The sequence below is a fragment of the Chelmon rostratus genome, chromosome 4, assembly GCF_017976325.1.
Source record: "Chelmon rostratus isolate fCheRos1 chromosome 4, fCheRos1.pri, whole genome shotgun sequence".
NCBI classification, from domain to species: domain Eukaryota; kingdom Metazoa; phylum Chordata; class Actinopteri; order Chaetodontiformes; family Chaetodontidae; genus Chelmon; species Chelmon rostratus.
In genome coordinates this window covers 8077049-8149137 of record NC_055661.1, presented here as the reverse complement: position 1 = coordinate 8149137, position 72089 = coordinate 8077049, and the positions used below count along the sequence as shown (strand labels likewise).

Here is a 72089-nt window from a genome sequence, read left to right as displayed (position 1 = left end):
TCCCCGTCTCCCAGTTTTTTATACGGGTTATTTTCACATGGCTCTGTACAATAGGTGACTTGGAAAATAAAGCACCCATTCTGAGCGCTGGCATTTATGGGGTGAGAAAGCTTCTAAAGCCCTATCTGATTGTCCCTGGCTATTTGCCAGTCCATGAAATTGCCATCAGCCCCAGATTCTATCAATGCCTCCAGTTCCACCAACTTATTATTTAAGCATATTGTTACCTTAGATAAGGTACAAGGAGGATTCTGCTCGACCGGCATTCAGCTCACCAACGCCCTCCTCTTGGTTGGTGAGCCCCCACTTTTACCTGACAGTCCGCTAGTTGGTGTCAATGCTCCCTGTAGTAGAAGCAAGCCCTCTCCCTTAAGCAACGGCGCCTTTCTTCAGGGTTTAGCTTGGCTCTTCCTCTCTGCATGGGTTCCTCCGCACTGGAAGGTGGCAATGTAGGAGTGTGGAGATGGTGGGGTTGTGGCAAATGATTCTGGTGCTCCGTGTCCCTCGAAGTCCGTCTTCAATTCCCTTCCTGATGAGCGCCCTCTCTCCGGCAGTCCCTCTCTCTCTCTCTCTCGCATTGCCGAGAGTCAATGCGGATGGCCATTGTGATAATGGTTTCCAGATCAGACGGCAGGTCCAGGGGAGCCAGCTGATCCTTCAGCGCATCTGAAAGACCGTGGACGAAAGCATTGGTAAATGCAGGGCCATTCCAACCACTGTCTGCGGCTAACCCGCAAAAATCAATAGCATAATCTACCACTCTGCGGCTGCCCTGTCTCAGTTGCAGCAGTGCCCGGGAGGCTTCTCGAGCTGGAGACTCATGGTTAAAAATGTTAGTGTCTTTGAGAAAACCTGTGTTGCGTCTTGACCACACGGCTGTGGCCCATGCCGCTGCCCTTCCAGAGAGGTGAGAAATCATGAAAGCCACTTTTGCTTGCCAGGATGGCGATGGCTGGCTCGACCGGAGAATCTGTGGCGTTTAGCTGAATGGGATTAATCATGCGGCTGTTCATGCACTGGAACTGTTAGGTGAGTAGATGAATTTGAGTCATTATCGTTCTCTGGAGTTAAATTTGTCAGTCTGAGAGGTCTTTTACACTGTGCTGAATGCTCCGGATCCTCATGTTGGTGGAGGAGGCTTCCCTGAGCGGTCAGGGTGTTCTTCAGGTCACTGGAGTCGGCTGAGTACAATCTGGCCACAGTTTTGGCCTTGTTTGGCCAGATTGTACTATCACAAGTTCTCAGGCACAAGGTTCTGGACTCAAATGCACGACTCTTTACACCAAGGTTGGGAAAAAGGCTCAAAGCTGGTTTTATTAACAAAAATGCTCTCAGGAAATATAATGAAGAATAAAAGGTGCTTGGTGATCAAAAAGACAAACAAAAGACACGAAGGTTATTCACGATTCTCAAAAACTCGGAAACTCAAAAGACTGGCAAGGTACGCTAGGTTTTAGCAAGGTAACAAAGCAGGACTGACAAGGATCACAGGGTTCATAAGACAATCTGGCACAGGACAGGGGAAATGCAGACAATATAGACACAAGGTAACAAGTAACAGGTGGAGACAATCAGGGCGGGGCAGACAATCAGACAGGCGAGAAGAACACCAGGAAGTCAAGGGTCTGAAGTGAGAGGAGGTTAGGGTTTCACAATAAAACAGGAAGTACTTGACAAAACTTAACGCCAGTGAAACACTTCAACAGACACGACGAGACATTAAAAACATTGATTCATTTTCCCGTTTTAAATCCATACTCAAAACACACCTGTTCAGACTCGCTTATCCTACATGAGGTCAACTGGTCACTCTGATTTTACACTAATTTGTTTTATCACTTGTTTATTTTATTTTATTGTATGTTATCGTATTGTTGTTTGATATTTCTTGTGAGGTACAGTGTCCTTGAGTGTCCTGAAAGGTGCTTTTAACAAATAAAATAAAAAATAAATAAATAAATAAATAAATAAAATGAGACATAACAAGTTCACTGTGAAAGTGAACAGTTCAAGTTCAAGAACAAGTTTAATTTGTCTGGATTGCAGAGAAGCAAACCTTTCATTGATGGCTTTCTGTCTATAAATGGCATTGGGCCTTTTTTGTGTATATTTTCCTTTTGTGTATGGTATTAAATGATGCTTGACACATAATTTTGGATGCCCTGAATGTTAGTAGACTCTGGTCTTTAATTCCCTCAACCAGTACTGCTAAAAATTCTGTTTGTGTGAAATTTAAGGTAAGAGCAAAACATTTAGGTACAACATTGTCTCACACAGGAAGACTATGAGGCATGTTCTATAAAAGCTCTGTTGTTACCCAAACAGGGGTGGCTGCTGCAGGCCGTGCAGCTTTGGAGATCATGTGTCTGAGAAACATGACATCTGTTTTGGGGTTGCAGGGAGCTGCTTTGGTCCATTACTGTTCTCACCAAACATGCTTCCACTTGGTGGCATCATTAGAGAGCACAATGTATGTCTCTATAGTTATGCAGATGACACACAACCGTACATCTCTGCTGAACCAAATGACGCTGCAGCTAGAGACTCCATTCCTAATTGTCTTTTGGAAATAAATAAATGTATGAGCAATAATTTCTTGTAGCTAAATGAGGACCAAAATGAAATCCAACTAGTCTGCCCTAAAACAAGAACAGATATGCAGTTGAATAATCTGTAAAAAACTGATTCATGCCTTTATATTAGACTTCAGCTCATTTAAAACTCTGCAGCTCCACTATTAACCAGAACCAAGAGGAGAGAGCACATTCGTCCAGATTTAGCTGCTCTGCACTGGCTTCCTGCAACATTCAGAATTGATTTTAAGGTCCTCCTCCTTGTGTACAAAGCCCTTATGGAGTAGGACCAAGCTACATTACTCACTCTCTTGTTTATTATTTGCCCCCAAGAACACTTACCTTTATCCTTATTAAGGGACTGGGACCAAGATACATTGCTAACTTCCTCGTTTATTATTTTTTCAAGAACACTATGATCATTTGCTGCTGGTCAAATGGAGGTTTCAGGCAACAGCTAAAAACGTGTCTCTTCACTTTAGCCTTAAGCAAACTATCGTTGCTTCCTGATAAAGGTCTGGAACTTGTTTGCTTTGCCTCGCACTTATGCACTGCTTCTCTTAAAATGTTTTGTATTTTACTTGATTTTATGCATCCTATGTAAACTATTTTGACCTACATTTTCTTTTTTTTTATTCTTTGATTTGATGCTTGATCCTTAATTCTATTTTCATCCTTGTTCTATACAAATCTAGTTTATTATTATTCTTACATCTGACCAGCCTCTTTAGTGGCCTGGCTAAAAATTAAACCAAATGGAATAAAAAAGTTGACATATTAAGCGCTTTAATTGAAACTCACACAGCTTTGAATATCAGAGCTCAGTGGCATGATGTTGTTCCAATAGTGTTGTTGGACTGATGTTTAATGCAGTTCTAGCCTAAAGGTGTTCTTTAATTTAACTGCAGCATCATATGTCACCAGATAATGTTTTTTTCAGAGTACATTTTAGCTGACCTACTTTTTACTGTTAGCTGAATGCATCTTTACACAATTATTTTTCAGTGAGTAGAATCTCGCACTCTTTCCATTTCTGCATATCAATATATTTTATGCTGAACAATATCTCAGTCTCAAGACAGATCTGAAATGATCATCACATGATGTGCTCTTGAATATCGGCATACAACACCAATTCCAAAAAGTTGTGAAGCCGTGTGAAACGTCAATAAAAACAGAATTCAACCATTTGCAATTGAACTGTGTTTACCGACAACGCATTCACAAAGTGTTCCTGAGCCCCTGTAGAAATCACTTTTATACAATCATGTGTTCACAAAGTGGTGAACCTCGCCGAATCTGCGCTTGTGAACGACTGAGCCTTTCCAGGATGCCCCTTCATTACCCAATCATGTTACTATCACCTGTTACCAATCAACCAGGTGTTTTTGGAGCGTTCCACAACTTTCCCAGTCTGTTCTTGCTCCTGTCCAAACTTGTTTTAAATTTGCTGCTGGCATCAAATTCAGAAAAATATTTACAAAGATCAATGAAGTTGATGAAAATATTCAATATATTGTCTTTGTACTGTTTTCAGTTGAGTATACAGTGTGTTAAAAAGATCAGCAAAGTATCACATTCTGTTTTATTAATGTTTGACACAGCGTCCCAACATTTCTGGAATTAGGGTTTTGATGTATCATTGGCAATGTAAAATACAATGTCTGACAGATATGGACGAATCAATAACAAGAAAGAATTACAGAGAAGGAAAAAATGGTACGACAATGTCCATCATTGTAGTGATTGTTTGAGATAGATGTAGGGAGGACAACAAAGGAGTGGGGGACTGAGTGATTTATTTGTATTTGATGATTCAGAACTGTGGAAGAAGAAGAAAAGTCCAGGACCATGGATTTGGCAATGAATTTTATAAAAAAAATTCAGCGACCTACTGGTTCCCTATTTAAATAAAATGTTTGGACAGGCATTTTGATAACGGAGATGTTCCCCACACCCTAAATGAGGCCATTATTACTTTGATCCCAAGTAAAAAGGGTAAGGATCTGGAGGAGGTGGGCTCCTACAGACCTGTAGCTTTGTTAAACACGGATAAAAAAATTCTTACGAGAATTTTAGCCAAAAGACTGAGCCTTTTGATAGGTACACCCAGACCAAACTGGGTTTATTTCCCAAAGATACTCATACTTTAATCTGCGACATATATTTAATGTTATATATTCCTCACAGCATCCCAATGAGGACCTTTTGGTATTGTCTTTAGATGCAGAAAAGGCATTTGACCAGGTCGAATGGCCCTACTTATTTGCAGTCCTTAATAAAATTGAAACTGGTAATAGGGTTATATCATGGATTAAACTGTTATATAATAACCCCTGTGCCAAAATATTGACCAATCATACACTTTATCCTAATTTCAAGTTGCGCAGGGGAACTAGGCAGGGCTATTCATTAAGTCCCCTGCTATTTGCGTTGGCGATAGAGCCCCTTGCAGAGAAAATCCGATCACACCCAGAAATTTATGGATATAATACAAAGTACACTGCTAGTAAAATAGCTCTTTTTGCCGATGATATTCTCCTCTTCATATCACAGCCTCAAACTTCAATACCACCACTTCTGTCCTTGATTGATCTGTTTGGATCCTTTGCGGGTTACAGGGTCAACTGGGACAAAAGCGAGCTCATGCCAGTTCGTATTATAGATCATGAATGGCTCTATCAACCTCCCTTTAGGATAACCAGAGAAAAAATTAAGTACCTGGGAATAATTATTACTAAAAATTGTAATTTATAGTTTAAGGCCAATTTTTATCCCTGGATGGATAAACTCAGGAATAACATTCAATTTTGGAGGACGCTTCCAATTTCTTTGCTGGGAAGGACAAACGCTGTTTAAATGATATTTCTCCCGCAGCTTTTATATCTCCCCCAGAACATACCTGTTTGTATCTCTAAAACATTCTTTAAATGCTTAGATTCCATTATTTTTTCATTTGTGTGGGATTACATAGAATAGGAAAAGCTCATCTTGTAAACCCAAGACAAATGGAGGGCTGAACTTCATTCATTATTATTGGGCCTCCAACATTCGCTCCATTGTCTATTTGTTGGATGACTCCGCTGTACTGCCTGTTGGTTTAGAGATGGAATGAGAAGATCGTCTACCTTTCTCTGTAGGTGCAGTCATTTTGTCACCTGTGCCACTAAGTAAAGCCAACTATAGTAACAATCCAATTATTCATAACATCATACTCATTTGGAAACAACTTAAGAAACATTTTGAGCTTAGAAATGTGTCTTTCCTATTACCCATAAAAGCAAATCCTTCATTTGCTCCTTCTTATTTAGATGGCTCCTTTCTTGCATGGGAGGATTTGGGAATTGGTTTTGTTGGTGACCTATACCTAAAAGGAGTGTTTGCATCCTTCCAGCAACTTAAGGAAAAATATGCTCTCCCACAGTGTGACTTCTTTAAATACCTGCAGGTTAGGAGTTATGTGAGAACACATCACCCTGGGTTTGAGGGTGCGGGGCTGGACAAACTGGATAGCTGTTTAAAATACTCCACGTGGCCTAAAGGTATATCTTGTCTGTACAATACGCTCCATAGCATAGCCCCAACTGCAACTAATGCAATTAAAGCAGAATGGGAAGCAGAACTTGGTGAGCAGATGTCAAAGGATATTTGGAATAAAAGCCTTGGAATATATACATACTTGCTCAGTTAACGCACAACATTGTTAAATACCATTTAAAATTGTGCATAGATTGCTTTATTCAAAGGCAAAATTACACAAAATATTTCCAGAAATTTCATCTCTATGCAATAAATGTGACTCACCAAATGCAAACTTATTGCACAGCTATGTCCTGTGTCCCAACCTGCATAACATTTGGTCAGGGATATTTAGAATATTCTCAAAGATGTTGAAGGTGGGGTTAGAACCAGACCCAGTGCTAATCATTTTAAGAATTTCAGTAGGCGCAAGGAGACTACAGGTAGCTCAACAATGTCTACTATTTCATGGACTTCTCACTGCTAAAAAGCTCATTCTTCTTTTTTGGAAGAAGAAAGAAGAGCCCACTGTCAAACACTGGCTCACTGAGTTAACAGAAACTCTGCATGTAGAAAGAACTAGATTCTTTCTGAGAGACAAACTCAGAGAATTTGATCAGATTTGGCACCGCTTAATCTCCTATTTGAAAGGCTGAACTAATTTAAATCCTGTATATTAACTGCATTTTGTGTACTATTAGGTAAACGCTGACTGAGGGCCTGAGTGGGAGGACGGGCTGGTCAGGGTTTTTGATTGTTTTTTTCCTCTCTTTTCTTCTCTTCAACTTCTTTCTGTTTATGTACTATGTTCATATGATAATGTGAGGACCATTTCCTTTTTAAAAAAAACAACAACAAATGATGAATAGCCCTGCTCACTGTTGTTCACACTGTATGTGATAAAAAAAAAAGTAGAGAAAATTTTTTTTGCTGGCTGCCATGCATCATGCTGCCACTCTTCACAATAAAAAAATATTTGAAACAGAACTGTGGAAGAAAAAAGCTGTTTGGAGGAAGTGTGAAGGCAGATGAAGAGAGGGAGAGAGGTGATGGGCAATAGGAATGATGATGGTAATCCAGAAGTGATAAATATCCCATCTCATGAATAAGTGAATCAGAGAGCTGCTTGATCTCATCACAGTCACTATCTCTGATGATGGTGTCACTGGAAGCAGCTGAACTCTGTATTCCTCCCCTCAACACCTCCTGCAGGTCAACGCCTGTTACTCCCAAGGACATGTTCATCAAAACGCTGCTGTGCTGTATCACTCTGCTCACTGTGACACTCAACTTGTTGGTCATCATCTCCATCTCCCATTTCAGGCACAGTCACTGTTCTTGAAATATAACAGCTGATAGTGTGTTTGAGTTCAAAGCATGGATGTGAGCTTTGTTTATTTTACTGTTCTACCCTAACAAGTTGACTTTATCTCTTTGTCATTGTCTATACAACTATATTGTTAACAAGCTGAGACAAACCAGAGATGTCAGTACTTTCACTTGTGAATGAAAATGTCAGTCTCATTGGGCTTTTGCATGTATAAACATGCCATAATGTCAGCAGTCATGAAGAAAATCTACATGATAAAACCACCAAACTAAAGTTGATAATTCTTGATATGCTGTGGAGCTGAGTGATATTATAGAGCTTTATATGGCATTCAGGGTATGTAGAGTTTAATATTCATATTTCTGTGTCCATGAAAGTACAATTTCACTTTCCATATTCTGTCAATATTCTCACAATGATTGCTGTGCTCTGAACTGATTTGCACTGAACACGAGACACTAATCATAATCTCCCCCTCCAGGCAGCTCCAGACCCCCACCAATCTCATCCTTCTCTCCCTGGCTGTGTCTGACTTGCTGGTGGGCCTTGAAGCGATGCCATCTGCAATCATTCTGCAGTCCTGCTGGTTTCAGGGTAAAATCTCATGTGCTCTGTTGTATCTGTCTAGCTTCATCCTCACCTCTGCCTCCGTTGGGAACATGGTGCTCATATCTGTGGACCGCTATGTGGCTATTTGTTACCCTCTGCGCTATTCATCCATGTTAACACCAAGCAGAGTTAAAATCTGTGTATCTCTGTGTTGGATCTCTTCTGTTATCTACAACGTTATAATACTGAAAGATTACTTGTTACAAATACATTTGTCTAATTCCTGCTTTCAAGAATGTACAGTGATCATAAACTACATTTCAGGGGCAGTAGACTTATTGCTCACCTTTTTGGGCCCTGTTAGTGTGATCATAGTTCTCTATGTGAGAGTGTTTGTGGTGGCTGTGTCACAGGCACGTGTCATGAGATCTCAGATTTCAGCTGTCAAATCAAACACTGTGACTGTGAAGAAATCAGAGATGAGAGCTGCTAGAACTCTTGGTATTATCCTTCTTGTGTTTATACTTTGTCTCTGTCCATACTACATTCCTTCCATAACAGGACAGGCCACCGCAAGTGGTGTAGAGTCATCAGCTCAAGTTTGGCTGTTCTATTGTAACTCCACTTTTAATCCTCTGATCTATGCCTTTTTCTACCCCTGGTTTAGAAAATCAGTTAAACTCATTGTCAGCCTTCAGATGCTGCAGCCAGGTTCCCGAGAGGCCAACATCCTGTTGAGATAAGCAATATACTGTACAGAAAGTGACTAAACACAGGACAGAAAAAAAGAAACATTTCAGGATAGAAACCAGTCTACCTTTGAAACAACCTCTGCCAGAGAAGATGGCATTATAACACCCTTGGTTTGGAAAAGCTGCTGAATATTCACTTTCCCACAGTGTACTTCAAAACAGTCCTCCACAATGAATGAGGTGCAGGAGTAGTCTTAATATTGGATAAAAACAAAGAAAAGCTGACCTCATGTGGCATAAATTGATTAAATAGCGAAAAAGAGTGGATGCCAAAATGAAATGAGTTGAGGCCTATGTTAGCAAAAATTATTCTCTGTGATGCTGTGCTCCATCCAGAGTGTACAAAACACAGACAGAAGGCATGATTTGGAACAGAAGTAGTTGCCCTCATCCAAAGGCTTGTTGTCAGAACAAACAAAGATTGTAGTTTTTTTTTCTCATGGTCAAGTTATCAAATCAAATCTGATGCTGTAACACATTGCTGTGAAATTGTTGCTCTAATATAAAAGACCAAATGAATATTTTCACAATGTGACTGTAGGGTGCCAAAGACAAAAAATAAAAAGTCATCTTGATGTATTAATTTGTGTTTTGCTTTTCTTCCCCGACACGTACAGGGCTCTGTGTCAATGTGTCCTGATGGCTTTCTGTCTATAAATGGCATTGGGCCTTTTTTGTGTATATTTTCCTTTTGTGCATGGTAATAAATGATGCCTGACACATATTTTTGGATGCTCTGAACATTGGTAGACTCTGATCTCTCATCACCTGAACCAGTACTGATACAGATTCTGTCTGTGTGAAATTTAAGGCAAGAGCAAAACATTTAGGTACAACATTGTCTCACATAGGAAGACTATGAGTGTGTGCAAGTATCGCAGAGCTCACAACAGGCTGGCAAAGATTGGAGGTTGGTATTATGGCAGGATGTACAGTTTCCCTGCCAGCTTTCACAATGGCTATGGAGGTAATTATTAGGGCTTCCAAGTGGGTCGTAGGTGGGGGGAGACGGCAGAATGGAATGCGTCTTCCACCAATTAGGGCTTATATGGATGACATGACACTGCTAACTTCAACAGTGCCATGTACAAGGAGGTTGTTAGATAAAGTCAATCAGAATCTCAAGTGGGCTTGTATGAAGATTAAGCCTAGTAAGTCAAGGAGTATTTCAACATACAGAGGGAAAGTAAATGATAGGACGTTTGCTATAGATGGTGAGGAAATCCCAACAATTAGGGAGAAGTCAGTCAAGAGTCTCGGACGGTGGACCTGAATGATGTTGAACAGGTTTTGCAATTCAGAAAGGACGTTGCAGAAGGGCTGGAGAGAATAGATAAATCAGGCCTCCCAGGAAAACTGAGGTTGTGGAGCTTGCAGTTTGGCTTGTATCCTAGGTTAATGTGGCCAATGTCAGTATATGAAGTCCCATTATCTGTAGCAGAGAGAATGGAAAGGCTAGTTAGCTCTTATATTAGAAAATGGTTGGGTGCTCCCAGGTTCTTATATAATGTAGCTTTGTGTGGGAAAGGAATGCTTCAGCTGCCAGTATCCAGTCTAACAGAGGAGTTTAAATGCACTAAGGTTAGGACAGAACTTTTATTATCTGGGAGTAAGGACATGTTAGTTAGCAATGTGGTTCCGAATCCTTCTGGGGGGAGGAAATGGAACCCAGGGGCAGCAGTGCAGGAGGCAGAGGCAGCTCTTAGGCATGCAGAAATAGTAGGAAATGTTCAGTTTGGCCGGGGAGGCTTGGGGCTGGCCCAGGCAAACCAGTGTGGAACAAAGCAGGTCTAAAGGAGAAAAGAAAGCTTGTAGTGGAACAGGTGCGTAGGCAGGAGGAGTTGTTAAGGGGGGCAAAAGCAGTTGGTCAGGCCAACCAGGGACAATGGTTGAATTGGGAAGGTGTTGAGAAGAGGAAACTTAGTTGGAGGGACCCGTGGAATATGGACATCAATAAGCAATATTGACATACGATGTGTTGCTAACCCCGCAGAACCTAAGTCTCTGGGTACAGGGCGATCAATCGTGTCCACTCTGCTCAGGTACAGCAAGTTTAAAGCATATTTTGTCAGGTTGTAGAATTAGCTTATCACAAGGCCGGTATACATGGCGGCATAATCAGGTGCTGAGAAGCTTAGCCGGAGGCATTAAAGAGAGAAGGAAGCAGGTGAATTCCGGAAGTTCTAGAAAGGAGAGGTTAGTTGTGCAGTTTGTTCGAGAGGGGGAGAAAAATAGAGCTGCTAAGTCAGGGAGAAGGCAGGTAGGTGGCTGCCTGGTAGGGCTGATGATTGGCAAATGCAGGTCGACTGGAAAGCTAGTTGTGCCCCAGGAAATAGTTTATAGTAATCTGAGGCCGGACATTGTCTTATGGTCCATGAGTAAAAAGACTTAGCATTTTATTGAGTTAACAGTCCCTTGGGAAAATTCAGTGGAGGCAGCTTATGAAAGGAAGAAGACTCAGTATGCAGATTTAAAGACAGAATCTGAGCAAAGGGGATGGAAGACCAGGGTTTGTCCGGTTGAAGTGGGGTGTAGAGGTTTTGTTGCAGGGTCAGCTGTTTCACTGTTGAGGGAGCTGGGAGTGCAGGGGCAAAATTTAAGGAAGACAGTGAGGGAGATGTCAGATGAGGTTGCTAGGTCTAGTCAGTGGATATGGATTCGGAGAAATAATAGTAGTTTGGTGGGTGAAATAGGGGCAGTGAGGGGGTAGGGGGAGGCAGAGGACATGCATGCCCAATCCGACAGTAGAAGAGGTTAAAGTCTGAACAAGACACCTCTCCTCTGCTCTGCTTTCCCCACCCCATCTTCTCGCTCTCCCAATAGGAAGAGATCCAGGAAGAGGAAGTGTGGATAAGGTGGGGGGTGTGGCCAGCTAGAGTCTCTCTTTGGGACCATGCAGCCTGTTCAGGTGAGTTTGTGTTGTAAGATACAGAGTTGGCTTGTTTTGTTCTTTTTTGGTTGTTTTCCTGTTTTGTTTGCTTCTTGAAGGAAATGTTAGGGTTTGTTTTCCTGCTTTGTTTGCTTTTTGAAGGAAATGGTAGGGTTTGTTGCTTCTTAAAGGAAATGTTAGAAGAGGCTGTTAAATCTGGCTTGTGGTTTAGGCCTCCACCTTCAGCACCCTCTAAACTTTCTACCCCCTTTCCCGAACAAGGGTCTGTATCCAATCCCTACTTTCATCTTTGACTCTACCTCTTTTCTTTCTACCCCCTACCCGAACCAGGGTTTGTATTCCCACCCTGCTTTTATTGGTGCAGTTGGTGAGAGGCAGGGGTAGATGATGGTAGATGGTAGTGCGGCAATTGGCAGTTACATGTGGCATCTAGGCCTGTGCTAGCATTGTAGCAGCTAACAATAGCTAAAGCGGTGGTAGTATGATAGTATCTTAGCAGTTAGTATTGACATCTAGCAGTTAACATTAACAGTATAGGTGAATCTAGCTGTCTTCTTCTGTTCCTCTTAGCAGGTAGCGGTTAGCATTTAGCATTAGCATTAGCATTAGCATTGGCATTAGCTAAATGGTTGCATCGGAACTGTATTGTCTTCTTCTGTTCTTCTTAGTGGTTAGCATTAGCATTAGCTAAATGGTAGCATCAGTACTGTGCCTGTGAATATTCTCATTCATCCAGGTCATTGTACGCTTTAGGGCATTCAATCGTTCGCAACTGGACCTCGTCAGTTTGTCTTAGAAGACGTTTCGCCTCTCATCCGAGCAGGCTTCATCAGTTCGTACGCAACCAGACTTGATAGGACAGCTCTAGTCCAATGCAATGGTGTTAGGTTCAAGTATTTATCCCCTGAGTGAGACCAACCCACAAAAAACAAGAATGGTATCACTCTATTGTGAGGCAAACGATCCCCCCATTAAGGCGGGGTGGGGTGCAACCCTTTGGTGTCAACGACAGTCGTTAGCCTCGTTAGTGTCCCATTGTTGTCATTGGGAGGCTCCTGGAGCCATGTGTGAATGGCTTTGTTGTTTGTTTTCAGAGGCTAAATCTTTGAATCTCTTAGGGAGAGATGAAAGGACAGCATTGTATGTGGGAGAAAGGTGCTGTCTTAGACCTCCCCCTCTGTTCAGAGATGGTTTTTCAACCTTGACATAGATGGCTTCTCTTACTCCTCTTTCAAACCATCTGTCTTCTCTGTCCAGAATATGCACATTTTTATCCTCAAAGGAGTGTGCTTCCTCCTTGAGATGCAGGTAAACAGCTGAGTCCAGCCCTGAAGAGTTAGCCCTTCTGTGTTGTGCCATGCGTCTGCTCAGTGGCTGTTTGGTTTCCCCAATATACAAGTCTGTGCATTCCTCACTGCACTGGACTGCATACACCAGATTGTTTTTCTGTGTTCTGTTCAGTGTTTTTGCAGGAGTTGAGCTGCTTTGGTCCATTACTGTTCGCACTGTACATGCTGTCACTTGGTGGCATCATTAGAGAGCACAATATATGCCTCTGTAGTTATGCAGATGACACACGACTGTACACCTGTGCTGAACCAAATGATGCTGCAGCTATAGACTCCATTCCTAAATGTCTTTTGTAAATAAGTAAATGGATAAGCAATAATTTTGTGAAGTTAAACGAGGACAAAATTAAAATCCTACTCTAAAACAAGAACAGATATGATGTTGAATAATCTGAGGAAATTAACTCCCTGGATTCAATTTGAGGTTGTAGCTCTTGGTGTTATCCTTGATTCAGATCTAAGCTTCCACATCAACAAGGTCTCAAAAACTGATGATCACCACGAGGACGTCATTTATTGGAGCATACAAGTCCAATTCCAAAAAATTTGGACGCTGTGTAAAATGTCAATAAAAACAGAATTCAACCATTTTCAAAGGAACTGTGTTTACCAACAACACGTTTACAAAGTGTTCCTGAGCCCATGTAGTAATATCCTTACTACAATCATGTGTTGACAAAGTGGTGAACCTCACTCCATCCTTCAAATCAAATCAAATCAAACTTTATTTATACAGCACTTTTCATCCATTTAAAATGCAACACAAAGTGCTTCACAAGATAAAAGAATACAACAACAAAGAGAATAAAAGCAAAATATCCCGCTTCCAGATATACACACATGCGCTCACACACACACTCACAAAACACACACATACATACACACACACACAGTGCTGAGACATGGCAGGGCACTGAGGAACCATGTGAGGAAACACCTATGGGAGCCATCCACACTGGGAAGCGCCACAGCCTGCGGCCACCAGGAGCGCCGCCACAGAGACCACCCAGACGCCGATGGACAGGGGCAGACCCCGCACTTAATGCAGAGCGGAGCAGAGTCCTGATGCTCTCCGGCAGGCTATTCCATAGTCGAGGGCCGTAATGGCTGAATGCAGCCTCCCTGTGGGTTTTTGTATTAACTCTAGGAATAATTAAAAGTCCAGTGCTGGAGGACCTCAGGACCCGCGAGGGTTGATGTGATAAAAGCATGTCAGATAAATAAGTGAGCCCAAGACCATTCAGACATTTAAAAACTAATCAAAGAACCTTAAAATCGATCCTGAATCACACAGGGAGCCAATGCAGAGATTTTAAAATCGGTGTAATGTGAGCCCGCCCTCTGGTCTAGTCAGCACGCGTGCGGCTGGGTTCTGTAATAGTTGCAGGTTAGAAATGGTCTTTTTGGGGAGGCCAGAGAGCAGGGCATTACAGTAGTCTAAACCACAGGAGATAACAGCATGCATCAGCACCTCTGTGTTATCTTGAGAGAGAAATGGGCAGACTCTGGCTATATTCTTAAGATGATAAAACCTATATAAAATTCAGCTCAGAGTCAAAAATGATGCCCAGGTTCTTTACACATTGTGTTGGTTTAAAATCTTGTAGTTTTGGTAAAACTTTCTCTCTCTTGCCTTCAGGACCAATGACTAAGACATCTGTTTTGTCTTGGTTGAGCTGTATGGAAGAATTTGACCTAAAATTGACCCTTGGGGCATCCCACAACTTATTTTATTTGTTCTGGAGGAACATGTATCCAAACTTACCCGGAAAATATCGATCTGTGAGATAGGAGCTGAACCAGTTAAAAACCGACTAGGTTTCTCAGTCTGTTTAATAAAATGTGGTGATCTACTGTATCAAAGGCAGCATTTAGATCCAGTAGTATCAATACTGTGAGTTTATGTGAATCTGCGTTATACCTAATGTCTTTAAAATCTTTAAAAAGGCTGTCTCTGTAATGTGGTTCATCCTAAAACCAGATTGGTATTTCTCAAAAATATTGATACTATTTAAAAAATCATTTACTTGATTAAAAACCAGCTTTTCTAATATTTTACTTTAAAATGGTAAGTTGGACACAGGTCTGTAGTTATTAATAATGTTGGGGTCTAGGTTACTCTTCTTCAGAAGGGGCTTCACCACTGATGTTTTAAAGGCGGTGGGGAAGACACCCGTCTGAAGAGAGTAATTTACAATATTTAAAATCTGTTCCTCAAAGAAGCCATAAAATGTTTTTAAAAGTGATGTGAGAATTGGGTCTAAAAGGCAGGTTGTTGGGTTTACTTGGGAGAAAGCTCGACCAAGTGTCCTTGCGTCCACCAGGGCAAAACAGTGTTTCCTCAGGTTAAAGTAATGGTACAGGTGTGTTAAAAAATAAATTCTGTTGGGGTAAAAGACTGGATCTGATATTATCGATTTTATTTCTGAAGTGGTCTGCAAAGCCCTCACAGAGGGCATCTGATGGGGGTTTGGAAGGTTTTTTTTAAATTGCTATTAGCTAAACGATCGATGGTGGAGAACAGGAATTTGGTGTTGTTTTTATGGTCTTTGATGAGTCTTGAAAAATGAGAGATTCATGCCAGTTTGACTGTGTTATTGTAGATTTTCAGCTGTTCATGTAATATTTCATAGTGAATTGTCATTTTGTTTTTTGTCCACCTCCTCTCTGCACTCCTGCAATTTCTTTTGAGTTTTTTGATTTTGTCGTTACTTCTCCACGGTGATGTAGGTTTTGTTTTTATGGTTTTGGTTAAAAGTGGAGCGACAGAGTCCAGTGTTGTTTTCAGTTTGCTGTTAAAATTGTCAACAATAAAATCACAAGAAGCAGGTAAAATTTCTGCAGGAGTGCTCTTTAAAATCTCCATAAAATTTGCAGCCACTTCAGAAGTAATGTAGCGTTTCCTCACCGATCTCACCGGGGCCTCCTGGTGGTTAAAGCTGGTGAAATAAAATAAAATATACACAGTAGTGGTCAGACACAGCCAGGTCAACGACAGAGGACACACCAGTGGACAGGCCATAGGCTATGACCAGGTCCAGGGTGTGTCCTCTGTTGTGAGTCGGCTGTGTGACGTGCTGTTTAAAATCCATATAACTTAAAAGATTTAAAAAGTCATTGGACATTACGTCAGACCTATTATCGACATGTAGGTTAAAATCACCAGTTAGAAGCCACTGATATCAAGGCAAGGAAGCTCCTCACGATGCAGGGAAGTTTTCATCCCAAGTCCAGCACCCTGAGATTGTACGCTAAGCGGGCCAAGGGAAGCCAAGGAGTGGAGAGTCATTGTCCAGGATGAGACAAATGAGGTCCAGGAATACATCATGAAGATGGCCCCCAAAGATGAGCTACGAAGTGATTACCTTAGGCAACAGAAACCCAATAATGCAGAAGTGGAGGACTGACCATCATGGCGGGACAAGCCCCTTGGCATGTACCACCGCCAGAAGTAGAGGAAGTTACTGAAATCAAGAAATCCTGCCAGTGGCTGGAAAAGTCTGGACTGAAAGACAGCCCAGAAGCACTAATCATGGCTGCACAAGAACAGGCCCACAGCACAAGATCAATAGAAGCAGCAATCAACCACACCAGACAGGAGCCGAGGTTCGGGCTGTGCAAAGGTTGGCACATGTGGCAGACACACTCAGTGAGGAAAACCGCACACTTATGAGGAGGGAGGGGGAGTGAGAGCTCCACACAGCCACCGGTGTTTACCACAGCTAACATAGAAGCACGTGCGGGACACGGAGCTGCACCAAAGCAGTCGCCCTGTTGGCCAAACAACCTGACGCGGAAGTGACGCGTTAGTGATGACGGAAGTGCAGAGGAAAGAGCAGTGCGAGGACTGCCACTTTTATACTGCCCCACCTCATTAACAGCCAGCAGTGGTGCTCATGAGCAGCAGCAAATCGCCTAGGCAGGCATGTCAAACCGATTCCATAAAGGGCCGCAGAGCAGAGGAGAGGTGTCTTGTTCAGACTTTAACCGAACAAACTGCACACCTAACCTCTCCTTTCTAGAACTTCCAGAATTCACCTGCTTCCTTCTTTCTTTAATGCCTGCGGCTAAGCTTCTCAGCACCTGATTATGCCACAATGTATACCGGCCTTGTGATAAGCTAATTCTACAACCTGAAAAAATGTGCTTTAAACTTGCTGTACCTGAGCAGAGTGGACACGATTGATCGCCCTATACCCAGAGACTTAGGTTCTGCGGGGTTGGCAACACATCGTATGTCGCCCCTATCAGAAATTTAATATGGCCTTCCTCCATATTCCACAGGTCCCTCCAACTAAGTTTCCTCTTCTCAACACTTTCCCAATTCAACCATTGTCCCTGTTCGGCCTGACCAACTGCTTTTGCCCCCCTTAACAACTCCTCCTGCCTACGCACCTGTTCCACTACAAGCTTTCTTTTCTCCTTTAGACCTGCTTTGTTCCACACTGGTTTGCCTGGGCCAAGCCCCAAGCCTCCCCGGCCAAATTAAACATTTCCTACTATTTCTGCATGCCTAAGAGCTGCCTCTGCCTCCTGCACTGCTGCCCCTGGGTTCCATTTCCTCCCCCCCGAAGGGTTTGGAACCACATTGCTAACTAACATGGATACTGGCAGCTGAAGCATTCCTTTCCCATACAAAGCTACATTGCTTAAGCACCTGGGAGCACCCAACCATTTTCTAATATAAGAGCTAACTAGCCTTTTCATTCTCTCTGCTACAGATAATGGGACTTCATATACTGACATTGGCCACATTAACCTAGGATACAAGCCAAACTGCAAGCACCACAACCTCAGTTTTCCTGGGAGGCCTGATTTATCTATTCTCACCAGCCCTTCTGCAACGTCCTTTCTAAATTACACAACCTGTTCAACATCATTCAGGTCCACATTATACCACCGTCCTGGACTCTTGACTGACTTCTCCCTAATTGTTGGGATTTCCTCACCATCTATAGCAAACTTCCTATCACTTACTCTACCTCTGTATATAGACATACTCCTTGACTTACTAGGCTTAATCTTCATACTAGCCCACTTGAGATTCTCATTGACTGTATCTAACAACCTCCTTGTACATGGCACTGTTGAAGTTAGCAGTGTCATATCATCCATATAAGCCCTAATTGGTGGAAGACGTATTCCATTCTGCCGTCTGTGTGGCACTGACCCAAACGCATAAGCCAGATCTAAACATACAACATTCAAGTCTCTTTTCTCCCTCTTAGCTGTCTGAGTCTGATGCCAAATCATGCTAGTATGCTCTAAGACAAGCACCCCAAATCTCTCTAGACCATAGGAGTAGATCACATCTCCAATTTTATCCAATTTCTCCACTACATCCCCTCTAAGCCTGCTTAATATGACTGATAAATCTCTATTAACTGCCTCCCACTCTTTGCTATCATTTGCCCTCGGCCACCTAACTCTAGCTTTCTGCTCCATGCTTCTCTCCTTGGCTGGCCTGTTGACCTCAACACCAACTGCATCTCCTCTCCATACTTCCTCCTCCCCAAGGACCGTGTTACTAATATCCTGCGAACTGTGGTTTTCTACCTGTCGCTGGACTTCATCCGACTGATTCGACTGACTTCTCAAGAAATACCACTCTGCCCTTCCACTGCTAAACGCTTCCTCTTTCCCTGATGAGTTCTAAGGCCTCGGATTGATGTTATTTTCTGCCAGCCACATGGGCAAACTTGAAGTTTCTTATCCTCTGCTGCACAACTTTTGTTCTTTGTTTTTGTTCTGTTCTTAGTTGCCTTCACTGTCATCTGAGTACTGCTACCTCTGGCCCTAAGAGATGGGTCCGTGCCCCCATCCCTCACTGAGTCATGTATCCAAGGCATAGTCATATCCGTTATCCTGTTCATTACCATGCAATCCACCTGTGAGTCATCTTCCACCCCTGCTCTCGCTGACTCTATGGGTATTTTCCTTATATTGGTTGTAGCTAAGTTTGGTTGTAGCAAGGCCAAGTCTTGCCACTGCTGCCATGGGTTGCTAGCCCATACCAGCACCTGTGGGGTCTTTTCCCTCCTGTCAGCTGTCTTTCCAAGCAGTCACATGGTCTTTCCCTTGTTGTCAGCTGCTCTATTCACAACAGTCACTAGCCAAGCTAGTTGTGAGTTAATTTAAACACAAGATACTTGTGCTCAAAAAGAGGATTCATTCTCAGTGAAGAACCTTGGACCCCTAAGCTGCCTCTATACATGCCAAAGAGCAGTGATTCCTAACACGTCTCTGGGGGTCATCAGGTGGACACCTCCCTTCAACAGTGTTTCGCCTACTTCAGGACCTCCAGGAGGCTAGGTGGTGAACTCCGGTGTCCCAGAGTCACCCCCCCTAGTGCCAGTTCACACTGCTCCTACACAATCCAAACAGCACTGCCACGTTCAACTGACCCAGGCCTGTTTAGAAGATGCTCCATTTAGTGGCCAGTACTGATGCTACTATTTAGCTAATGCTAATGCTAAGAAGAACAGAAGAAGACAATACAGTTCTGATGCTACCATTTAGCTAACGCTAATGCTAACTGCTAACCGCTACCTGCTAAGAGGAACAGAGGAAGACAATAAAGCTAGATTCACCTATACTGTTAATGTTAACTGCTAGATGCCAATACTGATAAGATACTATTATACTACCACCACTTTAGCAATTGTTAGCTGCCACAATGCTACTACAGGCCTAAATGCCACATGTAACTGCCAATTGCCGCACTACCATCATCTACCTCTGTCTCTCACCAACTGCACCAATAAAAGCGGGGTGGGAATACAAACCCTGGTTCGGTAGGGGATAGAAAGTAAAGAGGTAGAGTCAAAGATGAAAGTAGGAATTGGATACAGACCCTTGTTCGGGAAAGGGGGTAGAAAGTTTAGAGGGTGCTGAAGGTGGAGGCCTAAACCACAAGCTAGATTTAACAACCTCTTCTAACATTTCCTTCAAGAAGCAACAAACCCTACCATTTCCTTCATAAAGCAAACAAAGCAGGAAAACAACCAAAAAAGAACAAAACAAGCCAACTCTGTATCTTACAACACAAACTCACCTGAACAGGCCACATGGTCCCAAATAGAGACTCTAGCTAGCCACACCCCCACCTTATCTACACTTCCTCTTCCTGGATCTCTTCCTATTGGGAGAGTGAGAAGATGGGGCGGGGAAAGCAGAGCAGAGGAGAGGTGTCTTGTTCAGACTTTAACCTCTTCTCCTGCCGGATTAGGCATGCATGTCCTCTATATATATGTACATATTATACAAGCAAAATGAAATTTGACTATATAAAAGAAAAATAAAATATGCAGAAAAAAAATATATAAAAAATATGTAAAAAGCATGTACTGCCCCAATAGCTGTGGAAAAAGAACAATGTAAAGTGCCTTCAGATTAAAAATAATAATAGTGTTACTACTATTGCACAGAAAAATAAAATATACTAAACAGTAAATGATATGTAATATTGCACAGGATGTAAAAGGAAATATGTAATATTGCACAAAATGTATGGATATGACCTTAATTTGTCAAACAACATCAACACAGTCTTATGTTAAGTGGTGCTGGAGTTGAATGATCTGACAGCTGATGGAATGAAGGACCAGCGGTAGCGTTCCTTTTAAACTCTGCATGCAGCAATCTGTTACTCAAGGAGCTGCTAAGGGCCCCCACTGTGTCATACAGGGGATGGGAGGGGTTGTCCATGATTGATCAATCAATCAATCAAACTTTATTTCTATAGCACCTTCCAACATCCAAAAGGAGCACAAGGTGCTTAACAAAGAAGAATAAAATTAACAAATAAATTAAAACAAGTAAAAAGAATCTTAAAAAACACACAGTCAGAAGGAAACTAAGCATTAAACGCCAGCTGTACAAGTGCGTTTTAAGATGACATTTAAAAGCATTAAGATCAGAGACAGTCTGCACCTGTGAGAGTTCCAGAGCTTAGAGCCATGAACACGCTGGGGACAACCAACGAGATGTGGTTAGATGAACGGAGAGTCCTGGCAGGTTGATAAATTGCCAGCAGCTCTTTGATGCAGGCAGGGGCCTGTCCATTTATGGCCTTTAAGACCAATATCAGGACCTTGTACTGAACTCTGAAACAGTTGGAGCGCTTGGAGGACCGGGGTGATGTGTGCATGCTTAGAGGAGTTGGAGATGAGACGTGCTGCTGCGTTCTGAACCAGTTGCAATTTATGGAAGAGTGAGTGGTCCAGCTTAGAGGGCATTGCAGTAATCAATCCTTGAGCTGATGAAAGCGTGGACTGCCTTTTCCGTATCTGCCCAGGACAGGAATGGTTTCACCCTACTCAGGAGCCTTAGTTGGAAGAAGCTCACCCTCACAACTGAGCTGATCTGCTTCTCGAAGTTAAGTCCCTCGTCAAAAATGACACCTAGATTCCTCACAGCAGGAGCAAATTGAGGTGTAGACAAACAAAAATCAGGAGAACTGCAGGCTGGGTCGGGGCTGAACAGAATGTACTCAGTCTTCCCCTCATTCAAATGAAGGAAGTTCTGGGACAACCACTTTTTGACAGAGTAGAGACTATAGTTATTGAGAGGGTCTAGCGCAAAGTGATCATTGAGTAGGACTGGAAGATCGATTTGGAGATCATCAGCGTAGAAATGATATTGGATGCTGTTGACCAAGTGGCAGCATGTACAGTGAAAACAGAAAGGGACCAAGAATGGAGCCTTGAGGCACTCCAGACGAGAGTGGGGCAGCAGAAGAAGCAAAATCATTTGTATGTACTGCAAAAGACCTGTTTGAGAGATATGAGGAAAACCATCTGAGAACCGAACCCTGCGGGCCGACAGTGTGTTGAAGTCGGGAAATGAGGGTGGAATGATCCAAGGTGTCAAAGGCAGCGGATAGATCTAGCAGCACCAAGACGTCAGAACTTTTGTTGTCCAGAGCTGCCAGGATGTCATTGTGGACCCTCAGCAATGCAGACTCGGTGCTATGTCTCGACCTGAAATTTGTCCGCAAAACCATTAACACAGAGGTGAGCCTGAAGTTGTGAAAGAACCAGCTTCTCCATCAGTTTGAATAAAAAAGGCAGATGAGACATAGGATGGAAATTAGATAAAAGGGAGGGATCTAGGCTGGGTTTTTTGAGCAGTGGTTTAACAATTGCGTGTTTGAGAGCAGCTGGTACAGTGCCCAAACTAAGACAGCTGTTTATGAAGGAAACAAGGCATGGGACAAGGATGTCAATGTCTCCTTCATAAACCGAGCAGGGACAGCATCTAGTGCACAGGTGGTAGATTCCAGCTCCTGGACAGATTTTTTGAGGTCCACAAGAGTGACAGGTTCAAAATTCTCAAACACACATTGTGCAACAGGAGCGGATGAAATATCTGTAGGAGTGTGAGTGATAGCTTGCCTAATAGACAAAACTTTGTCCAAAACGTACAGCTTGAGAGCATTGCAGGTTTGCACAGAAGCATCATTCAAAACAAAAGACACAGGATTGATCACAGAGTTAATGGTTTTGAATAGCACTCCAGGGTGGTGACTATTGTTACTGATGAGATTGGAAAGGTATTGCCCTTTAGCATCCCTCACTGCTCTCTGAAAAGTAACAAGGCTGTCTTTAAAAATGTCCAGTGACACCTGTAACCTGTCCTTCTTCCATTTTTGCTTTGCTTGTCTACACTGACGCTTGAGGGCTTGAGTTGTATCATTAAGCCAGGGGACAGAAGCAGTTTTAGTAGACACAGTTTTAAAAGCTGCTACAGAGTCCAGGATCTGGGAGCAGGTGGAGTGGAAGGCAGAGAGGAAACGGTCTGGGCATAAGGGAGAGGTCAGTTCAGGAGCAGAGCAAAAATCAGATGCCAAAAAGGCGGCTGAAAAGTCCCTAACTGAGGAGGAGGTAAAGACGTGCCAACGTTGGGGGTCAGTAGGAGTGGGGGCAGGAGGAGCAGTGCAGATGTCAAACTGTATAAGAGAGTGATCAGTGATGGGAAGAACTGACAACTCACAGTTAGACACTGTGAACCCCCGAGAAATGATACGGTCTAATGTATGTCCTAACTTAACTCTTACCCCTCTCAGTGGGACCTGAGACAGTCTGTGTGAGATCCAGAGAATCTAAGAAAGATTTAAAGTGATTAGCCAACTGATCTGAATCTGATCTCCCCACAGATTAAAATGTTGTCAAACTTAGGCATAAATTCCGCTACAAACTTGCAAAACTCACTCAAGAAATCCTTTTTCAGTTTTGGCGGCCGATAGATGACAGCACAGAGAATGGGACAGGGCAGAGTCAGTACAAAGACTGGAGAACCCCCTGGTGGACAGTTGGCAGCATTTCAGGGACTGCTTGTACGTGGTGGCGATCCCTCCGCCGATTGCCTCAGGAAGTTTAGGAACAGATGTCGATGTAAGCTTTGCCAACATCCTCCTCTCACCTACATCCTCAGTGGTGTCCAGAGGGCAGTCCAGGACAGAGCCAGCTCTCCTGACCAGTTCATTAAGTCTCTTTCTGTCCCTCTCAGAACTTCTGCAGCCCCAGCAGACCACTGCGTAGAAGACTGCAGATGCAACCACAGAGTCATAGAAAGTCCTAAGTAATGTCCTACATACTCCAAAAGACCTCAGTCTTCTCAGGAGATGAAGATGACGTTGGCCCTTCCCATACAGGGCATCAGTGTCAGTGGACCAGTCCAGTTTATTGTTTAGGTGTACACCCAGGTTTGTACTCCTCTACGATCTCAATGTCAAAACCCTGGATGCACACCAGTGTAGTCTGTGGTGCTTTCCTGCGGAAGTCTATCACCATCTCCTTGGTCTTGCCGGCATTGATGTGCAGGTGGTTTAGTCCACACTTCCCTGTATTCCAAATCGTTCCCCTGCGATACACATCCAACGATGGCTGTATCATCAGAGAACTTCTGGAGGTGGCAGCTGGTTATGTTGTGTCTGAAGTGTGTAGAGGGTAAAGAGAAAAGGAGAGAGCCCATACCCTGCAGAGCCCTGGTGCTGCAAACTGCCACATCCGACACACAGTCGCGAAGCCTCACATACTGTGGTCTGTTGGTGAGGTAGTCGATGGTCCATGCAGCCAGGTGACAGTCTACTCCAGCACTTTCCAGCTTCCCCCTCAGCAGTGAGGGCTGGATTGTGTTGAAAGCACTAGTGTCATGTCACAATCTCTGGTATTTTGTGCTCATTCCTGTCTCTCTCTCTCTTTCCCTCTGCCTACAGGTACATGAGTAAGGGCGGAGCTGATTTCCTCAGGAGTGAAACTGATTGCACACACCTGACACTAATAAGCCCATTAGCGCTGGCTACTTAAGCCGGGACCAAACACTCCTTCAGTGCCAGAATATTCCCTCATGTCGCCACGCATTGTATCGCTCCTGAGGAGAATCTATGCTTCCTATTCCTTGTAGTTTTGAGAATTTTCCTGAGGTATCCTCCCGAGTTTCTGTATAGTTCTTTTGTTGCTAATTTGTGAGTACTATTTCCCGTTTTGGGTGTTTTGTGTTTTGTAGCTCTTTTAGTTGATACTTTGATTATTGATATCTTTTTCCCGTTTTGGCGTCCTGTTGTACTTTGTGATTGTTAAATAAATACTTAAATACAACTGGAGAAGTCAAAAAACACGATCCTCACTGTACCATTGTCTCCAGGTGGGAAAGAGAGCGATGGAGCAGGTAGATGATAGCGTCTTCCACACCAGTGCATGGTCGGTATGCAAACTGTAGGGGGTCCAGCTCGCTGCCCACCAGGTGACGAAGATGGTTAAGTATAATCCTCTCCAGTGTCTTCATCAGGTGGGAAGTTTACGGAAGGTTACAGACCTGAAGTGGTTGGGCTCCCTGGGATGCACAGTCTGAACTTAACCTTTAAAAGAGCGAACTTCTTCCCATCAATCCTCTGGCAAAAAATACACCCCCGCCTTTTTTCCCTTTCAAATACAGACAAATATAAATACTTGGGGGTGCATATTGCAAACTCAATTAATCTACTTTTCTCCAAAATTTTTTCTCCTCACCTTGAGAGGTGTAAACCAAACTTTGATGGTCTGGTCTCCCACTACTCAGAACCAGAACCCCAAATTTCCTAGTCGTCCCCCCAGAAACTCTGGTTGACTCGTTGTTGGCTCTTGATCCTGAACAAAAGCAACTAGTGTCCAGCATTTACAGCCTTATCAATTCTACTGTTGATGGCCCAGATTCTGGTCCCAAGGATTCTTGGGAGAGGGAGCTTGGAATCACACTGCCTGATGAATACTGGCAATGAGTTTTACGGTTGGTTGGCTCCACTTCTTCAATCTGTGCAAGGCATGGCCTCTTACAGTGTAAAGTTGTACACTACACTAATTTGATTGACCCCAATGCAACTGATTCACATAATAGGTGCAAACAATCTCCAGCCGACCACTCCCACATTTTTTTTTTTTTTTTTGGGGGGGGGGGTGATTCGCAGCTGGGGAACAAACAAGCTTTTAAGAGAAAGTGTGTGGACAAGATGAAGAGAGGGAGAGAGGTGATGGGCAACAGGAATGATGATGGTAATCCAGAAGAGATAAATATCTCATCTCACATCTCATTAATAAGTCAATCAGAGAGCTGCTCGACCTCAGCAGCTCTCTGTTCAGATCCACAGTCACTATCTCTGATGATGGAGTCACTGGAAGCAGCTGACATCGGTAGACATCTGTGTAGAGTCATCAGCTCAAATTTGGCTGTTCTTTTGTAACTCCACTTTTAATCCTCTGATCTATGCCTTTTTTCTACCCCTGGTTTAGAAAATCAGTTAAACTCATTGTCAGCCTTCAGATGCTGCAGCCAGGTTCCCGAGAGGCCAACATCATGTTGAGATAAGCAATATACTGTACAGGAAGTGACTAAACACAGGACAGAAAAAAGAAACATTTTCAGGATGGAAACCACTCTACCTTTGAAACAACCTCTGCCAGAGAAGATGGAATTATAACACCCTTGCTTTGGAAAAACTATTGAATATTCAGTTTCCCACAGTGTACTTCAAAACAGTCCTCCACAATGAATGAGGTGCAGGAGTAGTCTTTAATATTGGATAGAAACAAAGCAAAACTGACCTCATGTGGCATAAATTGATTAAATAGCCAAACAGAGTAGATGCCAAAATGAAATGAGTTGAGGCCTGTGTTAACAATAATTATTCTCTGTGATGCTGTGCTCTATCCAGAGTGTACAAAACACAGAAAGAAGGCATGATTTGGAACAGAAGTAGTTGCCCTCATCCACAAGCTTGTTGTCAGACAAACAAAGATTGTAGTTTTTTTTCCCATGGTCAAGTTATCAAATCAAATATGATGGGTAACAAATAGCCACATAGCGGTCGACAGATATGAGCACCATGTTCCCAACAGAGGCAGATGTGAGGATGAAGCCAGACAGATATGAAAGAGCACATGAGGTTTTACCCTGAAACCAGCAGGACTGCAGGATGATTGCAGATGCCATCACTGCAAGGCCCACCAGCAGGTCAGACACAGCCAGGGAGAGGAGGATGAGATTGGTGGGGGTCTGGAGCTGCCTGGAGGGGGAGTTTATGATTAGTGTCTCATGTTCAGTGCAAATTGTGTGGATCACAGCAATCATTGTGAGAATACAGACAGAATATGGAAAGTGAAATCTTACTTTTTTTACATACAGAAATATGAAAATCAAACTCTACATATCCAACATGCCACATAAAGCTCCGTAATATCACTGAGCTCCACAGCATATCAAGTAATTGCGACATCATTTTGCTTGTATTATTAAGTACATTTTCATCATGACGACAGCTGTGTTTATGTCATGTGTCTCTGACATGCAATTGCCCTAGAGACTGACATTTTCACTCTCAACTGAAAACACTGACATCTCTGGCTTGTTTCAGCTTTTTTTTTAAAAAAAACCTTGGATTCAGTGAGGACACAGAAAAAAAGTTGTCTTGTCAGACTAGAACAGTACAATAAACAAAGCTTCCATCCATGACTTAAACTCAAACACACTATCAGCTGTTATCTTTCAAGAACAGTGACTGTGCCTGAAGTGGGAGATGGAGATGACGACCAACAAGTTGAGTGTCACAGTGAGCAGAGTGATACAGCACAGCAGTGTTTTGATGAACATGTCCTTGGGAGTAACAGGCGTTGACCTGCAGGAGGTGTTGAGGGGAGGAATACAGAGTTCAGCTGCTTCCAGTGACTCCATCATCAGAGATAGTGACTGTGGATCTGAACAGAGGTCGAGCAGCGCTCTGACTGACTTATTAATGAGATGAGATATTTATCTCTTCTGGATTGCCATCATCATTCCTGTTGCCCATCATCGCTCTCCCTCTCTTCATCTTGTCCACACACCTCCTCCCAACAGCTTGTTTATTCCCCAGCTGCTAATCATCAGCTCATCAATAACATTATTCACCCCCCCTCACCCCCTTGTTGTCCTCCCTACATCTATCTCCCCCTTCTTCAGATAATTACTACAATGATCCCCTGTTTTTAATCTTTGTAATCTTTATTTAAGTTTTATATATATGTTTTGTTTTTTTTTTAAGTTTTTTTTGCCTATTTTTAATTAAATAGATCTGAATGTAGGATAACACCAAGAGTTATTACCTCAGATTTAATACAGGGATGAAAAGGCCGAGGGGCTCGAAGGAGTCAGGGCTCAAAAGCAGGAGACCAAACACAGTTCCAACAAAAGGCGAGCACAAAGGCTGATTTATTTACAAAAGCAAAAGGGCAATACAGGCAAACTAAGGGCTCAGAGGTCGTGTCAAAAAGGAGGAACAAAAAACACTAAGGAGCACAAAAAGAGAACTAAGGACGCTAAGGTAATCAAACAACAATAGAGAACTATGGCACGTTTAACAGGACTGGTAGCGAGACGAGATACTGGGAGCACAAGATGTACAAGCCAATCTGGCACAAGACAAAGGGAGACTATATATACATGAGGCAACAATGCACAGGTGGAGACAATCAGGGCGGGGCAGACAATCAGACAGGCGGGAAACACATCAGGAAGTCAGGATCTGAAACGAGAGGAGACGGGACCTCCATCAACCATGCAAGGCGGTGGGGGCGGTTTGGTGGCGGGGACCAGGGGGCTCTCTTGGACCGGCTACAGCTTGGACACATGAAAGGTCGTGTGCACTCTCAAGGACCTAGGAAGCTTCAGACGAACAGACACAGGGTTAATGATTTTTGTGATTTCGTAAGGACCTACGAACCTAGGTGACAGCTTCTGAGAGTGAACATGGAGTGGGAGGTCTCGGGTCAACAGCCAGACCTTCTGGCCTGGAGCATACTAGGGAGCATCACGGCGGTGACGGTCAGCAGCTGTCTTCATCTGGTCCTGACTCATGAGCAGAACCTTCCTGGCTGCTGCCCAGATGCGCCGACAGCGTCTCACGAGGGCGTGAGCAGATGGCACAGCGACCTCGTGTTCGTTCACCTCAAATAGAGGGGGTTGGTAACCATAGACACAGTGCAACGGTGACATGCCTGTAGCTGTGGTAGGAAGTGTGTTATGTGCATATTCGACTCATGTGAGATTATCACTCCAAGAGGTCTGATTCTGGGAAACCAGACATCGCAAGCATGTCTCTAACTCTTGGTTAAGTCTTTCTGTTTGCCCATTGAGGGTGATAGCCTGAAGTCAGACTCACTGTGGCCCTGGGTGACTTACAAAACTCCCGCCAAAACATGGAGATGAATTGAGGGCCCCTATCAGAAACAATGTCTTTGGGTAAGTCGTGAATCCTAAACACCTCCTTGAGGAGAATTTCAGCAGTTTCTTTAGAGGAGGGGAGTTTAGGCAGGGCAATGAAATGAGTCATCGCTGGGACACCCTGCCGGGGATTCTAATCCCTCATTGGCCTGTTGCACATCTTTTTCTATTTGCCATGAAACCCCACCTACCACACAGTTCAGTGGCAGGATGGCTTCCGGTTCCTTGGCGGCTGGTTCCGGTTCGTACAACCGAGACAAAGCATCGGGTTTGACGTTTTGTGAACCCGGACGAAATGAAATACTAAACCGGAACCGGCTGAAAAATAGAGCCCAGTGTGCCTGTCTGGGATTCAGTCTTTTAGCCTTTTTGATGTACTCAGGATTCTTATGATCAGTAAGTACCACGAATGGATGCTCAGCCCCCTCCAGCCAATGTCTCCATCCATCCTCTAAGGCTGTTTTCACCGCTAGTAGCTCTCTGTTACCCACATCATACTTTCTTTCAGTGGGTGACAACTTACGGGATAGGAAGGCACAGGGGTGAATCCGGTTGTCCTGTGCATTGCGCTGGGATAGGACCGCCCCCACTCCCTCATTGGAGGCGTCTACTTCGACCACGAACTGCTGCTGTTGATCGGGGAACGGTGAGTACGGGTGCTGAGGTGAAGGCGGACTTTAGACGCTGGAAGGCGTTTTCAGCTTCAGAGGACCACTGAAAGGCGGACTTGGCAGAAGTTAGCTGGTGGAGAGGTGACGCAACTGTGCTGAAGTTGCAGATGAATTTGCGGTAAAAGTTGGCAAAACCGAGAAACTGCTGCAGTTTCTTACGGTTAGATGGAACTGGCCAGTTAGCTACGGCACTCACCTTCTCAGGGTCCATCTGGATCTGGTTCTCGGAAATAACATAACCCAAGAAGCCGACTTGATTGCTGTGAAATTCACTTTTGTCAGCTTTCACATACAAATGATGTTCAAGTAGGCGGGACAACACCTGCCGTGTGTGGTGCTTATGAGAGTCTATGTCCGGGGAAAAGATCAATATATCGTCTAAATAGATGAAAAAAAAAGTCATTCAGGTATTCTCTAAGCACATCATTCACATACCCTTGGAATACCGCAGGTGCGTTGGTGAGTCCAAAGGGCATGACCAAGTACTCATAGTGGCCACTGGGGGTATTGAACCTGGTTTTCCACTCATCTCCCTCACGGATGCGTATTAGGTGGTAGGCGTTCCGGAGATCTATCTTCGAAAACCAGCGAGCCTGTTGCAAAAGTTCAAATACAGTGTTCATTAAAGGCAGAGGGTAACGATTCTTTACTGAGATTTCATTTAAACCACTGTAATCAATACAAGGTCGGAGGGACCCGTCTCTCTTCTCCACAAAGAAAAACCCCGCCCCTGCAGGAGATGAGGATGGGCGGATGATGCCGGCTTTCAGTGACGCATGAATGTAGTCGTCCATAGCCTTTCGTTCCGGTCCAGAAAGGGAGTAGAGCCGGCCCTTGGGGATTGGAGCACCAGGAAGTAGATCAATGGGACAATCGGAAGCTCGATGTGGCGGCAGAGAGGTGACTTTCTCTTTATTGAATACTTCCTTGAGGTCCCAGTAGCATTCTGGCACTTTAGCCAAATCGGGATAACGCTCCTCCGCTCCCTCTGTTGGCCGGACAGGACTCTGCTCTGGATGGTCAGTCAATTCACAATTCTCAGTGATATGAGTTACTTGGAAGATGAAGCTGCCGTTTAAGGTGCTGGCGTTGAGTGGATTAGACAGTTTTTTAACCCCAATCTGGTATTTTCTCGCCAGATTCCAGTCCATAAAGTTATCATTAGCCCCTGAATCTATGAGAGCTCCTAGCTCTATCAGCTGGTTATTGGCGCGCAGAATTACTCTAGTCAAGGTGCAGGGAGGTTTTGAAAAGTCATTTGCAGAGATGGGGGGACTTGGGGAAAAAACTTGGTTTCCTTCGTTATACACTGTTGGTAAGGTCCACATGCGTTAATATGATTTTTCTTCGCGTCTTTTTCACCTGGTCGCTCCCAGCATGTCACCATGAAACTCCGGGAGAGCAGATTAGGGGACACGTTACTTATGCATTGCTGGGTGTGGACAACTCTTGGTGCGTTCATGAGCCAAACAGGTATAGGAATTTTCACCAGTCTAAACTTGTAACAGCATAACGCAATATAACAGTGAAGTTGTTGGTACACTAGTTGTTTTAAGAAACATGTTAATTTTGTTATTTATTCATTCATGGGTTAAATAAATTTATTTCTATTCATCCATAAATTGATATATTGTAGAAACTTACTGTTATATTTGTGTCATGCTGTTAAGTGCAGAACTCAAAAGTTCCTACTGTTAGCTGCCATGCACTTGCCATTTACATCCAAAACATCTATACATGCCTGCCTAGAATGAGGCTGTACGAATCAAAACTTTATTCTCAGATGTTTTGACTACTTTGTAAGCAGTAATGACAAGCTGTGCAATGAATATATGAGTTTAAAATGAATCTTTTTCTCCCTCTTTCCCAATGTTTAGGTATGAAGAATAAATAAGTAGTGATTTTGTTTGTGCTTTTTCTTTGCTCAAGAATTGATTCTCCAAGAGGCGAGCAAAGCGGCGCCAACTACATGCGGAGAAGAGGAGGAAGAGGTTGAGGACACAGAGCCTTCGTCAGGCCTTTTTGCATCTTACCATAGGAAGAGGCAAAAGAAGGATTCCACTTCAACACCACATATGCAGCTTACACACTTTTTGGACATTTGTAGTGGACAAGACTGCCTCCAATTCTGGACACTAAACAGACACACCCTTCCTTCTCTCTTGGAGGTTGTGGCAAGACTGTTGCATATTCCTGCATCCAGTGCGCCTGTAGAGCGTGTTTTCAGCCAAGGTGGTGTGATCATGGGACCTCATCGTTCCCAACTCAGTGCAAAAGTGTTGACTAATCTGATGTTTTGCAAGTGTAATAGCCATTGGTAATGGCTCACACAACTCAAGATATTCTGATGCTCTCTTAGGCACACACACCACACACTCACTATCACACACAGACACAGACAGACACATACATTTTTGTTGGATTAAGTACATTCTACCTCAAGTTTCAGTTCCGGTGTTATTTTTTCCATATACGACAGTAATGTGGTTGTTTCATCTTTTTTAAGTAATAAAAAGCTGTTTGAAATTCATTCATGTTGAGCTGATTCATTAACTTATCAGCTTAAAAAAGATATTGATTCTGAAAAACAGGATTGGTGAAATACAGACATTTGAAAAAGGTAATTAATTTGATAATGACTTGACTTGTGACTTGACTTGACTTGCTTGACTAAAGCTATGCTTGGACTTGACTTGCTTGATCCTCCTTACAGATGACTTGGGACTTACTTGAGACTTGAGGGGTAAGACTTGTGACTTACTTGGGACTTGCATGTATGGGACTTGCCCCCATCTCTGGTCATTTGCACGGCTCACCACCTCCCTCCTTTCAGATGGTGAGCCCTGTCTTTTACCTGACAGTTTATCACTTGGTGGCCCTGCTCCTCGCAGTAGAAGCACGCCTTTTCTTTGACGCATCTCATCTTTTCTTCCTGACTCAATTTTGTCCACCTGCATGGGTTCTTCGAGACCAGGAGATGGCGGTGTCGGATTAAAAATCCGATCCTGTTGAGGGTTACGGCAGAATGACTCTGAGGGGAATCGTCCAAACGATTTTGAGGAGTCGATCGGTGAGTAGATTTACCTGACTCATGACCGTGTGTTGAAGCTCCTGTTGTCTGTCGGCGAGAGCCTTGACACCCTGTTGAATGCTCCTGAGTTGATCCTCATGTTGGTGGAGGAGACTCCCTTGGGCAGACAGGGCGTTCCGGAATTGGTTTGGTTCCGCTGAGTCCATAATTGGCCAGATTGTACTTAAAAGGCCCAGGGGCTCGAAGGAGTCAGGACTCAAAAGCAGGAGACCAACAAGTTCCACAGTTCCAACAAAAGGCGAGCACGAAGGCTGATTTATTTACAAAAGCAAAAGGGCAATACAGGCAAACTAAGGGCTCAGAGGTAGTGTCAAAAAGGAGGAACAAAAAACACTAAGGATCACAAAAAGAGAACTAAGGACGCTAAGGTAATCAAACAACAATAGACAACTATGGCACGATAAACAGGACTGGTAGCAAGACGAGCACAAGACGTACAAGACAATCTGGCACAAGACAAAGGGAGACGCGGACTATATATACATGAGGTAACAATGAACAGGTGGAGACAATCAGGGCGGGGCAGACAATCAGACAGGTGGGAAACACATCAGGAAGTCAGGATCTGAAACGAGAGGAGAGTTCTTGCACGACAAGACTTGATACTGTAAACAGACACATCAGAAAGCAGGACATGACAAGGGAGTTCATTTCTTCAGATTATTAAATTAGAATGATTAAATTATTATCATATCTGTTCTTGTTTTCAGGCCAACTAGTAGGATTTCAGTTTGGTGTTATGTCCCAATGTGTCTTTTGGCATTGTGTGTCACATTTTGTTGCGCACTTCCTGTTTTATTGTGAAACCTAACTCTCCTCTTGTTTCAGACCCTTGACTTCCTGGTGTGTCTGATTGTCTGCCCCACCCTGATTGTCTCCACCTGTTCCTTGTTACCTCGTGTATATATTATCTGTGTTTTCCTTGTCCTGTGAACCCTGTGATCCTTGTCAGTCCAGCCTTGTTACCTTGCTTACTTTGCCTAGCCTTGAGAGTCTTTTGTTTCATTGTTTGTTGAAGAAGAGAAATATCCTTTTTGCTGTACTTTTGATCACCCTTTGTCCCCGTTTGTAACCTGAGAGACTTTTTGTTATCAAAACTGACTTGGAGCCTTTTTGTTTTTCTACACTGGTGTATGAGTCGTGCATTTGAGCCCAGACCCTTGTGTCTGAGCGCTTGTGATATTTGGTCCTCATTTAACTTCAAGAAATTATTGCAACTAATGTACACGTTTGTTCTTCTTCTCTCTGGTGTATTTGTTACTTTCTCCTTATAAAAACCACAGTCATGAACACAGCTGCTACTGACCACTGGAATCCCCGTCTATGTGTCTGCAGATTGGAGAATTAAACATCATATAAATCATCTCTCAGATCCTCATTTCGTACTCTGGAAAATTTGTGGTGGTTGTTCTGGCCAACACACTGGGGTGAACCTAGTGACAAACACCGAACTGGTGCCCAGACTGAGCATATCATCTCCACTACAAGCACAAAATCAGAGCGGTAAACCAAACTCTGTCTCCAGCTACGTCTCTCTCAGGTCTGGGACATACCGTCACTTCTCCATATTTGACATAATTAAGCTAAATAACTGTAAAGAAATAAAGTTATCCGGCCTGCCAGCCTGCACACAGTGAGAGGCTGTTGCTACGCAACACAGGTGTTTACTTTCAGTGCCGCTGCGCAGTGAGAGCGATGACAGACGAGAGTAGGTTAATTTTAAATAAAAAAAATATGTTTTAATCACTATTTTGTGTCACTTTATTGACCGCTTTAGTAGTAAGTGTTCTAAGCGGGATAATGTATCGTGAGCAGGATCCTATGAAGATACACCCCTTCAGGATGAACAGAAGTCAGGCTTCTATGTCATCCTGTCGGGGTTAATTTCTCCATAGTAACCTGCTCACTATACATTATCCCTTGCATATTTTCTGATGAATGGAAGGTTGGATATCGGGCTATAATTAGTGAGTGCATTACTATCAAGATTTGGATTTCTTGTGTAATGCTTTTAACAGCTGTGTTAAACACAACGGGGCAGACCCCTGTTTGCGGAAGTATTTATAATTTTCAGGACATGACTTGAAACACTGTCAAACACCTGCTTTAAAAATGCTGTAGGTACAGGGTCAACACATGAGGTGGTTGAGTTGGACTCAGTGACAGTCTTGTAGATCTCAGCTAATGTAATACTGGACAATTTTCCCATGATTACATCTTTTTTACAGTGTTTACTGAGCTCACTCCCATTTACATTAGCAGCAATGCTGCTCTTAAGTTTTTGACACCTTGTTGATGTGGGATCTCAGATCTGAATCTAGGATAACACCAAGAGTTAAAAGCACCAATTTAATCCAGGGAGTTCATTTCCTCAGATTATTAGACAACAGATTTTCTAGAATTCCCAGCATTCACTCAAATAAATTTGGAAAAATCATCCCTTCTTGCCTGACATATTGGTTTGTTATAGACAGTCATGGCTTCTTTGTATACATTACAGTGAACTGTGAGCCCAGTTTTCCTCCATTTCCTTTCAGAGTTTACAGATTCTCTTCCTCTCATGAACACTGCTGTTGTTAAATCATGGGGTGATTCTGTCAGTCGACCTCTTTTTAACCTTTAGTTTTTAGCATTTAAAGCAGATGACATGGTATTGATGGAATCGTCTTTGAACCAGAAATTAAATTTTAATCATTTTTTTAACAATTTTTAATTGTTAACATTAATTGGGCATCAAAAAAAAAAAACACACAGCGACTGTCAGAAACAGGTCGTTCTAACACTGAAACAATGTCAGTGTTTAACCCTGTTGTTATTGCCATGTCCAGAATGTTACCATGCCGATGAGTGGCTTCATTTACATGTTGTGTAACTTCAAAACTGTCCCATAAATTCATTAGCTGCATAACTTTGGAGTCCTTCTTTTTGTCGATATGGATATTCAGGTCTCCATTCAGGAATAATTTGTCATATTTAGTTATACGAAGTGCGATCAACTCTGAGAACTTCTGCAAAAACACTGATGAACATCAGTCATGATGAGTACTGATAATCCTGCTTTGAACAAAAGTGAAAGATATTCAAATGATGTGAATTCACTCAGGTCAATTTCATTACACACAAACTGTTTAGAAAAATGGCTGCCATGCCTCCTCCTTTCCTGTTTTCTCTTACTGACTGATTAAAAGTATAGTTTTCGCTTAGGAGATAATTCATGAAAAAGGATTTGTTAGCCAATGATCGGACATTAAAAAGAGCTCATTTCAGCTGTAGGGATTCTGTGACAGGAGAGGAGACTGACTGGGGCTAAACATTGACAAATCTGAGATTACTGAGACAGACACCAGATGGTCTGTGATTGCTACGATGTGTTTGACCATGGCAGGAGCTTTATGTATGTTACTAATTTCCCTGTCGTTACTGTGAATAAAAACGATGGCCTGCAGCAGCCAGCCCCTGTTAAGGTAACAACAGAGCTTTTACACAATATGCCTCATCGTCTTCCTGTGTGAGACAATGTTGTAATTTCACACAAACAGAATCTTTATCAGGACTGGTTGAAGTGACAAAAGATCAGAGTCAACCAATGTTCAGTGTTTCTAAAAATAAATGTCACGCATCATTTAATACCATGCACAGAAGAAAAATATACACATGCCATTTATAAACAGAAAGCCATCAATGAAAGGTGTGTTTCTCTGCAGTCCAGACAAACTGATCTTTATTAGTTAACAGAACTGTTCACTTTTGCAGTAAAATGTTAAACTATTGAAATTCCAAAACAGTAGAATCGGGGTGAGAAATCACCAGCAGCCACCTGCCAAATGCTGGGAAGAAATGAGTGGTTGCTAGAGGTCAAAGAAAGAATAATGACATATTATTAAGTGGCTGGTGATGTTAAACATTTATCTGTCAGTGCCTGGCTGATGGTTAGATATTAAAAGGGGAATTTCATGACTATGAACACATCAAGATGACTTTTTATTTTTTGTTGTTGTCACCCAACAGTCACATGGTGAAATTATTCATTTGGCCTTTTATATTACAGCAACAATTTCAACAATGTGTTTCAGCATCATATTTGATTTGATAACTTGACCATGAGAATAAACTACAATCTTTGTTCTGACAACAAGCTTGTGGATGAGGGCAACTACTTCTGTTCCAAATCATGCCTTCTGTCTGCGTTTTGTACACTCTGGATAGATGACAGCATCACAGAGAATAATTATTGCTAACACAGGCCTCAACTCATTTCATTTTGGCATCTACTCTGGTTGGCTATTTAATCAATTTATGCCACATGAGGTCAGCTTTTCTTTGTTTCTATCCAATATTAAAACTACTCCTGCACCTCATTCATTATGGAGGACTTTATTGAAGTACACTGTGGGAAAGTGAATATTCAATAGCTTTCCCAAACCAAGGGTGTTATAATTCCATCTTCTCTGGCAGAGGTTGTTTCAAAGGTAGACGGTTTACATCCTGAAAATGTTTCTTTTTTCTGTCCTGTGTTTAGTCACTTTCTGTACAGTATATTGATTATCTCAACATGATGTTGGCCTCTCGGGAACCTGGCTGCAGCATCTGAAGGCTGACAATGAGTTTAACTGATTTTCTAAACCAGGGGTAGAAAAAGGCATAGATCAGAGGATTAAAAGTGGAGTTACAAAAGAACAGCCAAATTTGAGCTGATGAATCTACACTACTTGCGGTGTCCTGTCCTGTTATAGAAGGAATGTAGTATGGACAGAGACAAAGTATAAACACAAGAAGGATAATACCAAGAGTTCGAGCAGCTCTCATCTCTGATTTCTTCACAGTCACAGTGTTTGATGTGACAGCTGAAATCTGAGATCTCATGACACGTGCCTGTGACACAGCCACCAAAAACACTCTCACATAGAGAACTATGATCACACTAACAGGGCCCAAAAAGGTGAGAAATAAGTCTACTGCCCCTGAAATGTAGTTTATGATAACTGCACATTCTTGAAAGCAGGAATTAGACAAATTTATTTGTGACAAGTAATCTTTCAGTATTATAACGTTGTAGATAACAGAAGAGATCCAACACAGAGATACACAGATTTGAACTCTGCTTGCTGTTATCATGGATGAATAGCGCAGAGGGTAACAAATAGCCACATAGCGGTCCACAGATATGAGCACCATGTTCCCAACGGAGGCAGAGGTGAGGGTGAAGCTAGACAGATACAACAGAGCACATGAGATTTTACCCTGAAAGTGGCAGGACTGCAGGGTGATGATTGCAGTTGGCATCGGTGCTAGGCCCACCAGCAAGTCAGACACAGCCAGGGAGAGGAGGATGAGATTGGTGGGGGTCTGGAGCTGCCTGGAGGGGGAGATTATGATTAGTGCCTCATATTCAGTGCAAATCAGTTTAAATCACAGCAATCATTGTGAGAATACTGACAGAATATTGAAAGTGAAATCTTACTTTTACAGGCACAGAAATATGAAAATCAAACTCTACATATCCGACATGCCACATAAAGCTCTGTAATCACACTCTGTTGCACAGCATATCAAGTAATTGCTACTGCACAGAAAAGCCCAATGAGACTGACATCTCTGGCTTGTCTCAGCTTTTTAAAAACAAAAACCTTGGATTCAGTGAGGACTAAGAGAAGAAGTCGTCTTGTTAGACTAGAACAGTACAATAAACAAAGCTTCCATCCATGAATTAAACTCAAACACACTGTCAGCTGTTATATTTCAAGAACAGTGACTGTGCCTGAAGTGGGAGATAGAGATGATAACCAACAAGTTGAGTGTCACAGTGAGCAGAGTGATACAGCACAGCAGTGTTTTGATGAACATGTCCTTGGGAGTAACAGGCGTTGACCTGCAGGAGGTGTTGAGGGGAGGAATACAGAGTTCAGCTGCTTCCAGTGACTCCATCATCAGAGATAGTGACTGTGGATCTGAACAGAGAGCTGCTGAGGTCGAGCAGCGCTCTGACTAACTTATTAATGAGATGAGATATTTATCTCTTCTGGATTACCATCATCATTCCTGTTGCCCATCAACTCTCTCCCTCTCTTCATCTTGTCCACACACTTTCTCTCAAAAGCTTGTTTATTCCCCAGCTGTTAATCATCAGCTCTTCAATAACATTATTCACCCCTCCCTCCATTGTTGTCCTCCTTACACCTATCTCCATCCCTCAAACAATTACTCCTGTGACCCTATGTTTTTATTGTTTTTTTTTCATTAATTTTCTATATTGGAAGCAATGTCACAGACAGCAACATGAGTGTACAATGTGGCAGAGAGGACTTCCAGTGTAATTTTTCTTACTTTCCCCTCCTCTTTTTATCAATCCCACAACCCCACAAGCCCGCCACAGAACCAAAACATGTGGGAGTGGTCGGCTGGAGATTGTTTGCACCTAACCAGTTGCATTGGGGTCGATCCAGGATAGCCTCAAATTAGTGTAGTGAGCTTTGTGTACAACTTTACACTGTAAGAGGCTGTGCCTGTACCAACCATAAAACTCGTTGGCAGGAATCATCAGGCAGTGTGATTCCAAGCTCCCTCTCCCAAGAATCCTTGGGACCAGAAGCTGGGCCGTCAGTTGTAGAATTGATAAGGCTGTAAATGCTGGACACTAGTTGCTTTTGTTCAGGATCAAGAGCCAACAACGAGTCAACCAGAAGTTGGGAAATCTGGGGTTCTGGTTTTGAACAAAATTTCTTATCTGAAAAAAAACGAAAGAGGTGGGATTTAGACAAGTCAGATTTTTTTGAGAGCTCTGAAAAGAAGAAATAGGTGATTATTTACAATGGGGGAGAGGCTTGTGGAGGCCCAGGCTTTTCTTCATTTAAATCCAGATTCTAACAGAGTTGGTTACCAATGGGTTTGAGGTAAAGTTGTAGGCAGTCAAAGGGAGCCGAGAGCACACCAGGGAGTGAAGAGAAATTTTAGAAGGTGCTAGTTCCATATCCACCCATGCAGGGCGCTCTTCATCTGATGTGTTGGTAATCCAGTACAAAAGTTTATGAACAGCTGTGACACGGACCAGTAAAAGTGAAACAAATTGGGTAATGCCCCATAGAAAGTAACTAATTCGTTGATCAAGCAATCTAAAAAAATACTTTTTACGAAGGATGAGGATATGTGAAAAAGATGAAGAAACTTTGGTAAAACAACCATTTTAACTAAACTGACACGACCTACAAGGGATAGTGGGAGACCAGACCATCTGTCAAAGTCTAGTTCACGCCTCTCAAGGAGAGGAGAAAAAATTTTTAAGAAAAGTAGATTAATTGAGTTTGTAAATGCAACCCCAAGTATTTAAATCCGCCTGTAGCATATTTGAAAGGGAAAAAGGCAGGGGAAAATTTGTCAAATATATCTCAAACTACAGGAAAAGAAGATGTTGGATTGGATTTATACGATGTATAAAAGAAGTTCGTCAGCATACAAGGATAATTTATGAACTTTTCCAGCTCTGGTGATGCCCTCAAACCCACCCTTCTGACGCAGCCAGATGGCTAGAGGCTCAACTGCTATGGCAAACAAGAGGGGGGCAAGAGGGCAGCCCTGTCTGCTTCCACAATGAAGGGGAAATGGGGCAGACAGGAATCCATTTGTGTGGAACAAGGCAACTGGGCTGGCGTAAAGCAATTTGACCCAAGCTAGAAATTATGGACTGAAACCAAATTTCTGCAGAAAAAAAGGTAGCTCCACTCCACCCTATCAAAGGCCTTCTCTAGTGAGATGCGGAATGTTCGAGCTCAGAGCATTGATGATATTTAGGAGCCTCCTCGTGTTATGAAATAAGTGTCTTCCAAGCATGAAACCTGTTTGATCAGTTGATACTATACTTGGTAGGACGGCTGTAGGCGTTGGGCTAGGATCTTTGACAGGATCTTTAGGTCAACATTTAAAAGAGAAATGGGCCTATAGCTACCGCAAACAAGAGGGTCTTAACACTCTTGAGCAGGAGAGAAATGGAGGCCTCCGACAGGGTGGGAGGCAGGTGGCCCCTAGCAAAGAATTCATTATACATTTTTTGGAGGACTGGTGCAATGGTGACTGAAAACAGCTTAAAAAACTCCAAAGTGAACCCATCAGGGCCTGGAGTTTTACCATTTTGAAGTAACATAATCGCCTCCTGTATTTCTTTCATAGAAATTAGACTTCCCAGCTCCTACGCAAATCTACGTCTATATTAGTAAAAATAATCTTCTCTAAAGGCTCCATCCCAGACATCCGAAGGACATTGTGAGGAGAGATGGCAAGAGATGTGTCATGTGTCTGTTCACAGCGTCATGTCTTGTTCTGCACTTCCTGTTGTATTGTGAAACCCTAACTCTCCTCTCGTTTCAGACTCTTGACTTCCTGGTGTCCTTCCCACCTGTCTGATTGTCTGCCCCACCCTGATTGTTTCCACCTGTTCCTTGTTACCGCATGTATATATAGTCCGCATTTCCCTTTGTCCTGTGCCAGATCATCTTGTATGTTATGTGCGTTTTGTGATCGCTAATCCCAGTCAAAGCTAAACACAGAGTCTTGTCTTGTCATGTCCTTTTGTATTTTGAACCTCAGCGCTTTTTGTTATTTGCCTTTTTGCCTTACTGTCCTTCTGCCTAATTTGCCCTTTTTGCCTAAGCGCCTTTTGTTGCAAACCAGCCTGTTGAGCTCACCTTCTGTCAGCACACTGTCAGTGAGGTGAAGCTACGGGATGGTCAACCGGCAAACAGCAGCCCGCAGAAGAACAAACAGAAACAGCAGCGACAGTCTCCAGTAAACACCAGCAGCAGCGAAACTGTAACGGCCCTGGTAGGCTCATTTTACGTGCTGGCTCAAATACATGTCAAATAAACTATGCTCATTTACATGAATTCTAACGTTTTAACTGTACAGGTTACAAGTTATGTTTACTTTACTTTCATCCCTTCATATGAACTTTTTAATAACTATATATATTTGTAACCATATTATGACTATGAATATGATCTATTTATATTTTAATGTCTTAATCATCGGCAGCTCAGGATGTTTGGGCCCCTGAATGGCAGCCTTCTAGTCAGCCTCGGGCCTTGGATGTTAACCGGCGCCCCCCCAGGGTCTCTAAAGGCCGGGGGCCAGGAACTGAAGTTGCTGGGGGGCCAGGAACTGAAGGCTGCTTTTCCCAGCAACAGCTCAGTTATTGGGCAGCTTACACCTCGGACCCCTGGGTGGTGTCCACCCTAGCCCAGGGGTACAAACTGCAGTTCCGACGCCGGCCCCCTGCCTTCAGCCGGGTCAGAATGACCATCATAGGTGACCCGGCAAAAGCCTTAGCCTTGGACCAAGAGCTGTCTGCCCTCCTGGTCAAGGGTGCCATCAAGCCAGTAGATCCCCTGTCACAGCCCGGGGGGATACTACTTGATGTACTTTCTATTGGAAAAGAAAGATGGCGGATTTCGCCCCATCCTTGATCTCAGGGGCGGCAACAGATTCCTGAAGGTCATGCCATTTCACATGCTCACCGTGTCAGAGGTTCTGCATGTGGTTGCCAAAGGGGAGTGGTTTACTTCCATTGTCCTGAAGGATGCCAATTTTCATGTTCCCATCATACCTCACCACAGGCAATTCCTTCGGTTTGCCTTTCAAGGCCGTCATTTTCAGTTCAGAGTGCTACCCTTTGGTCTCTCCCTCGCCCCAGGGGTGTTCACCCGCTGTGTGGCAGCAGCCCTCTCTCCCCTGCAATCACGGGGCATAAAGATCCTTCCCTATCTAGACGACTGGCTGGTGTGTGTGCCTTCCCAGTCTCAAGTGGTGCAGGATACGGCTGCTCTTCTGGCTCACGTAGCCCGGCTGGGTCGACATCCTCCGCCTCCTTCCCCTCTTCCGGCAGGGCAAGTGGTTGCCCTACGTGCAGTATCTACGCCTCCTGGGCAAGTTGACAGCTGCCACAACCGTTGTTCCTTTTGGCTTGCTGTCACTTCGCCCTCTTCAACGGTGGCTGAACAGCCTTCACTTGGACGCCAAGTGGCACAGGCACAGGAGGATCAGGGCGTCATGGCACTGCTTCCTTGCTTGAGGAAAAGGGCCTTCATGTTACAGGGCATGCCAATGGGGTCTGTTCCGTCCCGTTGGGAGACTGTCACAACAGTGGCAGAACAAAACAGCTCAGGGCCAGCGGTCTGCTCAGGCTCACACGGAGCATGTCAGTGTACTAGAGCTGCGGGCTGTGCACCTGGCACTCAAACACTTTCTCCCATACTTGAGGGGGAAGCATGTGCTGATACGGTTGGACAACATGTCGACCGTTTCTCAAATAAATCATCAGAGGAGTACCAGGTCAATGCGGTTTCTGCAGGTGACCTGTGCCTCCTGACTTGGACAGCCCCCCGTCTGATCAGCCTCAGGGCAATGTATCTACCGGGAAAGTGGAACGACGTAGCAGACTTTCTTTCCCGCCGCAAGCCTCCCCCAGGGGAGTGACGGCTTCACCTGGAGGTGGTGCTCTACTACGTCCCCCACGACTGCTGAGAGCTCCAGCATGGGACTTGCCTTTGGTGCTGGATGCTCTATGCTCGCCACCCTTGAGCCCCTGGCAAAGGCAGGCCTTCCTCCTCGCTATCACCTAAGCAAAATGTGTTAGCGAGCTTCATGCCCGTTCGATCAGCAATTCTTGCCTACGGTGGAACTCAGAAGTTTCAGGGGTCACCTTATGGCCGAATCCTGCATTCTTGCCTAAGGTTTTGTCAAACTCGCACCTTAATCAGCCTATCCAGCTGGCTCGGATTGACCAGCCAGTAGAGGAAGGGGGTGAGAAGTCTGTGCTGTTGTGTCCTGTGCGTGCTCTGAGAGAGATGTGGACAGTACTGTGGGTATACGCCAGTCTGACCAGCTTTTCGTGTGCTTTGGCGGTCCGAAGAAAGCTTGTCCTCTCTCCAAACAGCGTCTGGCTCACTAGATCGTGGAAGCCATTTGTCACGCATATAAGACGGGTGGTTGTCCCCTGCTATCTGGCGTGAGATGCCACTCTGTGAGAAGCGTCTCCACATCATGTGCTGTACTGAGAGGAGTACCTCTGGAGGCAATATGTGCCGCAGCCTCGTGGGCGTCACCAAGCACTTTTGCAAGGTTCTATCGAGAAAACATTGCCTCTCCTCACCCACTGGGTATGGTCCTCCGACCAAGTTCTTCTGCTTCCAGTCAATAAGGTCTGTATTTTGGATTCCTCATGACCTTGTTGGTATTGGTCATGCAGTGCTTAAAGCACTGCCTCTGGCAGTCAGGAAGGATGAAATAGAACGATAGATACGCATGTAACTACGGTTCTATGAATCCTGGATGACCGCCAGAGCGTTCAGTCACTCAGAATCCTTGTGGCTTTGCAAGAAGATTCTCCAGGAACAGATCCCCTGGAGACACCGGAAGTTATAGCCTATCCGAGGTCGTCAGGGGGTCACTCACAGGTGACTTTGTTGGAATTCCTTCTCGACCTGAGCATGCGCGAGACAAAGTCATTCAGTGCTTAAAGCTCATCCAGGATTCATACAACTGTACTTACATGCGTAACTATCGTTTTCCTCCATTTCCTTTCAGATTTTACAGATTCTCTTCCTCTCATGAACACTGCTGTTGTTAAATCATGGGGTGATTCTGTCAGTCGACCTATTTTTAACCTTTAGTTTTTAGCATTTATAGCAGATGACATGGTAATGTTGGAATTGTCTTTGAACCAGAAATTAAATTTTAATCATTGTTAACATTAATTTGGCATCGAAAAAAAAAACAAAACACCGATAACGGTCAGAAACAGGTCATTCTAATATACAGATACAGATGGCTGAAAGTGTTATGCGTCGTGTAACGTGTAAATGTGAAAAAAGTGTTTCCGTTACACTTTTCACTTTTGCGATACACTTTTATATTGACACATCTGAAAAACCACCTCATGAGAGCATAAAAATGTTTTAGTGATATTTGAGAGGATTTTCGAAATATAGATGTTTCCATTACCAGTTCTTTATTGCGATATTTAGGATTTGTGCATTTCTAGGGGCAATGAAAACTCAGCTTGTGTTGGTACTGCGCTTTAGTGTGATGCACGAAGAGTGTATGAGAGGAGAGCTGAACTGTCCTGCCGTGTTGGTTATGTATATGTAGCATGGAAAATAGCAAAACTAACAATAACATAAGATAACTGTAAGCTGCCAGACCCACAGCCCTGAAGACACTAGAGCCAAACCACCTTTTTAGGCTTACATATAGATTGGTTATAGACAGTCATGGCTTCTTTGTGTATACTACGGTGAACTGTGAGCACAGTTTTCATCTGTTTCTTTTTTTTTCAGATGCTTTGCAAATTCTCTTCCTCTCATTAAACACTGCTGTTGTTTAACCACGGGGAGATTCTGTCAGTTGGCCTCTTTTTAACCTTTAGCGGAGAAACAACATTTAAAGCAGATGACATGGTGTTGTTGAAATGTGCAACCATGTCATTTAAAGAGCTGCCATAGCTTTTAGACTCAAATGATCTGATATTGCAGAACTTTCCTTCAGTCTTGCCAGGAATCGTGTTTAAACCAGAAATTAACTTTTAGTCTTTGTTAACATTAATTGGGCATCAAAAAACACACAGTGATCAGAAACAGGTCATTCTTATACTGAAACAATGTCAGTGTTTAACCCTGTTGTTATTGCCATGTCCAGAATGTTACCATGCTGATGACTGGCTTCATTTACATGTTGTTGAATTCAAAACTGTCCAGTAAATTCATTAGCTGCGTAGCTTTGGAGTCCTTCTTTTGTTGATGTGGATATTTAGGTCTCCATTTAGGATTAATCTATCATATTTAGTTATACTAAGTGCGATCAACTCTAAGAACTCCTGCAAAAACACTGATGAACATCAGTCGTGATGAGTACTGAGAATTCTGGATTGAACTCAAGTGAAAGATATTCAAATGATGTAAATTCAATCAGGTCAATGTCATTACACACAAACTGTTTAGAAAAATGGCTGCCATGCCTCCTCCTTTCCTGTTTTCTCTTACTGACTGATTAAAAGTATAGTTCTCACTTATGAGATCATTCATGAAAAAGGATTTGTTAGCCAATGATCGGACATTAAAAAGAGCTCATTTCAGCTGTAGGGATTCTGTGACAGGAGAGGAGACTGACTGTGGCTAAACATTGACAAATCTGAGATTACTGAGACAGATACCAGATGGTCTGTGATTGCTACGATGTGTTTGACCATGGCAGGAGCTTTATGTATGTTACTGATTTCCCTTTTATTACTGTAAATAAAAACTATGGCCTGCAGCAGCCAGCCCCTGTTAAGGTAACAACAGAGCTTTTATAACACATGCCTCATCGTCTTCCTGTGTGAGACAATGTTTCACACAAACAGAATCTTTATCAGGACTGGTTGAAGTGACAAAAGATCAGAGTCAACCAATGTTCAGTGTTTCTAAAAATAAATGTCACGCATCAATTAATACCATGCACAAAACACAAAAAAAAGCCCAGTGCCATTTATAAACAGAAAGCCATTAATTAAAAGGTTTGTTTCTGCAGTCCAGACAAACTGATCTTTATTAGTTAACAGAACTGTTCACTTTTACAGTAAAATGTTAAACTATTGAAATTCCAAAACAGTAGAATCGGGGTGAGAAATCACCACCAGCCACCTGCCAAATGCTGGGAAGAAATGAGTGGTTGGTAGAGGTCAAAGAAAGAATAATGACATATTATTAAGTGGCTGGTGATGTTAAACATTTATCTGTCAGTGCCTGGGTGAGGGTTAGATATTAAAAGGGGAATTTCCCACCCCCCTGACTTTGCACACATCACAAAGTACATTATACTTTTCTGTGATTTTATTTTACAGCTCTTCAGATATTTAGATTTTTGTGTTTGGAGTTAATGTGCATTATTTTAAGTGTCATTATTTAATATTTGAGAACACATTGAAACAGAGCCCTGTAGGTGTCAGGGAAGAAAAACAAAACACTAATTAATACATCAAGATGACTTTTTATTTTTTGTCGTTGTCACCCAACAGTCACATGGTGAAAATATGAATTTGGCCTTTTATATTACAGCAACAATTTCACAGCAGTGTGTTTCAGCATCATATTTGATTTGATAACTTGACCATGAGAATAAACAACAATCTTTGTTCTGACAACAAGCTTGTGGATGAGGGCAACGACTTCTGTTCCAAATCATGCCTTCTGTCTGCGTTTTGGACACTCTGGATAGAGCACAGCATCACAGAGAATAATTATTGCTAACATAGGCCTCAACTCATTTCATTTTGTCTGCTCTGTTTGGCTATTTAATTAATTTATGCCACATGAGGTTGCTTATCTCAACATGATCCTGGCATCTCGGGAACCTGGCTGCAGCATCTGAAGGCTGACAATGAGTTTAACTGATTTTCTAAACCAGGGGTAGAAAAAGGCATAGATCAGAGGATTAAAAGTGGAGTTACAAAAGAACAGCCAAACTTGAGCTGATGATTCTACACCATCTGTGGTGTCCTGTCCTGTTATAGAAGGAATGTAGTATGGACAGAGACAAAGTATAAAGACAAGAAGGATAATACCAAGAGTTCGAGCAGCTCTCATCTCTGATTTCTTCACAGTCGCAGTGTTTGATTTGACAGCTGAAATCTGAGATCTCATGACACGTGCCTGTGACACAGCCATCACAAACACTCTCACATAAAGAACTATGATCACAGTAACAGGGCCCAAAAAGGTGAGAAATAAGTCTACTGCCCCTGAAATGTAGTTTATGATGACTGCACATAAAAATAATGAACAGAACCAGTGACAGAGGGCAGCCCTGCCGGAGTCCAGCACAAACTGGGAACATTTCTGACTTGCTGCCGGCAATGCGAACCAAGCTCCGGCTCCGGTCATACAGAGACCGGAGCCGGAGCTTGGTTCTCATTGCTGGCGGATGGCTGCTGACGTGCTGATCCTGCGGCTGGCTGCTGATGTGCTGGTCCTGTGGCTGGATTCTTGACTGCACACGCAGCGGCTTCTCTCTCTCTCATCACCACCAGTTGTTAAGCTAATTCTTTTTGCACTACCGTTTACATTTGCACTATTACATTCTCAATGTTTCATTGTTTAGATTGCACAGTTTTTTTACTTAGTTTGTACAGTTTTTATTTAGATTGTACAGTTTTTACCTACTTAGTTTGTACCGTTTTTATTTAGATTGTACATTTTTTATTTATCTCTTTTTTAATATATGTCCTGTCACAAAAGGGATGAAGAGTAAAGCAATTTCGATTCTCTGTTTGTCCTGTACATACTGCAGAATTGACAATAAAGCTGACTTTGACTTTGACTTTGACTTTGGATGCTGAGGGGCTGGTCCTGTAGTAGGGGGCCGGCCCCGGACTCCATACTCCCAAAGCACCTCCCACAGAATGCCAAGAGGGACAAGGTTGAATGCCTTCTCCAAGTCCACAAACTTGTTGGACTAGTTGGGCAAACTCCCTCGGGCACCCTGCAGAGGGTGTAGAGCTGGTCCAGTGTTCCACAACTAAGACGAAAACCATATGTTTTCTCCATTGAAGGAACAATGGAGATCCTCTCCAGTACCCTGGAATAGACTTTACCAGGGTGGCTGAGGAGTGTGATCCCCCTGTAGTTGGAGCACATCCTCCAGTCCCCCTTCCAAATAGAGGGACCACCACCCCGGTCTGCCAGGGGGCACTGCAGCTGCATGCCACATAAGATAACTCGCTAACCCTACAGTAGCTCATATAACTACAGCTCTGGGTAGTGTTGAAGAATTTCTTAAGAGTTGCAAATCTTCTGAATAATAACGAACACAGTATGATGAATCAGATCTCTTTTACTTCATGCAGCATAGAGAGAAGACTAGTGCTATGGATTCTCTGCCACACTTCCAGAGTGTTCACCTTATTTAGTGACAGAACAAGGGAGGACAAATTTCTAGACTCATAAAAAATGCAAACAACAAGATTGACCATTCTGTTGAAGTCTTCCTCAATCAGGCATCTGTTCAAGTGTCTGTGGGACCCGTTTATTATTATTAATATTATTATTATTATTATGAGCAATTTTTCCATGTGACACCCATTGGCCTTGGCTCATTTGTGTGTGTGTGTGTGTGTGTGTGTGTGTGTGTGTGTTTCTGTGTTTGTTGATACATGTGTGCGTGAGTATATTTGTGAGTTTTGGCTCCTGCTATTCCCACACAAGGTTGCAACATTGTTAATTTTTCAAGCCTGCCTGCCAGCTGTCTGCTCCCACGTTCCTGCACATTTACCCTTCGCCTTGCGAGAACCATTCTAAATTTTCTCGCTCTCTATGCCAGCTGCAAAGTGCGGGTGGAACACAACAAATAAATAGCTTTGCCTGTGTGGCTCCTTATTGTATGGCAGAAAGATTCTACGCTCAGAGAGCCTAAGAAATTATTTTAGAAGAGACAAGCTTTTTAAGACGACGAAGAAGAAGATTTTTTAGAATAAGAGAATCACAATTATGTCAATTCAGAGTCTGACAGTAAGTTTGAATGGGAGGATGAGATTTACCATCAGCCAGCTCCAAAACAAGCCTGTCAGCAGCCAGCCATAGGCCCAACCACTGAGCAGGCAGCTGCAGGATCACCCATCAGCTGCCTACTACAGGACCAGCCCCTCAGCATCTAGCCACAGGACCAGCACATCAGCAGCCAGCCACAGGACCAGCACATCAGCAGCCATCCGCCGGACCTGCCTGTCAGTAGCCGGCTCAACAACAGCCAGCAAGTTAACGGATGTTAAAAAATTGTGAAATTGAATGGTATACTTGCCCAAGGAATGAGAGTCTGCACCTCATGTGTTGTATTGGCTTGCATGAATAGGCTATGTGTTCATTGGGGCTGATGTGTTGTTTAGACTGACACTGGCATTGTGTATCTATTCAGTGGGGCACATGTTGAGTAGAGTCACATCAATTGTTCAATTTCTTATAAGATTCAAAGAAATAAACATCAATAGTAATGAAAAATCTTGTTTCATTTATATTTGTTCAAGAAAACAAATATTATTTGATTTTTCTTTTTTATTACATTTTATCACAAAAAACTGAATAGCACTTTTATTCATCAGTGTGATCTAACAGGGGTTAATGCCAAATATTAACCATATATGCTGTCTATATTGCTTGTAATTGGGATGAAGTAATCACCTGTTTAGTACTTTTACATAAATTGTTAATAAATAAATAAATAATGCAGTGGGTCCAACAGACCACAAACATTGACTGAGTAACAAAAACAGAAACCACAGAAGGGGTAATACATGCACAAAAAATAGTGTTGAACATACACCAAAAAAAAAAGGCCCAGTGCCATTTATAGACAGAAAGCCATTAATGAAAGGTTTGTTTCTGTGCAGTCCAGACAAATTGAACTTCGTTAGCTGAGGTTGCACTCTACCTCAGCTCATTAAATTTCAGTACATTTGGAATTTGGAAACACTATGAACACATCACAAAAGTACATTATACTACTAATGTTTTATTTTAAAATAATCTCATCAGGTATTTGGATGTTTTTTTGTGCTTCAAGTTAATAAAGTGCATTGCTCTATCTGTCATTATTTGATATTTGCAGGCACATTGATATAGAACCCTGCAGGGGTCAGGGAAGAAAAAAAAACTCTGCTTGGGATGCATTGTCACCCTATAGTCACATGGCCTTTTAGGTTATAACAACAATTTCACAGCAGTGTTTTTCAGCATCAAATTTGATTTGATCACTGAGAATAAACTAGAAATTTTGGTTGTTTTGACAACAAGCTTGTGGGTGAGGGCTACTACTTCTGTTCCAAATCATGCTTTCTGTCTGAATTTTGTGGAATGTTTGTAGAATGTCGCATCACAGTTAGAAAACTGTCTGGATAATCTATCCTTTAATTATATACAAAAACAACAATGTGTCATGATTTATAAGGACATTGTGTGCAATGCCAATGAACACATCCGTAATGTACTGTATACCATACCATAGGCCTCAAATATTTTAGCTTTAGCATCCACTGTGTTTGGCCAATCAATTTATGTCAAATAATGCAGGTTCATTGTGGAGGACTGCTTTGAAGTAAACTGTAGGAACTGTAAGTGAATGTAAGTGAACTGTAAGTGAATATTCAGTAGCTTTTCCAAACCAAGGGTGTTATAATGCCATCTTCTCTGGCAAAGGGTTGTTTCAAAGGTAGACTGGTTTATATCCTGAAAATGTTTATTTTTTCTGTCCTGTGTTTAGTCACTTTCTGTACAGTATATTGATTATCTCAACATGATGTTGGCCTCTCGGGAACCTGGCTGCAGTATCTGAAGGCTGACAATGAGTTTAACTGATTTTCTAAACCAGGGGTAGAAAAAGGCATAGATCAGAGGATTAAAACTGGAGTTACAATAAAACAGCCAAAGTTGAGCTGATGATTCTACACTCCCTGTGGTGGCCTGTCCTGTTATAGAAGGAATGTAGTATGGACAGAGACAAAGTATAAAGACAAGAAGGATAATACCAAGAGTTCGAGCAGCTCTCATCTCTGATTTCTTCACAGTCGCAGTGTTTGATTTGACAGCCGAAATCTGAGATCTCATGACACGTGCCTGTGACACAGCCACCACAAACACTCTCACATAGAGAACTATGATCACAGTAACAGGGCCCAAAAAGGTGAGAAATAAGTCTACTGCCCCAGAAATGTAGTTTATGACAACTGTACATTCTTGAAAGCAGGAATTAGACAAATTTATTTGTGACAAGTAATCTTTCAGTATTATAATGTTGCAGATAGCAGAGTAGCTCCAACATAGAGATACGCAGATTTGAACTCTGCTTGGTGTTATCATGGATGAATAGCGCAGAGGGTAACAAATGGCCACATAGCGATCCACAGATATGAGCACCATGTTCCCAACAGAGGCAGAGGTGAGGATGAAGCCTAACAGGGATGAAAAAGCACATGATATTTTACCCTGAAACCAGCAGGACTGCAGAATGATTGCAGATGGCATCACTGCAAGGCCCACCAGCAAGTCAGACACAGCCAGGGAGAGGAGGATGAGATTGGTGGGGGTCTGGAGCTGCCTGGAGGGGGAGATTATGATTAGTGCCTCATATTCAGCAAAAATGAGTTTAAATCACAGACATCATTGTGAGAATACAGACAGAATATGAAAAGTAAAGTTGTACTTTAACAGACACAGAAATATGAATAATAAACTCTACATAGCCGACATGCCACATAAAGCTCTATAATATCACTCAGCTCCACAGCAAATAAAGTAATTGCTGCTGTAGTTTGGTTGTGTTATTAAATAGATTTCCATCATGATCACTGCAAGTGTGGCACATTTCGCCCAATGAAAATGACATTTTCATTTGCAAGTGAAAGTACTGATATGTTTCAAAGTTGGTCTTTTTAGCATAGAAAAGCATAGAATAAACACAATTTCCATCCATAATTTGTGTACATACACACTATCATCTGTTATATTTCAAGAACAGTGACTGTGCCTGAAGTGGGAGATGGAGATGATGACCAACAAGTTGAGTGTCACAGTGAGCAGAGTGATACAGGACAGCAGTGTTTTGATGAACATGTCCTTGGGAGTAACAGGCGTTGACCTGCAGGAGGTGTTAAGGGGAGGAATACAGAGTTCAGCTGCTTCCAATGACTCCATCACTGATGATCTGAGCAGAGACCCCTTCATTCACTTATTCTTGTCATGATGTTGAATGAGATTAGATGTTCTTCATTTCTATTTTCGTTCCAGTTGCCCTCACTCTCTCTCCTTCTCTTGATCCTCCCCACAGGCTTCCTCCCACCAGCTTGTTTTTTTGCCCAGCCCCTCATCATCAAGTCTTCAATTACATTAGTCATTCCCTCAATCCATTGTTGCATGCGACAGACCAAACTCTTTGTCTACAGGGACCCATCAGTTTCCTCATGAGCAAGCACTGGCAAACAGTGTTGAGGAAAGACTATCTTTTAACAGAATGAAGCCTCAAGCAGAACCAGACTCTGGGTGGGTGGCCATCTGCCTTGGCTAGTTGGGTTAGAGAGAGAGACAGAGAGAGAGAGAGTTTCCAAATCTCACAATGGATAAATTCACTGTCAAACTTTACAGTTCATTCTAAAGCTCTTTAGAACACACAGAACAATTGTGATTTTTGGCCTTGTAACCAAATTTTACATCATTTACATCATGTTTTCAATGAGGACAAGTGCACAATGTGTTATTGTTAAAATGTGTTTTCTCAACACTTTTGATTGGAGGCATGCCCTCTGTGATTGCAGAAATCGCAGACATCATTATTTATCAACGCGTGAACAGGCTGCCATGCAATACGGCTCATTATTTGTTGTATGATGGCATGTTTTTCCCATTGCAGGGAAGATCATATTCTCTTGGGCATTTGTCAGTTTAGACAGGGACTTTGTTTATATGTGGTGCAGCACAGCATTAGCAGATTAGCTGATGATGTAAACCTGCTACAAAGTGTGTCATGTCATTGTCTGAGATTTTTTTAATTCACCTGCTCCCTAGCAATAAAGAAAGAAAGAAAGAAAGAAAGAAAGAAAGAAAGAAAGAAAGAAAGAAAGACAACACAGACTGTAGTTGTAGTTGTAATCCAAACATTAATCTTTAGGCTTTTCATTAAGAATTGAAACCATAGGCCACTTCCTCAAGTGAAGGAGTTCAGGTATCTTGAAGACTGGTTCATGAGTGAAGGTAAAATGCAGCGTGAGATCGACAGGCAGATTGGTGCATCATAATGTGTACCGGACAGTTCCAACCCCCCGCCTATGATAATGAGCTTTGGGTAGGGACCAAAACAATTAGACTGTGGACAGAAGCGGGTAAAATAAGTATTCTTTGCAGACAAGTTTAGGTGGTTCAGGCATCTGATCAGGATGCCTCCTGGGTGACTTCCTTTGGAGGTTCATCCAACTGTTAGAGACACCAGGGTAGACCCGGAACACAACAGAGTTCTTATCAGGTCTCAGTGACAGCATGCACAGATTGTACTTTATTGACTTGCGTTTTCATGCCCATTTAGGTGAAACTAATTAGACTTTTGTCGTTTTTATTAGCACCTGAGTCCTGTGATGACATGTACAAGCATAGTTTCACTCATCCTCAAACTGAACAGAGGTCTAATCAGCCATAATGACTGAAAACACCTGTCTGGGTGTGTTGGGCCTTGAACAAGCAGTTTTCCTTACATCAAGAATCATTAAAACATGGGACATGATGTTAAAAACTGTCCATTGTGCCAAAAGGTGGTGTGCACTCACACGATGTTTGCCTGGATGTTACGAGTGGCATGGGAGAGTCTTTAGAGTAGGATCAGATGTCAATTTCGGGACTCATCCTCAGTAGTGGTCCTCTGAATCAAGGGGTGTTTCAGCCTTTACTCACTATACACCCTTATCTGAGGCGGCCAACTACAGGGTGATCAAGCCGTAGTTTGTGTCCTGTGCCCAATTATTAAAGTTAGCTGAGCTGTAAAATGGTTAACCTCCCACGGAATTCTGCAATGCAGGGGCATCCTATTCCCTGAGCAAGGCTTAGAGCTGACCACATACCTCATAGCCCCCCCACAAGGGGGGGAGGTTCATGTTCTTAGCGCCCGGCAAGGGTCCTTCCATTTCATCCATAGGCATTGGCTGCCTCTTTCAGCTGCTTCAGAAACTGCTCTGAGCCTGTCCATGGATCCCAAGTTCCTTCAGTAACTTGATGGTTGAAGAAGCCACAATATCGCAACTTCTTGCGTCCACAGGCCTCCTCAACAGAGTTCTCCCATGGGATTGTGAGTTCTATTATGTACACAGCTCTTTGAGCCGGGGACCAGAGTACCATATCTGGCCTGAGGTTGGTCGAGGCAATTTCATGTGGAAAACTGAGTTGCTGGCCAATATCAACAAGCATCTTCCAGTCCCGGGCCATTGCTAGATGACCAGTTTCTGTCTTTGTAGGAGTCTTTCTGGGCTTTTCCTGTCCTTTCTGGATGAACGTTGTTTTTTAACGGATTGCTTTGCCCTAGGGGTAAGGAGTTGGTGGCCGTCCTCTTGATCTCAACTGCAACAGCCAAGCTCTTGAGGACTTGATTGCGCCTCCAGGTGTATCGGCCTTGTGTGAGGCTGGTCTTGCAACCAGTCAGGATATGCCTGAGAGTTGCTGGAGCTGGACAGAGGGGGCAGGTTGGATCCTCTACATACCACTGATGCAGGTTTTTTGGCGATACATCATACACAGATCTCATTATGAACCTGATGTTGATTTCTTCCATTTGCCATAGCTCACTCCAGTTGATCTTTCTCCTCTCAAGGCCTTCCCATTGCATCCATTGCCCCTGTTTAACAAGAGAGACAGCCTTTGTGCTTCTCGCAGTCTTCTCCTGCCTGCGCACTTCATCGACCACCAGTTCCTCCGCTCAGATGGCGCCAAGATGGTTTGCTCGCTGCCAGACCAAAGCCTCCTCTTCCAAGCTGGGTATGTCCCACAATGTCTTGGTGTCTCATGGCAGATTTAGCTTCAGATGGTGTCCATTTCCATCCAGTTAGTACTGGAGGTGCAGCATTGCCGACGGTCTGGTCTTTTGAGTCCTTCAGTGTCATCTGCAGTCTTACTTTATCACACTTGTACTCCTCCTTTCGACTTGTGATGGGCAACTCCAAGACCCCTTTGCCATAGAGTCCAGTGCTGCTTAGACATCATGGAACGCCAAGCCATTTCTTCACATATGATGCAATGGTTCGCCCCATCTTCTCCATGGTTGTAAGTGGGACCTCATACAAGTGGCCACATTACCCTTAGGAGAAGCCCAAACTGAAGGCACCAAAGCTTCATCTTCCCAGGGAACAGAGTCTTAATCCTTAATCTTAATCCTCTCCAATCCGTTGGCGATGTCCTGCCGTAACTCCTGCACTTGATCTTCATCCTTGAGGCTCGCATCTTACCATCTACCAAGGCTTTTGACCGGAAGTTCAGAGACTGTTGGTATCGGGTCATCTCCAATGCAAAACCTCACATCTTTAAGCTGTCCCTTGACTATGGAGATTCGAGATTTACTTGTCTTGATTTTCATCCGGGCCCACTTGATGTTCTCCTGCAGTTTTGAGAGTGGACGCCTGGTGCATGCTGCAGTTGAGGTCAGTGTGGTCATGTCGCCCATGTACACTCGGATAGGTGGGAGTCTGAGTACAGCCTGCCATGTTGTAGTGTATTCAGGTGTTGTGAAACACAATTGAAGGTCTTGGAAGTACGCCTTTACCAGCGTAGTGATGGGTTCTGGCACATGGAAAAAGCGGAAGGATTCCCAAAGAAGTTTGTGGGGGACTGAGCAAAAGGTGTTGGCCAGGTCGAGAAAGATGACATGGAGGTCTCGTTTGTCTTCTTAGCTGCTTGGATCTGGTGCCAAATCATGCTGGTATGCTCCAGGCAACCAGAAAATCCAGGAATGCCTGCTTTCTGTACAGACGTATCGATGTACTTGTTCCTTTCCAGGTAAGTGGACAGCCTCTGTGCTATTATGCTGAAAAAGTTTTCCCTTCGACATTGAGAAGGGAGATTGGCCGGAACTGACTTATGTCAGTTGCAGTTGCAGTCTGCTGCAGAGCCTGTCCATGGATCCCAAGTTCCTTCAGTAAAGTGATGGTAGAAGAAGCCATCAGAGAACAAATCCCCTACATCTAACTTTAACAGGGAAAACTCTTACGTTCCACCCATTTTGTGTTGCGTCTGCTGCCAGCTCTGTGTAGTAAGTAAAACAATTAAAGGGTCAGTCCAGCCAAATTTGAAAATCCATGTCTTTTCACTTAATCCTGTATCAAGTGATTTTTTTTACCACAGGGACAGTCAAACAAGTCTTGAACACAATGTTGTTATTTTATCACCAGAAAGAATAAATGTGCCGAATGTTTTGGCAAACAATGGCTTACTTACAAAACAGACACGTAGCAACTCTGAAAATTCATTTGGAATCGTATCTGAGCCCACCAAGAGCTTCTACATGGATGCTGCTTTTGTATCAATCTGCAGTTGTCTGTCTTGGAGGAGTACCTTTTTAAGTTGAGCCTTCTTCTGGTCAGTTAAATCACTAATGTCTTTTAACCAACTTTGTTGTAAATGAAATTGCAGCAGATGCAGAGCTGATGTTCCTCGCGTTCAAATTACACATCAGGCTTGGATGTTCCAAAATTAACTTAATGTGACAGAAAAAAAACACATACGAAACTGAACTGAGCCATAGCAGTCAAATGTTCATTGCATGTAATGACATGCATGTGTAATGAAAGTTGCAAACTTAAATTTCTGGCTCATGTTCACTATGGTCTTTTGTCCATTTCATTTGTCTTGATCCACAATTTTGGCCTTGTAACCAAATTTTGGAATACAGTATGTGGCTGAAATGCTATAAGTGGCCCATACTGTTTGGGGGATACAACCTTCCCTGTTTCCAAATAATTACATCATGTTTTCAACGAGGACAAGTGCACAATGTGTAATTGTTAAAATGTGTTTTCTCAACACCTTTGATTGGAGGCATGCCCTCTGTGGCTGTAGACATCACAGACATCATTATTTATCAAGGTGTGCCATGCAATACGGCTTATTATTTGTTGTATGATGGCATGTTTTTCCCAGTGCAGGGAAGATCATATTCTCTTGGGCATTTGTCAGTTTAGACAGGGACTTTGTGTATATGTGGTGCAGCACAGCATTAGCTAATTAGCTGATGATGTAAATCTGCTACCAAGTGTGTCATGTCATTGTCTGAGATTTTTTTAATTCACCTGGTCCCCAACAATAAAGAAAGAAAGAAAGAAAGAAAGACAACATAAACTGTAGTTGTCACAAATTTGTATTCCAAAAATTCATCTGTAGGCTTTTCATCAAGAATTGAAACCATAGGCCACAGCAACCGCTGCTGAACCACCACCACAGTTTCCTGAAAACCACTGGGACCACTGGCTATAATTTATTTTTTTTTAACTTTGAGGACAGTGATATCTGTGACAGCTATAGATTATGTACAAGGCATTTTACAGTGGACTGTTTCAGCAACTACACAGAGCATACAACAGGTGTCATCTCTCACTTCCTGACAGATAATGCTACCCTGTTGGTGGCAGTTATTTGCTGAAATTATTTTTCAAACACTTTTGTTTTAAACTTAAGTAAATTCATTCCCTTTGGATTTAGGGTTAGGGTTAGGGGAGCATTTCTCATTCATGTATTATGGACCAAATAATGAAGAAAATAATAATCTATAATGAAAATGATTATTAGTTTCAGACCTAGAAAGACACACACACACACACACAAACACATACAGACTGATAGAAAAAAACGTTTTCAACACTGTTTGCACAGAGGGGTGTTTTAATGTTTCACAGATTATTTTATTCCTTCATTTCTGTGATTGTTTAAAAAGATCTGTCAGTGTTCACAAAACAAGAAGTCACATTGTATATCATAAGGAAAACATACTGCATGGCTTTAAAAATATTGCTTGATAAATTATCAGTTTATTTGTTTATACTACCTTTTTAGTTGAACAATCATCCAGAGATTCTAACAACCTATCTCAAAAATAAAACCATTTTTGATAAATATAATTTCAGCAATACTTTGTCAGGCAGCTATAATGCCACATGCTTCTACGATACCAGACACAGTTATGCTATTCCTAACAAAGATTCATAAGCGTTCAAATCTAAAGGTTCTCCTCAGGTTTGATCATAATTTATTTGTGATATGTAAGACATACCCCAAACAGAAGAATTTTGTTTTAGCTGTGTAGTTGTAATTCTTTTTTTTTTTTACAATTTCCCTCCTAAAGTTCTTGGAAATTGAACTGGTAACAATTCTGTTATGGATGCTACAGAATGAAGAAAACAAACAAATGACCAATATTATGGTATTTCTGTTGAGTCCAGGGTCCACATAAGTGGATCTATGGTGTTTCATTAGGATGCACCAGTGGTTGTGCACATCGGCTTGGAGTAGTCACTTTGGTTGATGGTGTTTTTGGCTGCCAGCCTGATGCAGTAGGTGGTCCAGGGCTTGAGGTCAGTCTCTATGTAAAAATCTCCTTCCCCGGTCCTCACTCTAGGTAGCTGATTAGCCTGCTGCTCTCTTTGTTCCTCCTCAATCACAAGCGTGTACTCGGTTGCATCCTTCACTGTCTTCCACTTCACATACATGGAAACTCGACTTACTGTTACATTCAGCACTTGTGGAATTTCAAGACCTAAGAAAGAGAGAGAGATGAGAAATTACCTGTTGTCTTATAGTGCAGGCCTTTCACCTATTATTATGATCAAGTTCTCGCAGTTCATCTTTGGGGGGATGTCTTGTAGATGTAGATGGTTTAGGCTGAAGCAAATAGGGCCATTACTGACACACTTGAGAGGGTAGTGGCTCTGACTCATTAGCCACTACCAGGAGTGTCACCTGTGGGAGAGAGATTTTGGACACACCACGAGGAAGACACCAAAGGCAAGACATTTAGGAGACTAAAGAGAGAAGGTACGAAATGACACACCACCACAAAATGTATATGGACCCCTTTTACAATGAACATGCACTTTCAAGAGTGGGCTGGCTAACTGGACTGATGGTACAGCTCCCAGGTAATGTCCAGAGAGAGTTTGCTGGGTCTGAGCTGGGTGCAGAAAGCATGAACTGTGGCCTGGTGGTGAGTTAACCACACACACTCATACACCAAACACCATTCAGATAGGAGAAGTTCACCCAGGGAAGAGTGAGCATTTGGTCCAACTGATCATATTGCATCAATTCCTCCGTTTGGTATGAAGAATGCACACACTTCCTTTCAGTGGCTGATGAATACTATCACAGTGGTTACCTATATTGGTGATATGGTCATGTACGGTAGCCCATAGGAAGAGCACCCTATACATGTGCGGCAGCTTTTTTAGAGGTTACAAGAGGCGTGTGAATTTGGAAAAGGACATGTAACCCATCATTGGGTGTTGTCATACACAAGTGGAAGCCATTCTGCACCAAAGAGCCAACAGGAAGTAACGAGAATGTTGGATATGTGTGGATTCTATCGGAGGTTTGTACCCAACTCTGCTGTGTTACTGACCCATTGGCTGACCTCCTTCATAAAGAAGTTTGTTTGTTTGGACAGAAGCTTTTGGAGGGGTGAAATCCATGTTGGCTTGTGAATCTCTGCTGCTTGCTCACAATTTTGATGCATCTTTCAAGCTTGCAGTGGATGCCACATTTTTATGTCTAATGCAAAAACGCAGGGAGAGGCACCAGGTTACGGGCTTGCTAGCCTTATCTCCAGTCTAGGTTAGTGAAGCAGCGTAACACCATGACATTTTCAGATTCATGTTTCATAACTATGCATAACACTGTCTCTAGGTTATGTCATAACAATACACCTACCTTTGTCTAAACGAGCAAGAACTTCAGTGGCCCGGAAATCTCTTCTTCTGCGAGTTCCTACTGGACCTGAGGAAGGTGAGAAATACTCGCCGTCAAAACTAAGATGCAATGGGGAAAGAAAACTGATTAAGTGAAATACAACATTGCTGGTACATAGCTATTAAGTAGTTAACACACTGCCGTGTACTCTGCGACTTCTCTTTATCCAGTGATACTGTAACTGGACCTTATATATCATATTTAGTGAAGCAGCGCTGTCGCTGCTTTGCTAACCTCAAAATAGGCCATTTTGTAGCTCAAAACTACAAGGGGATTGTTTCCATGTGGTTGTTACATTTCAGTTGTGTTGGTCATTTTTTTAAACAGTGACATTGTTTAACGAGGAGCTGCTGATGTATTCAAGTGCATTCATGATGCCATGGTTACTTAATGATCTTGAGTAATCATTGCTTAGGCTATATATATATATATATATATAAACTGCTTACATAGATCGCTCTCTTAAAAGATAACAATCAGCAGATGGAACCAAACCGGAAAAACACACTTCAGTCTATCTGAAGTGAATCAGATAGATTAGGTGTGAAAGCACCCTTTTGTACTTGTGCACTATTGGTCAGTGAAGAATTAGATTAAACAAAAAGCAATGTGGAATAGAGTCTTGTAGCAACAGCTGAAATCAGTGGGATTGTTAAAGATTTTTTTGCAGGGTCCTTTGTTGTGCTGCAGACATTGTCACCCTGTGTCTGACCTGTAATATCTCGGGTGGGCGTGCTCTCTCCCTCTGCGTTGCTGGCTGTCACTTCAGTAGAGCTAGGGTCAAAGTTGGTCTGCTGGCAGGAGAGCCCGGTGGTGCTGCAAATCCTGACACGGCCTCCCCCTGACACATTGTAGACAGTGTAGCTCGTGGCAAACACCGATGCATCCCAGGAAAGCATAGCAGACTGTCTGTTACCAGTGTATTTCACATTCTGTGGAGCACAGGGGACTGGGAAAGAAACGGCGGATAAGCTGTTAACAGCACAGCACTTTGGGATGTTGGGAACTGTGTTTTACTATATTGTCATACCTTATCTAATATACACAAGCCTACTCCTACTCATTTCCCTGAGGCTATAACTTTAAGAAACATTAAGGCCATCATAGATCAGGTCCTTGCCTTCATGTCACAGTGAACATTTGGTCTGAGTGATCATTTTGCATTACATTAGTGTGTTTTAAAACACTTAATAAATGTTTATGCACTGCTTAGAAATGCCAAAATGCTGGGCAAGGTGTTGCCAACTTGTATTTTCTCAACAGAAACCGAAACCCAAAAAGAGTTTTCTTTGAATTTTCATATTAATATATAAAAGTCTCTAAAAACACCCTGTTTAGAGGCAGGGAGGGGTGCAATGTAAAGTTACCTGTGACTCCAGTAAAGGCACTGGACGGCTCGCTGACCCCAGCTGAGTTTCTTGAGCGTACAGTGAGGTTATAAGTTGTGCTGCAAGGCATTAGGAACTCAAAGTATGTCCTGGGCAACCAGTAAGAAGAGACCTCCATCAGGGCCTGCGGGTTGTTTTGGATTCGACCAATTATCTCTACGAGGTATTGAACATCAGAACAATTGGCGCTGTCCCATGACGTCATGGCCCAGTGAGACTGGCCTATCTTCTGCATTTGGACGTTCAGAGCAGTCGGAGCACATGGAGCTGAGGAGGAAGAAGAAAAGAGATTAAGAGACTATTACCACTTAGCCCAGTTACATTTTCTTCTCTTGTTCTTCGGGTGCAGTGTACTACCATACCACTTGTAAAATTTTGTCCTGTGAAAACAAATTTTCAAAGAACAAAATAATTTCTTGGTAAAATAGACTGATTCTTACAACATCTTTATCTCACGATCAGGTGCACTATATTGCAGACACTAAACCAAATGAGAGGGACGTAACAACCAATTGAGTATTTCTTGACCTAATAATTATATCATACCTGACAAAACTATGTACGTTTTGGATGCATGTACAATATATTTAACAAACAATCTTTGTTGGTATCCCTGAGGCCTGAAGCCATAAAAGTTAATAACACGAATTATTGGATGTATGTAGGACTAGAAAGAGACTTGTTTTTATATTTCATATTCTGTTTATGTACAGTATGTAAAAATGAATTGATGCTGAGTTAACTAACTGAAGCACTGTTAACTGTGAACTGTGATAGTTTGATTTTTGAGCTCTTATAGTTACCTGCTCCCACCTGCAAGGGTTCACTATACGAGCTGTTGCAAACGCCGTTAGAGGCTTCAACCGAGAAATTGTAAATGTCACCACATTCCAGGCCTTCGATGGTGCAGAGGGTGGCAGTGCTGTCACAGTAGATCGCATCTCCATCCATAGATTGGGCGCAGGCAAAATACTCAACCGCGCCCTCACTGGCATTCCAAGACAAGATGGCGGAGTTGGTCTCACAATCAAGATCCACTGTGAGACCGGAGGGCTCACAGGGCACTGCGAGGAAGAGAGAAGTCCTTCTGTCAGAGGGTCATGCAGGAAGCTCACCTGCAATTTCTACATTTTTAACGTTGACTAGAAAAGAACAAGGAAAACTCTATAGAGTATATTAACAAACTCTAACCAAGAGAGGTGACTGTTCAGTGTAAAATACACTGCATTAACCTCAGTGTGTCTCTGTACAAAGTAGCAGCTAGACAGTGCATGTTATGATAATTATCTATAAGTCAGTGATGGAGCATTAATGGAGAAAAGATACTTTTTAAACAGTCACTAAGAACAGATTATTAATGAACTACAAGCATGAAGTGAAAATGATTATTGCAATATGTTGCATCATGATAGGTGATGTCTTCGCTCGAATTCGGTGAGGGCTTTTTAGGCCAGCAAGTAGCAATGTCAATACTTTGCCAATTAATTAATTACTATTCCACTGACAATACAGATTCTGCCTCTTTTGGTAAAAGTAAATAAAAGTAAATTTACTTTACTTTAGATTTTGCCATCCATAACATTCATAGACCAACACACGCACTTTTAAAATTAAAGATTAATGTCACTGGTATCTGTGGTCTGCTTTTTGAAACCCTGCTCAATAGAAAAGAAAAATTATTTACCAATCTGAAAACTGGACACCAGTGCATTTGATAAACAGATTGTAGTGACTGATGACTTAACTGTCTTATTGTTGTTTTTCATATACTGTGTGTGCCCATGAAAAGCAGTATTTATCCTGAGTGGATTATCCCAGTTGGATTATACCTGTTCTGAAGGACGAAGTGCTGGGCTGACTGGTGCAGTTGTCTCCTCTGGCCGTGATGCTTAAGTTGTACAGCTGTCCGCAGTGCAGATCAGCCAGAGCACAGTTGCTCACTGAGGTGTTGCAGCTCACAACATGTCCATCCCTTCCTGTGGCCGTCAGTAGGTAGAATGTAGCCACGGGGGAGTGTCCCCATGTCACTGTGGCTCCATTCTCCTCACATGATGGTACAACTGTCACATTGTCTGGGACACAGGGCGCTAAAGTGGATAGAACAACCATAAATATTTCTGCAGGTATGTGTTTATTTACATCTACATTAGCTGCTGTATTTTCCCAGGGTCCACTTTAAACCACATCAATAAAAATGTGGCAAACATTAAACATAACATACATACAGTATAACCTCCCAGTCAAAAAAAAAAATACAACACTTAGAAACACAACAACCAGTGTTTAGTATTCACTGAAGCACTAATCCATCAATGCTGTCATAATAACAAAGGCTATATGGTCACAACATCAACCTGATTCTAGTTCCACACTTTCTATCTGCTCTCTTCCCTTGCCAAATACTAACTCGTCTGTCATTTCAGATCCTGCTACACCTTCCTGCCCTGCACACCTGTTCCAACTTCCCCATTACAGTCTGCATACCCCTTGCAGTATAGAGTATATATGTATGTACCATCCTGTTTCCATTCATTCTCCACCACATTTTCATAAGTGCTTTCAACTGGCTAGGCATCATTTATATTACATGAATGGTAATGACATTAGATCCTACTCAATAGTGAAGAAACATACAAATTGCTGTATTAATGATTCCTCTGAGCTTGGCTTCTTTGACCTTATTGATTGGCACTTCATTCATGTAGATATTAAAGAGTTAGAGTTGAGTTTGGCACTCAACAAATAATATGCTCCAAATACAATAACCTTTGCCTCAGACACATTCAAAGCTATTTTATTCCCCTTTATCATGGAATCAGACTGTACTGGTGAGAAAAATACCTGTTTTTATCTTCTTTGGTGGGCTTCTGAGGCTGCTGCACTTGTCAGAGGAAGCTGAAACTATGATGCTATAGTGCATGCCACAGCGGATATCCGAGAGTTTGCATGAAGTGGAGGAGCTGTTGCAGGAGATGAGGGTTTGGTCGTGGCCCTCAGCAGTCACCAGGTAAAGGGGTGTGTCCTCTGTCAGCTCCCATTCAACCAGGATCGTGTCGCTGTTGCATTGTGTCACTGCGCTAATTGATGTTAGAGCGCAAGGACCTTCAGGACAGGACGCATACATCAAAAAATTAGCTTCAGAAAAGCAGTAGATAAAATTTTGATCAAAAATGCCTCAGAAAAAGCTTCGAGTGTCAATTACATTGTTTCATTTCAAGGGGTCGCAAGCCAGAAAGGTTGCGAATCACTGACATAAGCCACAGATGTCAATACTTTTGTGCCAGAATAGATTATTGGTTGGCAATGCATGGTCCTATAACCTTTAAAAGACAATAAGCTTCAAAATTGGTGTATTGAAAGAAGAGATTTGTGATAAATACCTGTCTCAAGTTCAAAGGTGGTGCTGTCATTATTGTGGCAGTAGTTGTTGACAGCAGTGACATGGAAGGTGTAAAGTGTCCCACAGTTCAGATCTGGGACATTGCAGGGAGAGGAGGCAGTAGTGCAGCTGGAGTTGTGACCTCCAACCTCCTGGGCCAGTACAAAGTAGCTGAGGGCTCCTTCTGAAGCATCCCACGTCACCCAGGCAGAGTTTGATACGCAGTCCAAGCGACCCTTAGTGTTCCTGGGCATGCATGGAGCTGTGGATGAAACATCACAAATACATCAGAGACGTTTGGGCGATACATTGCAACAAACGGAACAAATGGGAATAAAAAGGGGTTCTATACATGAAAAAGTAAGAATATAATAGTAAATAATAGTAATGAAATAGAGTTAAAAGTAGACATCCCAGTGTGTACCTCGATAAGCATATTACATTAAATCCGTTACTTTAATTTAATTATGAGTCTGATAGCTGCTAGTTGCACCACACAAACCGCCCCAAACGCACAAAATTTTCATTTTTAAGTTACTTTTGTGAAGGAATTAAACATCCAACATGTTATTGAGCTTTAGAGGTGTTGGTAGAGACAGTATAATACCTACAGAGAGTATAATACCTACAGTAGGATAACTGTCTGCTGGCACCAGCTCTATACTTACACTAACACATGAGCGTGATATCAATATTCCAATACAACTCATGAAAGAAATTGAACAAATGTATTTCCCAAAATGTTGAAATGTTGCTTTTTAATATAAAACCTCAGAAACACAAGGAAAAACTTGCACAAACAGCAGCTATATATGTTATAAATCTGGTGTAACACTGCCTGCGGGTTATGAAAGTGTTAAATTTCCTATAGGTGGCACAGGTTGGCATGTTTAGAACTAGCTTATTGATAACTGCAAAATTCCCCTGTGAAGAATGAATGAATTCCTGAGTAGCAAAGCCATTTCTTGTGCATCGTGACACTGACAAATTGCTATGTGGAAATTCTGCACTTGAACAGATGAGTGACAGGTTGAAGTTTACCTGAGGAAGTCTCTACCACAGCACTCGGTTTACTCTCACAGCCATCTCTTACAGACTGCACAGTAACGTTATAGTTCTGTCCACATGGTAGATGACTTATTGTGCAGGCAGTTCCACTGGAGTTACAGTGGAGACTCTCCCCGGTGTTGCTGACTGCCACCACAAGGAAGTACTGGGCAGCAGGGTTGGGGGACCAGGACACAGCCATGGCACCATCAGCACACTGTGCATCAACAGCCACTCCCTGGGGTGCACAGGGGGCTGACGAGGAGAGAGAGAGGAGAGGTAGAGACAAGCAGAGAGGCAGGTTAATACAGTATACTGTATTTCTTTATAAAAAGCCGGTAGTCAAATAAAAGCTGGGTCTCAGATAATGACCGGGCACGTGTTCAACACAAACCCTGGAGCCCGGGACAAACAACAAGGGTGGATAAACTTCCGGTGCCTTTTATATAATGTGTATGCCTACTAAGGATAATGTGAGGATAAATTCAATTCACTTAAGAATATGATCTAGCTATTCTCAACACTTGTTGTTCTGGATTACACAGTTTTATTGTCCTATTTCAGTTGCTGCTGTGTTAACAGCATAATGCAGTCACAAGAATGTAACAAATGAGAGCAGATCAGAAAACAACAAAGCTCTGCATTAAAACTTGACCAAATATACTTATCAGACAGAGGGGATTAGAAATAAATCTCAGTCTCTCACATATGCCTGCTTCAAACAAAGATCTGGTACCTTCTGCAGTTGAGGTAAATAAAGGCCCCGGCCACTATCCGAGGAAACATAGTAGTATAATTAAACTACCCTGAAGATTTCTATGTTGAGCAACACTGTGGTTCTGATCACAAGAAAACTGTAAATGCAAATGTACACTGGAAAAAAGCACTTTCGGAACTGGCACCTCCACCCACCACACTGTAGTAATTAATATTACATCATCGCTATATACCGAAAGTCACAACAAGCATTTACATGAGATCATCTTTGACCCCATACCTGTCCGGATGTAAGCCTTGTCGCTCTCCGCACTGGAACAGGACTCATCCTGACTGAACACGGTCACATTGTAGGTCTGTCCACACTGCAGGTCACTCAGATCACAGTGGGTCACAGTGTTGTTACATTTAGTCTGGTGGCTTCCGTCTTCCGTAACACCCACTGCAAGATAGGACAGTGCTCCACTGGCTCGTTCCCATGTTACTGCAGCAGAGTTTGAGTGGCACTGTAGGGAAGCCTTGACATTGGTTGGCCTGCAAGGCACTGGGACACAGAAAGAGGACAGACAAGCAGTGAGATAACACAGTGGCTTAATAATATCTACATATGAGATGACATTATTCAAAATTCAACAACACGTATGAATGACCCTTTAAAATGAGACTCTAAATATTATAGAAATCCTTTCACAAGTGTAACTTGTGAAAGGTCAAAAAGTGTGGGGTTTGTGGTCATACTGTGTCATATTTCTTCCCTTTCCTACAGAAACAAGGATTGGAAACTGAGTTTTTAAATTCATATCTGATTGTGGTTGTTTTTAGAGATCAGTAAGATCAGAAGTTACATTTTTGGTAGAATACTCAGACTTTAAGGTCTTTTATTGTGTAATTTATATTGTGGGTAAGCTACTGAAAATGCTTACCTGACTGCAGGTTGAGGTAGGCGTGGCTGTTGTCACATCGTCCATCCTGTGCTGTCACTGTCAGATTGTAGAGCTGGCCACAGTGCATGCTGGGTAGCTGGCAGCTGTTTGCAGTGCTGTTACACCTGGTCTTGTGACCGTTGGGCCCAAAAGCTTGCACCATGTAGGAGGACACACCCTCTCCTTCTTCCCATGATACAACACCTGTGTCATTACTGCACATGATCTCTGCTGTTACTTTCAGTGGTACGCATGGCACTACGGAAAGACAGACAGACAGACAGATATGAATGAAGTCAGGTATAAATCGACCTTTAACATAACATGCCTTACAGCTGCACTGAATGTTGCAGTTTAGGATAATGAATGTGCCATTATGATTATAATTAAATTTTGACTATACCTGTGTTGAGCTCCACAGCAGAGCTTCCAGCGCTGCTACAGGTCTCATCTGAAGCGTGAACAGTGATGGAGTAGTTGAGGCCGCACAGCAAATCGCTGAACAGGCATGTTGTAATGCTGCTGTTGCAAGTTGACGCGTAGCCGCCGTTGCCCTGGGCGACTGTGGTGTATGATGACGCTCCTTTGCTGGGCTCCCAAGAGACCGCCACAGCACCGGACTCACAAACCACGCGGGCCTCCACCTGCTGCGGTACACAGGGCACTGCACAGACATATTAATCTTGACTAATGATTCAGGATCAAGGATCAATATAGGTCAAATAATCCCACACACAAAGTCAATCTGTGACATAGACATAGATCATGCTGCCAAGCCTCAAAATGTTAAATCTTTCTGGCTATCCTTACCTGCTTTCAGCTGTGTCACGGCACTCTGTGAGACATTGCACACGCTGTTAACAGCAATCACACTGATGTTGTAGGTGAAGCCACACATGAGGTCTGCGAGGACACAGGACTCTGTGTCTGTCTCGCAACCAGATTCATGTTCTTCCACACCGAACGCTTGGAGAATGTAGAAGTCAGCCCCTCTGCTGGGCTGCCACTCTACTCGGGCTGTGTTGGTAGAGCAGTCCAGAATAGGTTGAACATCTTCAGGAGGACAAGGCACTGGAGGAGAAAAGGGGGAGTGAGAAGAAGAAGGTGCTGAGATTTTTGGCTTTTGACCATCTATTAAACACTAATTTACCTGACTCTGAGTAGTAACTTAACACCGAGCTTAAAAGCACGTTTTCATCAGTTGTGTGCTTGACCACACCCACCCTGCATCAGTGCCAAGGATGGTTTGAATGGTGCATGTGTGTGCAAGGCACAGTTTTCAGTTTTAACTGACTTTCACCTAGATTTTATGCCAACACATCCGGAAGTTACTTTGGTTTTTGTTGAAAAAAGTCATTTTTTAAACATTATATTCAAGAGTAAACAATTTCCTCTTGTCAAGTTACATTAAAGGACGAAAGCAAATATAGAGAAAATGAAGTTAGCTCCTTATTGAAAAAAAAAAACTGTAAAAAAATGAAAATCCTTGGCCCACAACTTAAATTAACTAATTAAAGATGCTTTTTTGAGAGCTCACCTGATTCCACCTGCAGCCTGTTGCTTGGAGGGCTGCTGCACTTCTCATTTGAGGCCACAGCGATCACATTATAGATCTGGCCACACTCCAGGTCCCGTAGCTCGCAATTGGTGATGTTGGAGCCGCAGGTGGAAACATGCCCACTAGAGGAGCGAGCTGTTGCCATGTAGTTCAGGGCACCCTCAGCGTAGGCCCAGTCCAAGAGGGCCGAGTTGGTGAAGCAGTCCAGAACCACAGAGCCAATGTTAGGTGTGCAAGGAACTGAGACAGGGAGGGAAGAAATTGAGGACTTGAGTAAAACTTAACACACATTAAGAGCAAAAGTCCAAATATAATGACATCTTAAAGAAATTCGTGTCCATCCAATAGTTGTACCTGATTTGAACATTGTAGCAGGGCTGGGTAGACTTGAGCAGATATCATCCTGCGCCACCACCTGGACAGAGTAGGACTGGCCGCAGGTCAGATTGGTCAGGGTACACATTGGAACTGTGCTCTCACAGAGGGACATCTCTCCCTGTGTGTTCTGAGCTGACACTTTGTAGGACAGAGCCCCCTCGCTGGCACCCCAGGACACGACAGCCTGATTTTTAGAGCAGTCTATCTCCACAGCCACATCAGTAGGAACACAAGGCACTGGAGAAAGGCATGGGGAGGACATTGTAGTAGGTTTCATTATCTTATTATGTAGCTGCAAGATGTTTGAGATAATTTGATTCAGTATATCGAATTAACTGAGCTTAGAAAATGATCACAGTTAAGCAAGAAGTGCTTGTTTCGAGCTCCTGTATAAAAAATGAAGATAATACTATGTATATAAATGAAAATCCGTAAATTGTTTTTGCTTTTTTATGTTCTGTAAGACGTTACAGATACTTAAGATATATTTTGATACAAGATACTCTTAAGATTAATAATAAAAATTAATTTAAAGCCATTTTAACTTACATAAAGTCCCTTTTATCTTATTGAAATCTGATCTACACATGTTGGGTATGTTTGGGAAGATGAAGATTGGATGACTGTCTGGTCGAGTAAGAGGGAATTAAACTTCAGCTAACTACGGACACGCCTTCTACTTGGAGAATAAAAGATATTTGAAACATGTATAAAGAAAACGGATTCGAGAGGTCTAGAAAAGAAAATAACACAACTGTCCTGAATGTCTCACCTGACTGCAGAGTGTCGGCCTCACTGGGGTCAGAGCTACACTGATCATTTGAGGCGACGACCGTCACCGTGTAGTTCTGTCCACAGTGGACGTTTGGCATGCCACACTGCTCGCTGTCAGACCAGCAGCTTTTTGATTGGCCGTCTTCCTGCGTCACTGTGGCGATGTAGAACTCCGCACCAGCTGAGCCGGTCCACGACACCACAGCGATGTTAGAGAGGCAGTTCATGAAGCTGGAGACGCCAGTGGGCGAGCAGGGCTCTGAGGGAAGAATGGAGAATAGACTGAATGACAGGTGAAGGCTGACGTTGGAATAAGCTGAAGGGCTCCTACGTGCAGATCTAAGGTTACTATCAGCGTTACAGGGTATAGCTTTTTTGTTGTTGTCTTTTTTAAGTTTAAGTAAGGTCTACATCCACAAATTTGCATGTTTGTGTCTGTTTGTCAGGGTTTTTCTGTGTTGTTTTTCCTGAGGTCTCACCCTACATAATAGAGGGCGTTGTAGGTTATACAGACCTTAAATCCCTCTGAGAAAAAAAAAAAAAGATTTTGGGAGAAATAAATAAATTTGATAATGGGTCGCAAATGATTTGGAATTGGTCACCAAAATAAAAAAATGTTAAATTGTTGTCATCAGTTCTTCAGTAAAATATCTTCTGCTAACATCTGTGTTCCCTGTTTGCCTTAACTTTGGGTCATCAGAGTAGAGCGAACAGAAAAACGGGTCATTTGAAAAGTAGTTTTGAAAACTAGTGTTTTAGGATGTATGAAAAAGGAATCTACCTGACTTAAGCTTTGAAGGCTGACTGGGGCGGCTTGTGCACACAGAGTCTACTGCCTGAACAGACAGGAAGTACTCTTGGCCACACAGGAACTCAGAAATGAAGGTCCAGGTTTCATTGGTGCTGAGCTGCACTTTGTGGCCAATGTTGGTCTCTGCAGTCACAATGTAAAACTCAGCAGTTTCACTGGCATTCCAGGTCAGGGATCCCACCTTAGGAAACAGATTATAATACAATTTTAATCTCACTATTTATACTACTACTACTACTACAATAATAACTTTATTTGTGTAGCACTTTTTAAAACAAAAGTGTTTCACAGAGCAGGAAGGAAGACAGAAGAGATTGTTTAATATTATTTTGTAAAAAAAAATATATATATATTCACCTTCATAGTGCAGTTCAGAGATGACGTCAAGTTCTTAGGAATACAGGGTGCTGAAATCACAAGACAGAAGTTTTGTTGTGAGTAGGGCTAGGCTCAACCATAAAATGTCAGAAAATATGCCCATCACAATGTCCTAGAGCCCAAGGTGATGTCACCGGATGCCTTGTTTTGTCTTAACAAACAGCTCTTGATGCACGCTGCAAAAGCTTGTTTACCCATTCGTATCGAAGTGCTGCTGCTCGGCATGCTGCTGCACAGGTAGTCGTTGGCAACGATTTGAATGGTGTACTGCTCGCCGCAGTGCAGGTCGTCCCAGGTGCAGCTGGTGGTGTTTGTGGTGCACATGTGGGTGTGGCCATCCTGTCCTACCGCGATGGCCATGTAGGACTCTGCCCCATCGCTCTTGGCCCAGCTGACCGAGCCAATGTTGTTCTCACACTGTGTAAAGCTCTGCACATCCTCAGGCACGCAGGGACCTGAGGAGAAAGTGTGCGGTTGCATCATCATGAACTTACTATATGTACACCGCATCAGTCAAAAATCTAAACGAGACACATACCTGTCTTGAATTCTCCAGGCAGGCTCACAGTGCTGTCACATCGATCATCTTGAGCTTTTACAGTGAAGGTAAATAATTGTCCGCAGGGCAGCTCAGCCTCTATTGTTGTCTCATTGGTTTGGAAAGACGCGACGTATCCAAGGTCTCCTGCTGCCGTCACCATGTAGACTGATGCCCCTTCAGCCGCCGACCAATCCAACACTACCGTCTCATTGTCACATGACCCGCTGACTGTGAGGCCAGTTGGCTGGCAGGGT

At 42.8% G+C, this 72089-nt stretch overlaps 4 protein-coding genes across 4 annotated transcripts; 1 reads left to right on the top strand and 3 right to left on the bottom strand.

Annotated features, from left to right (window-relative positions):
• Nucleotides 1-7248: 7248 nt before the first annotated feature.
• LOC121605375 (trace amine-associated receptor 13c-like) lies at nt 7249-8714 on the top strand. Its single transcript, XM_041935265.1, has 2 exons — nt 7249-7415; nt 7904-8714. The coding sequence occupies exons 1-2, from the start codon at nt 7249-7251 to the stop codon at nt 8712-8714; spliced, it is 978 nt and encodes a 325-aa protein (XP_041791199.1).
• Nucleotides 8715-36995: 28281 nt separating this feature from the next.
• LOC121605374 (trace amine-associated receptor 13c-like) lies at nt 36996-38378 on the bottom strand. The gene is made up of 2 exons (XM_041935264.1): nt 38212-38378; nt 36996-37809 (listed from the first exon to the last, which is right to left on the bottom strand). The coding sequence occupies exons 1-2, from the start codon at nt 38376-38378 to the stop codon at nt 36996-36998; spliced, it is 981 nt and encodes a 326-aa protein (XP_041791198.1).
• Nucleotides 38379-50746: 12368 nt separating this feature from the next.
• On the bottom strand, nt 50747-52153 carry LOC121605372 (trace amine-associated receptor 13c-like). Its single transcript, XM_041935262.1, has 2 exons — nt 51987-52153; nt 50747-51557 (listed from the first exon to the last, which is right to left on the bottom strand). Exons 1-2 carry the CDS (start codon nt 52151-52153, stop codon nt 50747-50749), a joined length of 978 nt encoding a protein of 325 aa, XP_041791196.1.
• Nucleotides 52154-54127: 1974 nt separating this feature from the next.
• On the bottom strand, nt 54128-55643 carry LOC121605371. Its single transcript, XM_041935261.1, is given in 4 exon segments — nt 54128-54518; nt 54520-54905; nt 55045-55180; nt 55438-55643. Coding segments are annotated over 4 exon segments (1119 nt in total).
• Nucleotides 55644-72089: the final 16446 nt, after the last annotated feature.

Bases quoted from the DNA above. Each gene is read 5' to 3' on its own strand.
- LOC121605375 (XM_041935265.1), top strand. From the start codon at position 7,249: ATGGTGTCACTGGAAGCAGCTGAACTCTGTATTCCTCCCCTCAACACC. The intron at 7,416-7,903 runs GCACAGTCACTG...CTCCCCCTCCAG, and splicing joins ATCTCCATCTCCCATTTCAG to GCAGCTCCAGACCCCCACCA.
- LOC121605374 (XM_041935264.1), bottom strand. From the start codon at position 38,378: ATGGAGTCACTGGAAGCAGCTGAACTCTGTATTCCTCCCCTCAACACC. The intron at 37,810-38,211 runs GCACAGTCACTG...CTCCCCCTCCAG, and splicing joins ATCTCTATCTCCCACTTCAG to GCAGCTCCAGACCCCCACCA.
- LOC121605372 (XM_041935262.1), bottom strand. From the start codon at position 52,153: ATGGAGTCATTGGAAGCAGCTGAACTCTGTATTCCTCCCCTTAACACC. The intron at 51,558-51,986 runs GCACAGTCACTG...CTCCCCCTCCAG, and splicing joins ATCTCCATCTCCCACTTCAG to GCAGCTCCAGACCCCCACCA.